Below are 72,089 nucleotides of genomic sequence, written 5' to 3'. Positions count from 1 at the left end.
TACTGATATCCTACGCAAAATAGGGCAAAAACCGTCAACAAAGCACTTGTGGATATAGTCCCATACATGCAACTAATCGGTGTGAAGAGAAAACAAGATATAAAATACGGTTTTGTGTTTGTATGTTAGGTGCTCTCGTATAAATCCAATCCATACAAATATTCTTCAAGTTCCGTCGATATTGCGTCCACTGTTGTGAAAATTGTAATAACTGACCAGCGAGGAAATGAGGTATCATTATACGATCAACAGGACCAACTCACGACAACTATGGACCTTAGTAAGGTATGTTTAATACATTTACAGTCTACATGTCTTACATGGGTTCGAGGGCGATACCGTAAATCTGGTTATTTTTGCTGTCGATTAATTTTAGCGTTTTTGCGAGTCAGTTGGATTCGCAAAAATATTTTTCTCAAAAATAACTCTACCGTAATTTTTTTTTTTAGAACCACCAATTCGATGGTCAGTTGTATTAACTCCTAGATGTATAAATAGTGATTAATACTGACGATTTATTTGATATCACTCGTGTGTAACTAATCTGGTGGGTTATAGGTAGTTTATCGATGGTCAGTTTTAACTCAGATTTTTAAGCCACAAGATGTCAATTCTTAAAACAAATCAATAGAAAGGAGCGTTCTGTGCCTTTAACTGAAAATGCAGCATAGTTCCACCATAAATTCGCTAAAATAAGAAACACTAAAATAAATATATATACTTTTTACTCAAATTCGCAAAAATAAATCGACGCAAAAATATCCAGATTTACGGTATACCAGAATATTTGGCCCGGGGTGATAGGTAAGCTCTGAGGTGTTATGTTGCCCAATTGTTGAAGGCAAAGGGGCAACATTAATATCCTAAAGCTTACCTGTCACCGAGGGTATTGTCGCAACTTTACAAAATGTATGTTATTTTATTGAAAGTAGATATTAACGGCAAACTGGCAACTCAACTTTATGACAACGGGATGATTTCCATTTTTCTATCATCAACTTCCCATATATATGTAACAATATTCTATTATCACCTGCATATGGTGTTTCTATCTCTCAACTGATTCGATACACAAGAGCTTGTTCTGCGTATGGTCAGTTTTTAAATCAAGGCAACCTACTGACAAACAAGTTGATGGTACATGGGTTTCAACAGTCCCGTTTAAGTCAGCATTTTGCAAATTCTATGGTCGTTATAACGATCTAGTTTGCCAACACAACCTATCATTGGGTCAAATGCTGTCTGACGTTTTTCATACATGTATGAAAGGTGAAGATAACGAACAGTGATCAATCTCATAACTCCTACAAGCAATACAAAATAGAGAGTTGGGCAAACACGGACCCCTGGACACACCAGAGTTGGGAAAAGGTGCCTAGTTATAATTAAGGGAAGCTGGTTAGGCATGTTATAGCAGTGAGTTATGCAATGAAGGGGACCAGTTAACGAAACAATTATGCTATTTTATAAAAACTGTACTATTACTTGTATGTATGGATTCCTCTATGAAAAGCCAAAGATTAATTCGAAAAGGTTCGTTTTAGTAAAGACAATCATAATTTTACATTTTACGGCTAGTACTTGACAGTTCTCTATAAGCAACAACGTCATGATGAAAGCACGTCTACCTGTAATAGAATATACTCCCAGCATGCAACTGTTTAATAGGTTTTATCAGCGAACTCTGATTGGTCCGACATGAAAAATAATGGAATGGAGTGGAAGTTTGTAGCGTATGCAAATTCATCAGTGGAAGCTATTGTTATTGACGTGAAGCTTAAGAGCAGGTATGATTGCACCATGTACGGACTGTTTGACACGAATGGGTATCCATCAGCGGTGAACTACGACGTGAAAGTAATCACTAGGGGTGGTAACAAAATTGTCTTCCAAAGTCCACGTACTTTGCCCCTGTACTACAAAGACAACGAGCTTCAATTCACCATCTACAACACAAAGTTTTACCTTGGAAATATATTGTTACCTCTGTTGATGACTGTCAGTTGTACAGGTAAGTCTGTACAGGTAAATACTGAAATTTGCTTACAGTGTAAAATAAAGAATCAAATTGTAAACACGGAAACTTACTTACAGTGTAAAATAAAGAATCAAATCGCAAAAACGGAAACTTACATACATTATAAAATAAAGAATCAAATCGCAAACACGGAAACTTACATACAGTGTAAAATAAAGAATCAAATCGCAAACACGGAAACTTACTTACAGTGTAAAATAAAGAATCAAATCGCAAACACGGAAACTTACATACAGTATAAAATAAAGAATCAGAAGTGAACACTGAAATATTTACCATCAATGTCAAAAAAAGCATTAATAAAAGCAAACATCGAAACTTAGATACAAACAGTGTAAAATAAAGCATCAAGTAGCAAACACAAAAACTTACTAACGGTGTAAGATACAATATGAAAACAAACAGCTGCAGAGGTGGATAAAGCGTGGACACCGTATAACATAGCTCACTCGATTTGAAATGTGAATAAGATAACATTTCAGTTTCGTAGGGAATGGGTATGGTCAGCCATCTGAGTCATGGAGGGGTTGTAAATTTGCTGGGTGGAGAAGTGGTTCGTCGTTTTTATTCTAAGTGACAAATGATGACGTAGTAACGGAAACTATACACTAATGTTTTGAACACCATGCTTTACTTTATGATTGATATAAACATAGTATGTAGTCATTAATCATATCTACCGTTTGTTTCCTTCAGATGATGACTTCTCACGAAGTTCACGTATGTATTTTCTGTTTCAAAACTCGATTGGGCTACTGGATAAATCAAACATAAGTTTATCTTCTTCTTTATTTCATTATGTTATTGGTCAACATATTTACAGAAATTCATCAATTTCGGGTTTTGGAACTTAAATCATACTATCGTCGGAATGATGACTGGAGTAACAGTAACACAGCAAAAGTAAGTTTAAGAGATCTGATTTGTTTGGACTGTCAACGACTGATTGAAAATGTATACAAGACATTTTCACTGTTGTTTTACTGCTCTCATCGTACTTGGATGAATTAAACACAACTTGCAGGTCAATTACAAACTCTTTACCCTAAATTATTCATACATGGGATTTGGTTTTCAACCATCACTTTATCGTTCTTCGTTGCATCTAGTTGAAAGTTCCCAGTATACAGCATCATTGATGCAACACATTTGGCGCTCTTGACATGTTCCTTTGGTGTGCTGCTATATGTATTCATTGTCAAGCAATCTTAGTCAACTTTTCGGAAGGTATGAAATCTTAATTATTAATCCGTTACAGTTTAAGTATCCAGTAGCACAGCTATTTTTCACTTGTACAGCCATCATCAAAACCTTTTGACTTAAGGTGGAATAACAAACTAGAGAAATCTGATTTGGAAAAAAAGTGGAGGATATATAACACTATTTTGAAATTGAAAAGTTTCAAAATCTTAGTTTAAAAATGAAGTAATCTGAAGAAAAACATTATCAAATCCCTTCGAGACTCGGACGAACTAAATAAAGATCAGCAGTCGACACGTAAATCTACTCAGCTAACCATCCAGGCAATTTAATTTCTAAGGAATATGCATGTACATATATTGCCGATATCTATATTTTTTTTTAAAGGAAGTAAGTCATGACGACGATGCATTATATCAAATGCAAAGTAGGCCCTAATGCATATCACAACAACTATAAATTGAGAACCAAGAAAAAACTTGATTGAACGGAAATAGGTACAAAGTAGCAAACAAAAGTGTTTTTTTTTAACATACTGTTGATTACTTTTATTTTGCAACATATTATTAGAATGATGTCTTTATTCAGGAGACAAAACTTTCATGAATCATTATCGATTGCTTAGTCTTCTATGTATAAGAGTTTCTTCACGAGAACTAAATTTTCGCTAATGACTCGTCTCACAAAATTACGCGTAAATGAGGTTCTCTCGAATACAATGAGATTTACGGAAGATTTACAGAGAAAGTTTACCCTATTCTGAAATATGTGTCATAATACCAATTGTCCTAGTAGCCAAACATTCTAACATTCCTGTATTTTATCACAGATCCACAGTGTCGAAGGAAAAAACGTAGTAATTAAGAGCTCCTTCTTTGGAACATTCGCCGCCAACTCGTTACTTCTACCCCCTAGTACGATCAATTTCGACAAAATCTTTGGAAACTTCCTGGAGAGATTGGTGGATACTCCGCATGTCTTAGTTGTAATTGTGGGCGTGTTTCTGATAACTGTTCCATTGACCGTTGTTCTTCGAAGAGCAGATAAAAAAGATCATCATCGGGTTAGTATACCGTTTTCAATCGTGGAATCAAAGTTAAAACCATGTAGTAATCATACTGTGAAATTCAACATTCTGTAGTTTCTCTTACAAATTTAGGTTGCGGTGTTCTTGTAAAGCTACGGCCGCACTATTTTGTCGGAAATTCATCAGAACTCCAGGTTTTGTCATTATTGATGTACTTCATTTGAGAATCTCAGGGAATTCATAGACATGAGACAATTTCTCTGAATATATTCCTTACATTTAACTTAATTAGAAGATGCTCTGTCAATATGAAATACTATGAATTTGTCCACCTTCCGCTGTCTTGAAGTCTTGGAACATTATCAAATTAATGCATATATCTTATTTCTCAAGTTTTAATTTGTGAGATTGTCAATTCGATATATTGCAAGTTTTGAGACGCATTAGCAAACCTCATTCATTATAAACCCCAGCTCTTCCCATGGAGACGAGATCACGTCAACTTGTCAGTGGTGAAGTTCACAGTATATCTCTGTGTGCATGCAGTAACATTTTCAAATCGCATTCATGTGCTGTCTAAGGAATACTTGAATAGTCAAAGTTTTCCAGGTGATTATAGCACAGGAACAATGATATGAGCATTGATTCATGTGAGCTTTTATATTTGTTCATATGTATAAACCGCTGTGGTGGTCTAGAGGTAGAGCCCTCGGTCCGCATGCGGAAGGTCGGGGTTCGAATCCTGGCCGCGACAGACCCAAGTCGTTAAAACGGGTAGTGACAGTTCCATCGCCAAACGCTCAGCATCCTGTGTGATTGTCACTGGTCCTCGGATATGACCTTAAAAATGGATGTCCGGTGTCACAGTAGATGTGGCAAGCTAAAGAACCCTCACTGCTCAATGACCGTAAGCGCCGAACAAAGACCTAAATTCTAAGTCCTTCACCGGTCTTGGCAACGCCTCTATATGAGCGTAAAATTCTCGAGAGGGACGCTAAACAAGATAAAATCAGTCAATCACCGTCATATGTATAACAGAGTATGTGTGGTTTAGTTGCAGGCATCGCTAGATGTTCTCTGCAAACTCCAAAGAACTCATACAGTTGTATGGGTAGTCTGTGGCAAGCTCAATTTCGATAGTAAAACTTCAACGTTAAATATCCTCTTGAAATCATAACCAGAGGATGACCACAAACTTGTTTGGTTATCAGTAGTTGTGGATGGTTTGCTTGTTTACATTATACATGTAATCCTCCCCCACAGTTTCTGGTATTGGGAATCTCCTGAAACCTGATGTCTTGGTTAGGGTTGATTGTGGAATTACTATTTCAAGAGTGGAACATGTCTTGATATTATCAAGAATGCTTAGCACGAGATAACAGGATCAGGTTCCAGACCCAATTACAGAATGGTGAAGTTTCATGACAGTAGATGTACTAGTGTTGAGCTCAGAATGGTGAAGTTTCATGACAGTAGATGTACTAGTGTTGAGCTCAGAATGATGAAGTTTCATGACAGTAGATGTACTAGTGTTGAGCACAGAATGACAACATACACGGCGATTGATTATACCTGATCTCTGATTTTTATTTCATTTTCGATATAACAAAAGTGGATCGCTAAACGTTCTGTAAAAGGAGACACAGTTCATTAAAGATGATATGCCTAAAAGTAGTTGTTATTTGAAAATAACATACTTGCTATTCAAAAACTAATTGGCACGCATTTCCTTTTCAAAGTCAGTGTATAATGATGTGTATTTTCTGAATCATTGACAGCATTGAGTTGCTACTAAAATTCGTTCGGATATGAAAAAGTCGGTTTCAAAAAAGAAACTGTATAATTATATCTTTCAGTGGCAATACCTACCGCTCGCTGATAACCATGATGGCGACGAGTTCGTGTATTTCCTGTCTGTCTACACAGCGGTACGATCATCTCAATCTGTGACGTCATGCTGTTATTTCAATCTTAAAGGGGAAAGGTCAGCAACCGGAGATAGAGTTTTAAGTAGTGAAGGTCGACAGGTGAGAAAGCATTTATGTATTCTTGGGGGTACACAGTCTATATTGGGTGAATAATTATACATGTTTACATATATTGTATATGTCTACGATATTGATATATAAAGCATTATAATTCATAAAATCAAATGCATACTATTTCTACCCTTTAAAACTTGAATAACCTTATCAATTGATGACGAAAACACAAGGTCATTAAATCTGTTTTATCTATTCTATTTGTGCAGAACTTTACACGTGGGTCATGTTGCAATTTTCTTTTGACAACAAGACAACAGTTGGGAAAACTACAGATGATAACAGTTTGGCACGACAACAAAGGACGACGTCCTCACTGGTTGTTGTCTAAACTTGTCGTAGAGGATGGACAAACAAAAGAAAAGTAAACATATCTATATTTTTATCAGCACTGATATGGAATAATTTAAATTCATGGGGCTCAATTTTCGTGGATTATTGAGATTCTACAGTTTCGTTGGGATGGAATCATGGTCATGGTTTCTGTAGATTGAACTTTATATAAATCGTGTATAGTGTTGTGATCTAAAGGTCGTGGGACACGGGTATCCAAGAAATAGGAAATTTGAACACAAAAAAATTCTATGATTCCACAGTATAGATTCGTCTATATTCCGCAACCAAATCAAATATATTTGGTTGGTTTTTAGATAAATGTCTTATTAAACATATTAAGTGCAATACGTAGTCTTGTATACATCGCGAGTAGCATATATCAGAATATTTCGCTACTCGGATAGAATTCTTCACAGCTGTCATAAACACAAATTACATGTGATTTTTATTTTAATGAAATTGATGCATTTTTCAATTTCTAACTCGACAGTATCAATTGATAGCGTGTCCTATGTATTTTATCTTCCGCAAACGATGTTGTCATTGCTTTTATTAGAAAACTATATCCCCGTGACATCGAAACTGACATAGATATACTAAATTTAAAAAAAAACAACCCAGAGGTTGTGGAGAATTACTCCGATGTGTGTCGCAATTCACCCTTGAATTGTATAAAATGTATCTTTGTTCGTATTTAGATACGGAACAGGAGAAATTTATTAATGTTAATTTTAAGATTCAAATAACGACTCTTAGATACCTATGATTTAAAAGATATCGCATTTAACTACGTGTAAAAGCTTTGTTTCAAAATAGCGGGGTATTTTACAGTGTACAAATGAGAAAAATTCATTTCATAAAATCAAATATAAGTCTGTTCATTAACTGATGTAAATTATTATTTACCAGCATTCTTTTGTATTGAATATCGACATTTTTTTCCATTACATAGGTACATTTTCCTTTGTGGAGAGTGGCTATCCTTTACTTCTGAAAACTGCAAAACCTGGGTAGAATTGTCTCCCTTGACACAAGATCACGTCAACGGAAGTTTAATGTTTAACGAGAGCAGTCGACGAGGCCTTTTTGATGATCATCTATGGTTTTCTCTAACAATGAGGCCAAATACGAGTAAATTTACCCGTGTTCAGAGGTTATGGTGTCTCGTTGCCTTGCTATACTTGTCTATGGTGACATCAGCCATGTGGTTTAGCAGTAACCCATCCTTGTCCGTCGACGAAGCCAATCAAACGAAAGCGGTGACTTTAGGGCCATTCATCTTCAGCTATCGAATGCTGTATGTTGGACTTTGCTCGTCTTTGATTACATTTGTACCAGCATTTGTGATTGTTTTTATTTTTAATAACAGAAACTGTCGTGTAAAAAATCAAACGGAGCTTTCATCGTATTCACAACCCAGTTCAGGCGATCGTAAATGGCAGTTGCCTTGGTGGACCATGGGTATTGCATACTGTTTAATTATATCGTCGATTTTGGCAGGCGGTGCCTTTACGTTTTTCTACTCTTTAGAATTTGGTTCTGGAACAACGAATGATTGGTTAATGTCGTTCGCATTTGGAACAATTCAAAGTATTTTCCTACTAGAGCCATGCAAGGTATGTTCAAAACACTATTTGGATGCGAGTGTAAAGTTTCATTATGCGAAGACAATGGTTTCAATTCAAATGTCCTTACATTTTTGCAATACATGTATCTCTCAAAAACAGTAATGTATTAAGAAACTAAACATTGCAAATCAGCTTTGCCCCATATAAATCATTCAGTAATATATCTGATCTATATACAATCCCTTTCATGTCAGGAAAGTATGGTACAAGAATAAAGCACGTTCTGCAAAAGAAAATATGTCAAGTTAAGCACTGTATTTCCAGGTATTCGTCTTATCATTGGGGCTAAGCATCTGTTGTTCAACGTCTATACATCGCCTAGGGTACACAGCAATCGTTTCGTATTACTCTGACGGTAGGAAGTCAACAGAACATTTTTACCCGGAAGACAAAGTTAAAAAGATATCAATATATTCACGATCAACATTTGTTTCAATATCAATATCAAAATAAACGTTTACGTGATTACTACTTTACATTTTAGATCTGCATCTGTAACCATGTTTTTCAGAGCTTTCAGAGAGGGAAAATACAAAGATTGTTCACGAAACGATACCTATATTTCCATGTCCAAAAAACAAAGAAACAAAGGAAATTAAGGAGCGAACACGTCGTCAAAAGTTGGACTTTCATCTAATGCAGTTTCTCCGAGCGTGGCTGTTAGTTGCTTGTCATGTGGCAATGATTGCAGTGATATGTAATCATAACAACATCACGGACGGATTCTGGCAAAACCAGCACCTCAAAACAGCATTAAACTCGTCCTTTAAAGTAAGTAAGAATTTATTAAACAATTTAATATCGAAAAAAACTTAATTACATCAATGAGAAATAAGGCACTGAAAAATGTGTCGATTAATAATTTATCGTAACACCATCCTCTGTACTTTCTTGTGCAATATATTTGTCAAAAAATAACGAATGTCACTCATTGACGTATCAAGAAACATCAAGTCCTTTGTCATAATCTCATTTTACAGAGAGAATTGCATACTTTAGGCATAGTAAAATTATAAAGAAATGATATCAAAATTTTACCGTTATTTTCATTTAAAAGAGTGTTTGATCTCAATTTTTTTTTATCTAAAATCAGAATTCAAGAGTCTTGTTATAGACACCGAGACACGTTTCTTTACTGTAGGCGTATACGACGAATGATATACATATCTGGTTAGAAACGTACTTTGTACCAGCAATGTGGCCCAAGTATACAGTAAATGGAAGTGCAAATACGGCTTATGATCAACGGTTTTTGATCGATGAATGTCACTACAGGGTGTCACTAACCCAGATCAGACAAGTCCGACGAATGGGTAAGTTAGTTTGATACAGTGAAATATAGGAATATATCTCGGGGACTTTCATAGGAAGAAATCCATTGGTGATAGAAAAAGTTGAACATAACGAACAGTGACCAGTATCACAAATCGTACAAACCCGTGCGAAGGGAAAACACGGATCAGTTAGAGGCATAAACACCATATGCAGTTAATATGGAATAATGCTACATAAATATAGAAAGTTGATGATAGAGAAACTGAAGTCATCCGCCGTTGTTTTGTAACGGAATGTTTACGAAATACACATATCAAAATATATTTTCACTAACTATGAGTTTACTATCTTTAATATCATACATATATTTCCGTTTTCCAGATAATTGTACCGAGTACATTCCAAGTTTTATGAACCCAATTGACACTTTATGCTCAACGGAATATTACTACTCTGACGAGACAACAGATAATTTTTGTAAAGGTTTGTTCAAACTTAGTATTTATTCGTTGGTCTTTATATGATTTGCTTCTGTAGACACAATTGAAGAATTGATATCTTTAGAACTGTTGCCAAGCGCCCGGCAAGTCTTTCGGATACGATCTTAAATACAGAGGTTCTTTGTCATGGTGGTTGTTGGCACAATAATGAATCCTCGCTGTTAAGGTCGTCAGTGCCATACATAGGTACAAACATTGCGGTACATCACCTACAACTGGTGACGTCTCTGCATGAATGAAAAAAATATTGATTCATCAATTGGACGTAATAAACTTACAAACACAATTATCAACTTTGGACTTTGACTTGCTATCTTCGTCTTGATACTGAAGAATTACATGTAATTACATACAATTCAGTTATGAATATTATTTACATTCATCTCAGTAAAGAATGTATACAGTCACAAGGTTTGCTGTTCAATGTCTATTCATTCTGAAGTAATTTTTATGGTAAATAAAGTATTTCTTGAGAGTAAAAATCATCAAAATTACAGCCTTTCTTATGATATGTTCAGAAATTTGGATAACCCTCATGCATAGCTCTTATCCTTGGACGAATTTGGCTCTACTTTTTTGGCACGCTGTCTTTGGCTATATTTAGCTCTAAAACTTCATAGTTATATCGGATTTCAAACATTTCGGTTGAGCATCACTGAAGAGACATTATTTGTCGAAATACGCATTTGGTGCATCAAAATTGGTACCGTATAAGTTTTACATTATGACCCCTGGGTCGAGGCCTCTGCTGGTGGACTGTTAGTCCCCGAGGGTCTCTGCAGCCCAGTAGCTAAGTACTTCGTTACTAGCTTGAAAATACGGATGTATATTTAATTGCTGTTATAAAATTTGGAAATTCATTTCAAAATTAAGGATTATCTCCCTCATGCATAGCTCTTATCCTTGGACGAATTTGGTTCCACTTTTTTGGCACGCTGTTTTTGGCTATATTTAGCTCTAAAACTTTATAGTTATTTCGGATTTCAAACATTTCGGTTGAGCATCACTGAAGAGACATTATTTGTCGAAATGCGCATCTGGTGCATCAAGATTGGTACCGTATAAGTTTTACATTAACAGTTGTTCTGTTCAGCATGAATGTTTCTTTTTCTTTTAGAGCTGTAAGGAATTTTACACTCACATCAAATTTGAGTTACAGAGAGAATTTATGTTTTATACAATTTTAGGTTGGAAAATTGACACTAACTCATGTTTTGACGAAAATGAGATTATAGATTCCAGTTACCGGTTCCAATCATCAGAACATCTGAAAACTTTGCCATATATGGGAGACTTTGCAGTTTACGGAGGAGGAGGTTACAAAATTGACATAGGCCCAAAGCAGTCCCTGGCTAGTGACTACCTTTCACAATTGAAGAGTCTAAATTGGATAGATGTTTATACAAGAGCTGTGTTCATTGACTCTTTTCTCTTTAACGCCAATACCAGACTATTCACCAATGTCAAGGTCGTGTTCGAAATATCAGAGTTTGGTTCCATAGTAATGAAGACAAATACATATTCCATCAACATGTTTCCATATCTTACACCTTGGGATTATTGCGTGTTAGCTTTTCAAGTAGTTTTCATTCTCATGTTGATTATAAGGTTGGTTTTCTTTGTGGTAAACATCGTGAAACTTCGCCAACAATCTTTCACATATTGTGCAACGTGGTTGAGATTGATGGAAATAGTTTTATCATTCTCCGCTGTAATATGCTATATACTCAGGATCGACCAGACACTGCAAGGCATTACAGAAGTATCCAATTATCTAGGTAACATTACAGAAGTATCCAATTATCTAGGTAACATTACAGAAGTATCCAATTCTCTAGGTAACATAGATAATAAAACATTATGGAATCATCAGTGATCTATTATATATTTATAGCAATTGATAGCGGGCATACATATTCAATAATCTTTTCAGCATATCCGCTTGTTTCTTAGATAGATGCAAATGAATTTAGAAATGTTTGCGTTGAGAAAAAAAAATGAAAGGCATCCATTACAGATATATTTGATCAATGTTCACGTAAACAGTATGTATGAATGTTTCTTTAATGAATGTATTTTGAATCCACTTTCAGAATCTCACGTCTCTTTTGAGTTTGCCATGTTGTATGATCAACTCTACCAATACACCATGGCTGGTGTCATGTTTATAGTGTCATTGGATCTATTGAAACCTCTCACCTTCAATTCCCACCTCCATATTCTCTACTTCTCACTCACAAATGGGAGGAAAGAAATTCTCTCTTTTGTATCACTTTTTATGATAGTGATCTCGGCCTTTGCCTCCTATATGCACATTACAACTGGTTATCTCGTGCATCAATTTCGTAATCCATTTTCAGCAATTCTAAGCATGATGCAGATTGTATTATCTATGATATCTCTCAGGAAGCATGCAGAAATATCCACTCTTCATGCTCAAATTTCAATATCTGTATTTGCTTTTATAATGATCTTTATTTTTGTAAATTTCTTCATCGCAATGCTCAGTTTTTACTTTTCGGATGGCAAGGAAAATTTCCTAACGTCCAGTAAATTTATGAAAGAATTAAACGACCATTTATGGTGCAGAATTCACCATTTGTGTAGTGAGGTTTGGAGAACAATGACATGTCTATCACCGCAATCATCAGGTAAGATGTTCTATACATTATAATACATTATATTTTATAGAATTGCTATTTCAAATATCCAGTGACATGTGATTGATATATATATATATATATATATATATATATATATATATATATATAAGCACTGAAAAGGCTACTAACCCTCAAATTTCGAATTTTTGTATTACAGATGGTAACTTTCAGGAGTTCTTCAGTCAAATAAAACACGTAAGATTGATGACGATTTTTTTCGTTTTGAAATAGCTTCATCTTACAATGCAGACGATCTGTGAGTTTGATCTGATTAAAATATCAAATAAACAGTTTCATGTATATTTTTTAAATAGTAAGCGATCATTTAGACATTCTTTGTACTTTCTTAGAAATCTAGTGAGGAGATATTGCAGGAAATCGTGAACGATATCAGTATATGTAAGAACAACATTGCAGAACTTCTAGGGGAGTTACAAAACCTTCATCTGAGAACACCGATGGATGGCCTAACCACACAGTGGGCTGACAGAACTGAATGCAGGTAAACGATTGCAGAAATATAAAATTATATTATATATAATTCATGAAAGAGTGAAGATAACGAACAGAAGTCAATATCATAAATCCTACATAGAATATAAGATTAAGAGTAGAGCAACATCGACCTCCTAACAATACTAAAGGCGGGATCGGGTTCCGAGAATGAAATAAGCATCCGTTCTTGATCTGTAACATCCATCATAAACCCTCGTGGGTAGGTTAAGGCTGATCATACTCCATTAATGATTGTAAAATGCAGTCTTTAAGATATGTTATTAATCTCACTGGACGTCGTTTCAGTACCAAAACCTGCAAATTTGACCTGTAAATGTTACGAAATTGAGTGTAATCTCTGTGGATTGATTTATATCGGAGAAACTAAGGGACACTAAATAAAAGAATACCGGAACACATAAAATAATATTTTAAATCAATACTGATGGTAATCAACTCCTTTATAAACATTTAAATTTCTCAGATTATTCCATATTGTCCATAAATGTCAGAACTCTGGAAAAAAAAAGTTACCCTCATACCATAAACCCAGGTTTGAGTACCCCTTTCCGTAGAAACTGAGAATATCACTGTATCAAGAATCTGAACACGCCAATGACAACGGATACAATGTAGATTGAAATCTAATTCATTAAGAAACAACGTGAATTTGATGGGACTTTTTCCAAATACACAAAGACGAATACGCGGTCATGGATATCGTTCATATAAAAGACCAAATATGCAATGCGTCACACTTTATTCACTTTCACCTTACATCAACAAACACTTAGGTCCACATCATATTCGCACGAAACTTTACTTTGTTTCACTGAGAGTTTTCAATACATTATTTGAAGAAGCGAAATCTAGTCCATATTTCAACACCAGAATACGGACATAATTCTATGATTATGGATGGTGCGCATCACAGACTTATTAAACCACCGTGGGTTATGGATGGTGCGCATCACAGACTTATTAAACCACCGTGGGTTATGAATGGTGCGCATCACAGACTTATTAAACCACCGTGGGTTATGGATGGTGTGCATCACAAGCTTATTAAACCACCGTGGGTTATGGATGATGTGCATCAGAGGCTTATTAAACCACCGCGGGTTGTGGATGGTGCGTATCACAGGCTTATTAAACCACCGCGGGTTATGGATGGTGCGCACCACAGACTTATTAAACCACCGCGGGTTATGAATGGTGAGCATCACAGGCTTATTAAACCACCGCAAGTTATGGATGGTGCGCACCACAGACTTATTAAACCACCGCGGGTTATGGATGGTGAGCATCACAGGCTTATTAAACCACCGCAGGTTATGGATGGTGCGCATCACAGACTTATTAAACCACCGCGGGTTATGGATGGTGCGCATCACAGGCTTATTAAACCACCGCGGGTTATGGATGGTGATTCTTCACAATCATGCCGTCAGATATTTACTAATAAGGGAATAGACGCCAACAACATAACGAACAATCATCGTCATAACAACGTTCAGCCTTGTATTCCAGCATATTTCAAGTTCCATTCTACTTCCTGTGTTGTATCCAAAGTCTTTAATTACAGACAAATCTTTACAATACCTAGATATATACCATATTACACACAATCCACTCACATGTTCTTGTGCTTTTTCTTTCCGCTATAGTTTAGCTAGATATGTCATTACCGATGATGTCGATATAATTGAAAATGAGGACTTGAAATCACTTTTTCTCAAAGGTCCTAAATTGAGAGAAGCCTGGTATGTCAATTGTCGACAAAACTTCATATATACTTCGAGGTCTGCAGACGATTGTGCCAGACCATAGGCTAAATATGGGGGGAAAAAACCTTGATACCTTGTCAGAATGGATAAGAAGTATAAGCGGAATATTAAAATCATGTATTGCATGCATCAAAACGTACCATCTATCCTTCTGTGTTTAGTAAAGCTGAAGTGATAAAAGAATCAGATATTGTACATGAGGATATTAAGTTTGTAAGGTTCAGTATTACAACTCTATTTTACACGAACTTGGCAATAATTCTACATTTGGTACTCATAAGTATACTTCAACTTCCTTTCTAAAAGATAAAATTCCTCAAAACCATGCTTCAGTTTTAAACACATTCAATACCCCACGCAATGGGACGAATAAATATGAGTTTCCGTACCTACCGGTATACTGGATTCCTAATCTTCACAAAACCCTTACAAAGAAAGATAGATGGCTAAATCCAGTAAATGGTTTACGAAACCCTTATCTTTGCTTCTCTTAAAAATATCAACTACGGCGATGAGAAATTTCAAATTAATTGTGCCAGAAGTGCTGTAAATCAGATATAGATTCTAAAAAATCTAAAGAACTTTAAGTATACCTAACAGGGGTTTTAAGAATCTCGTTTAAAATCAGTATTTTGCAAATAAGATAGCTGTTATAGCGATATAATTTAATTCTTACAGTATCCTTGTATCTGATTGGTCAAATTCCAATTGAGGAACGCATGTTATTTTTGTATAACCTGGTTTGGTATGGGGACACACCCCCTTGACAACCAGAAGCCGGAAATATTTATTCTCTCTTTCTAAATTTACATCGCAACACTGTTTTCAGCCTTCTATGGAATAGAAAATCAACGTGTACAATAAGATACTTCGGTATGATATACATATGTACATACTGTTTTCTCGTTGTCAATTAGCATCTACTTGTACGCTAATCACTGTTGTAAATCATCTTTCTCTGTATAATGATCGAATAATTTTGAAATAGATTAAAACAAATATATTATATTCAAATTAATGGTTTACCAAGTAAGGATTGCCCTGTTTATTTTCAAATACATTTCTCACAGGGGAAAGGGGGTGTTTCATTGCTGACCTGCCTTTCAACAAAGCAAACAAAAAATATACGTCACATTTTACCACATGACGTCAGTCACATTGACATTGTCACTTTTTAGCTCACCTGAGCTAGAAGCTCAAGTGAGCTTTTCTGATCGCTTTTTGTCCGTCGTCTGTCTGTCTGTCCGTCTGTCTGTCTGTCTGTCCGTCTGTCTGTTAAACATTTACATTTTCAACTTCTTCTCCAAAGCCACTGGGCCAATTTGAACCATGTTGGCACAAATCATCCTTGGGTGAAGGGGATTCAAAATTGTTCAAATGAGGGCCAACCCTCTTATCCAAGGGGAGATAATAGCAAATCAGTAAAAATACACTGAAATTTAAAAAAAATCTTCTTCTCCAGAACCAGTAAGCCAATTTCATTCAAACTTAATGCAAATCATTCTTAGTTGAAGGGAATTCAAAATTGTTCAAATTAAGGGCCAGGTTCTCTTCAAAGGGGAGATAATCACAAAAGTGTAAAAATAGGGTGGGGTCATTTAAAAATCTTCTTCTCATGAACCACTGTACCAGTATAGTTGAAATTTACGTGGAAGTTTGCTGACATAATGGAGATTCAAGTTTGTTCATATCATGGCCCCCAGGGGTCGGATAGCGCCACAATAGGGGAAACCATATTTTATATGTATTTATATAGGAAAAATCTTTTAAAATCTTCTTCTCAAGAACCATTGAGCCAGAAGAGTTCAAATTTACATGGAAGCTTTCTGATATAATGCAGATTCAAGTTTGTTCATATCATAGCCCCCAGGAGTTGGGCGGGGCCACAATAGGGGAAACCATATTTTATGTGTATTTATATAGGAAAAATCTTTAAATATTCTTCTTCTCAAGAACCATTGAGGCAGATGAGTTCAAATTTACGTGGAAGCTTCCTGACATAATGCAGATTCAAGTTGTTCATATCATGGCCCCCAGGGGTCGGGTGGGGCCACAATAGGGGAAACCATATTTTATATGTGTTTATATAGGAAAAATCTTTTAAAATCTTCTTCTCAAGAACCATTGAGCCAGAAGAGTTCAACTTTACATGGAAGTTTCCTGACATAATGCAGATTCAATAGGGGAAACGTTCATATCATGGCCCCTGGGGGTCGGGTGGGGCCACACTAGGGGAAACCACATTTTATATGTATTCATATAGGGAAAATCTTCTTCTCAAGAACCATTGAGCCAGAAGAGTTCAAATTTACATCGAAGTTTCCTGACATAGTTCAGATTCAAGTTTGAAGCTTTATGACATAGTTCAAATTCAAGTTTGTTGAAATCATGGCCTCCGGGGTGTCAGGTTTTGCCACAATAAGGGAAACCGTATTTCATATGTGTAAATATATGATAACTCAGGTGAGCGATGTGGCCCATGGGCCTCTTGTTCTTGTGTTGGATTTACTATTGGAGTTTTACGAAGAGGTTTACTTTTACAATCGACGGCTGACTTTTACAATTTAAAGGGATCAACTCCAACTTCAGAAATTGAACCTAAATGAATATACAGACTGCTTCAGTAAAAACACCAAAACCGACAATTATGTTTATTAGCTCTTCTGACCCAAAGGGTCAAAAAGCTAATCATATGGCCATATGTCTGGTGTGCGGTGTGCGTCAACTTTTGGAAAAATGTCTATATTTCAAGAACCTCTTGGCCAAGTTTTGTAAAATTTGTCACATGGTATTCCTGGCCCAAGGGCTTTCATTTGTATTAAAACTAGGGTTGTGACCCTTTAACAAGGGGAGATAATTAGGAAAATGCAAACAAAAGTAGTGGCTGCTAAACAATCTTCTCAAGAACCACTAGGCAAATTATCACCAAACTTATGCATAGGATGAAAATAGATTGTAGATAAAATATTGTTCAAGGCATTATCCTGGGGCAAAGGGTGTGGTCTCAAGATCACTTCAAAGTTGACCTTAAATTTTGTTATGTTAAAACTGATAGTTTGCTTAGTATAAGGACTAGGATCATCAAATTTTGTCAGTTGATGCATCTTAGGACCTAATATCATGTTTTCTCAAAAGAAAGTCATGGTGACCTACTTTTTGAATTTCACAGGTAATTATTATTAAATGGATTTTGATCCATATCTTGGACACTTTTGAGCCTATGATCAGCAAAAGTTGTCAGTTGATGGATCATGGGACCTTGAAGTGCGTCATGTGAAAAGTATATCACCATGACCTACTTTCTGAATTTGAAGGCTAATTATTTATGAATACATTTTAGGTTGTTATTTCAGATACCGAGAAGTTTAGAATCATCAAACCTTGTAAGTTGAGGCGTCTAGAGGCCTTGAAACATATCTATAAAAAAAATACGTCACAGTGACTTAGCTTTTGAATTTTGCAGACATTCAAATTTCACATTTTCAATTTTAGATGCATATTTTGGACACTATAAAAGCTAGGATCATCAAACTTTGTCAGTTGATGTATCTTGAGTCTTCAGAGTGTGTTGACTAAAAGTAGGTCACCGTGACCTATTTTAGATTTTGACGGCTATATTTGAATATTTCAGATACTATTTGATTTACAATCATCAAACTTTGTCAGTTGATGGGTCTTGAGTCTTCAGAGGGTGTCGACCAAAAAGTAGGTCACTGTCTTTAAATTTTGCAAATACCACTTCCAAATTTTTCAAAGTGTAAAAGTCAGCCGTCGATTGTAAAGTAAGCCTCTTCGTAAAACTCCACTAGGCCTAGTAACAACGTTGCATGCAAGGGTAAGTTATCATGTAGTAGAAATTTTCACAGAGTTAAAAGCCGCAAATCATTGCATTTTCTGATATTTGAAGACTTACTTTAGGTAGATCTAGCCTAATACAATGCAATTTCCCGTATTTTCTCAATCTGTTGGAGATGAGCGATTTCAAAGTCGATCTCTAAAGGGCGGCGAAATACGCATTGCATGTATAGTCTACACATATTTTCTGTCATGACAAACTTCACCTTCGATACAATAATTTAATAAATAGGCTAGGCTCTGTTGAACTAAGACAAATTGACAACGAGTAAAGATAGCGACCTTAACAGAGTCTGTACGCTTCGTGGTTGTTGCTAAGTGAATCATTTCGCGGCTCAGTTGACTTGTATTTTTCCGAGTTTATGTACATTTTGATAAACGAAGGTTAGTATCTTTGTCTCCTGCATTAAATTATAGGGAATGACTTTAATATGGGGCAAGTTATACGAGTATAACCTGGTTTGGGTCAGTTAACGCTTTATAATCCGCGAAGCGGAGCGGATTATAAAGCGTAAACTGACCCAAACCAGGTTATACTCGTATAACTTGCCCCAGAATTAAAGTAATTCCTTAATTAATTTACCAATGCAACCTGCCATGGGGTAAAATGCTGTTCAACATGTTTCATACCAATTGAGGCCTTTTTTACCTAATTATTTTGACTACGGGTTTACTCCGTATGACCGTGGACGACAGGGGATATTTACTCCTCTTAAGCCCCGGGGCCCGTTTTACAAAACAACTTATGACAAAGACGTGCTTCTTAAATTGTATCACACTGTTATCACTTTGGGTGAATGAAGGAAAACTTTTCTGAGGCTTAATTTTCAACATCTTGAAAAAATATTTTGCATTTGGAGGGAATGATTTTACAAATAGTTTGCATTTGGAGTGAATGATCTTACAATAAACTGGAAAATTCAAGTATGTGATGTTGGTACACTGTATTAAGTTCTTTTGTAAACCTCGCCCCTGGTTCCACTTCTGGTATGCCTAAGGGTCCGTATGTGCTCTAATCTTAATTTTCTATTCTTTATAGGAGTTATGAGATTGATCAACGTTCGTTTTCTTCACCTTTTCATCATAACAATTTGACAAATATTCGTTACGGTATGACATTATTACAGATCACAAATGTACCTGAATAAAAATATGAAAAGTATAGCACCACCCCAAGGTTTAGACATTAATCTAACTGGCCATGATAACGGTACAATACACAACGCTTATCAAATTTATTTATTTATTAATTTTTGTTGTTTTTTTTTTTTTTTTTTTTTATTGTTTGATTTTTTATTTGACTTTTACATTATATACATATATGTAATTTAACTACACAATAATACCATCAACATTCATATGCAAAAGACATTTTCATAAATATAAAGAAAGAGGAAGAAAGAAAATTTAGTGCTAGAATCTCACCGCTTGATTATTAATGCTTATTTAAAATCATCTAAAAACAGAGCTCGGTGTATTACAATTTATACTGATGTTTTAGAGTTTTCTTTGAAAGTACCGGTCGCGGTAGATCGGTGGAAGAGCGTTCGTTCGTAACAGGGAGGTCGTGAGATCGAATCCTGTTCGTGGCATGACCGCGTCAAACCTGAGACTTTAATTTTGGTAATGATTGCTCCCTCGCCAAACGCTTCGCATTTAGAAGTGAGAATTATGTGTCTTTCGTATATGACCTTAAAAACAGAGGTCCCGTGTCGCGGCACGTTAAAGAACCCTCATTGTGACGGCCCTGGGCGCTAAGCATAGGTCTACATTTCTAGTGCTTCACCTACAGCTTGTGATGTCTCAATATAAGAAAGCAATCTCCACGAAACGTAAAACAATCAATCTATCTCTGAAAGTTTCCTTATTAGACGATTCTAGCAGTAATATCTGTGTTGTAAGTTAATTAATTACCGTTCATCTGGTGTATGAAAAAGTTCTTAAAGTATGCGGCATACTATCAAAGTTTTGCAAATGTATATCGGTGACAGAAGAAAATCGGATCGACATGCTCAACAGAATTTTTTTATCGTTGAACAAAATGGTCATTGAATGAAATCGACATACCTTAATGATTTCGATATATTCTCAGTGATTTTCGTTGAACAAAATAATCAGTGAATAAAATTGACATGCCTTAAAGGGGAAGGCAAACAAAAAACAATTACATGATAAAGGATAGAATTAATAATATGATAAATATTTGCCATACTATTATGTTGATATACGACCTAGATAAGCTCCAGTACTAATTTGAAAACGTTAAAATTTGAAAGTCCCACTATCAATAGAAGCTGCCATAAATAGGTTGATGCCTTCCTGTCAAAGCAGTTTTTTTTCCAAATTCCTGACCCTACCAAGTCATCTGAAAAGAAAAGACTATGTAAATTGTGGATCCACCATTTGCGTAATGACAAGTTGAGGTTCGAGACATTTGTATGAAGAAACGTGTACCGTCTGCTTGTTCTGCGACTCGACTGAACGACTTCTTTTCTTCTTGCGAAAAAACGGGCTCAAATCTATACAGCTCAAAACTTAACTGTTCGTGACTTGTCATGTTTACAGTGCTTCTGATGAAATAAACCGGAACCGACGGTGTCACGTCAAAAATCAAACTTCATTGACCGCTCTCTTAGCGGCGGATAATTCAAAATATATGACAGATTAGTATTGATTTAATCGTTGAGCAAGGATCTTTGTTGTTAAAGACTGTTATTTACGAGTCTGCTGAAGACAGAGAGGAGTAGAAGAAACTAGTCCTTGCCCTATGTGCCCACGGGCGCAACAAGGACTAGGTAGGTAGGTAGGTAGGTAGTTATTTACGATATCAGTTAGTAACATTTTATTCATAAAAGCAACAATAGGGTTAGGGTGGCCTTTCCCTTTAATAACTTCGATATATCCTCAGTAATTCACATGCATATTCTATTTTTAGATACTCTGTCTTTTGTCGATGTTTGTATAACACAGTTAAGAAATTATTCTTTGTATCATCGTAACTCGGTGTATAGTTATGACGTCTTTACTTTATATTGATCAGACACAAATTACTTATAAGTGATTTACTTATTTCTATTATGAAGTCACACTGTTTCGCGGATTTTAAGCCTAATTACATGTACTGTTTGCGAATTATATTATCATAACGACCACCGATTGCGAAATTTCGACTTTAATCGACATCGTTGAAAATTCAGTAACATCAATTTATTTCTCAGTAGCCTGTCGGAGTGCCTCGATTTAGAAATTGATCATATCGAAACAGTTGAGAGACATAAACAACTTATACATACATCTGTATGATAATAAAATAATGCTACATAAATATGAGAATTTGACGATGGAGAAGCTGAAATCATCCTGTTTGTAACGAAGTTGAGTTGTTAGTTTGCTGTTAACGTCATCTTTCACTTTCATGAGAACACCTACGTCAAGCAATTACGATCACAAAAGAAAAGCCAATCACTTGAGTTGTCAGTTGCAAGAAGTTTTGTTGACTTAAAAGAAAATCGATCGAGGAGAACAAATATTTAAAATAATTATTTGTTTTTGCTTATGAAATTATTAGAAATACATGCACCATTCAATATAGAATGAAACAAGAAACCATTTATTCATTAAGACATTGATTTCCTTTGTCCGTGATTTTAATTGAGAAGTATTCTTAAATTACTAGCATTGATTTAAGATATTTAAGATTTCTGCGATTCAGCTTTCCCCAATTATACAACCACTGAATCTAACGAGTTCTTTATGTTTCTATTATCAATTTTAATGATTTAGCTGTAGTATTTAACCAGTTAGATATTGTATTAACTTTCCTTCCAAATTTTATGTGTACTTTGGACATCGATCGACTTTGTGCTTCAAGTTTTTTTTAAACATTCTCAACTGAGCTGGTAGACCATAAAATGTTTAAATATTATGAGAAATTTCTATCTGATTTTTGTTTTTATTTTGTCAAACACAACATTTATTTTCAAACAAAAATCGTTTCATCTAGCGTTATGATTAATGCATTTTCTTGCCCATTGGTGCATTTCGTCTGTGGCATTGTATAGTTGAAAATTGAAAAGGAATTGTTTTTGTAGTTCGTAAGAACGAAAATTAACCCCCTATGAAAATGTATAATGTAGAATCTTCCTTACAGTAAGTCAATGTTCGTGGGGTTTTTATTACCTCGAATTGAAAGTTTCAACCGTTTATTATCTAGCAATAGTTACAGCTTAAGGATGTATGTCGTATTTACTGGTTTTTGATTACCCTGGTTTGTTTTAAAGTCAGGATAACACTCGGGATATTTAACTAATGTCCTTTATATTGTGGTAATCTTCATTGCATCGATCGACTGGTTATTTGAGTTGCTCATCCTCTCGCAAAATCGTTAACTCTTATGGAGACGTCACCGGTAATGCATTCGAAACTACACATTTGAAAGGCAGTTTTTTCGGACTCATTCTGGCCATCTAGTGTCTGAAAGACTCTCTCATTTCATTTGAGATGCCCATTTTTTGGAAAAGAAATAAGCACTACCGCCGTACTTATTTTTATTACCCGGTCCTTCTGTACAGAAGCGAACGCTCATTCAACAAATACACAGCAAAACCCGTACATAATGGCACTTTCAGAAATAAACAACGACCTACATACACAATATTAACATACATATGCTTTATATGTGACCGGTCAACAGGGGATGCTTACTCCTCCTAGGCACCTGATCCCACCTCTGGTATATCCAGGGGTCCGTGTTTGCCCAACTATCTATTTTGTATTGCTAATAGGAGTTATGAGATTGATCACTGCTCGTTATTTCCACCTTTCATGTTACATATATAACTATGTCCTAATCATACCACATAAAGCATTGGATGAAAAGGTGAAGATAACAAACCCTGGATATAACGGAGGTGGGATCAGGTACATAGGAGGAGTAAGCATCCCCTGTAGACTGGTCATAACCGCCGTGAGCCCTATATCTCCAACGGGTAAATGGCGTAATCCGTAGTCAACACCTGTCTGTTAAACATGTTTGACAGCATTTTACAAAATGACAGGTTGTATAGGTAAATTAGATCGTTAGAACGACCACAACATTTGCGAAATGTAGGCTTTAAAAAGAGACTATTCAAACTCCAGTAATATCAACTTGTTTGTATGTAGCCTGCCTCGATTTAGACACTGATCACAGGCAGAGCAAGGTCTTGCATATCGGATCGGTTAAAAGACATAAACACCATATGCAGGTGACAATAGCAACTCCATGTATTGCTGTTTCAATATGAGAAGTTGACGATAGAGAAGCTGTAGTCAGCCCATTTGTCATACAGTTGAGTCGTCAGTTCGCACTTAACATTTATGATCAATAAATAGGATTTTTTGATTACGTTATGAAATGATCAAATATTGTAATAAATATTTATAAATTGACCCATTGTCGTAACTGTATATATACCGTATGAAAGATAGAAATAAGTTCCAATCAATATTTTGATCTACCCTTCCATTACTTCTACACATAATTTTTTTTTTTGATCTACCAAAATTATGGATTTCAGGTCTTATAGATTAAACCTTATCAATTTGTTTATCATGTTACAAGTAAACAATTACAGGTATGCTTATTTTACCTTCTGTTGTGCATCTGGTTTAAAACTTGCATTTGTTTAATGAAAAGTGAAAATAACGAAAAACAATTAATCTCATAATTCCTATAAATAATGCACAATTTTGAGTTGGGCAAAACCGGTTCCCTGAACATACCAGAGTTGGGATCAGGTGCCTAGGGGGAGTAAACATCCCCCACTGACCATCACAACAGCTGTTACCCCTATATCTTGATAAAGTAATGGGAGTATTCCACAGTAAAAACAATAGTTAAAACCGCCTAACTATTGGTATGAAACACGCCAGACAGGGGTCCGTGTTAAAACCGCCTAACTATTGGTATGAAACACGCCAGACAGGGGTCCGTGTTAAAACCGCCTAACTATTGGTATGAAACACGCCAGACAGGGGTCCGTGTTAAAACCGCCTAACTATTGGTATGAAACACGCCAGACAGGGGTCCGTGTTTGTCCAACTATCTATTGTGTATTGCTTATAGGAGTTATGAAATTGATCACTGTTCGTTATCTTCACCTTGCACAGCATTCGACTGAATGACATTAGAAATACATTATTCGTTGCTTACAATGATATCACCGCGATGGAATCACAGGACCCTATAACGGTAGACATATAAATAAACATCAAACCATTTCAAATCCACAGGAAAATATTAAATCCTCTTGTTTACAATAAATTACAGCAAGGGCAATTAATTCTAATCCTCTTTCTTGTAACGTTTTAAACTGGTCCTTTGTAGGAAAATATTAAGTTTTCCAGAAATTTTGGAGTTGAAATTACGTGTTGTATCACAACGGCCGAACATTGCTTTTTTATGAATGATCGCACGCTATAGCACATCAGAGATTGCGTTGCTACATGTTTTGGTAAAACTTGCTCGTGATCTAAACTACCAAGATGCTTTTTAATGACGTCATAATGATATTATATGTATATACAATCAAAAGCAGGGAAATCTTTTTATACAATGAGTGAAAGAATAGTTTTTTTTTCAGGTTCTATAGTTTTTGGGACGAGGAACTGAAGTTCACGTTGATAGTTCCGTCAATTGCGGGATACATCATGTCTGATCTCGTCTGCTGTGAATGCGACGTTAGATTGTATGCTGATTGTCTTCCATCAAACCATCTTCCATTGTTGTCAACGATTTATGAACTGCAACTGACAAAGCTGTTTTGTCTGCAGGTAGAAATCAAAACATTTTTCGATCATTTCCGTTTGATTACTGCTAATCTTCGACTAGCTATTTACACATTATACCAAAATCTCATAATACAAAAAAATGTTAAACGTTTTGTTGAAATCTCTTTATCTGCCGTAAGTGGATAATTTCGTTAATTGTTTTCACTGTTTTAACAAGTATCAAATTAGATGGTAAACAAAGGAGCAATGTTGGAAAACGTATTTTCAAATTTTTATTTTAATAGGGAATTTACGGTCTACAAATGCCAATCAATTTATGTAAAGAATATCGGTATGTTTTGTGTAGTTTCGACAACGGCAAACACTGGGAAATCTGTGTTCCTGAGGTACGTCATCACAAAAAGCCATTGTTTCTAGCCTATTAACTCAATCCTTAGACATTTATTTCATTCATATATATTATCATCGTATATCCAAATGCTATATCATCAATGGTGTTATTGATATCATTTCATTCATCTTTAGATATATTTTCTCATTCAAAACCTTAGATTTACATAAAGAGAATATTACAACCATCCTATTTATTTTCCAGATAGGGAATGCATTTCAATGGAAATTTGAAGCTCTTCCATCGCAATTTGCAGTGGTTGAATGATTTCAGCGGAACAAAGATCAATATTTTTACCAGCTTTATTTTCCATGATGACATATCTAAATATTTTTGTCATGATAAATAGAATAACATTGTTGAAGAATATGCCTCTCCTGAACATGTTTACTACCTCTCCTGAACTACCTTTGAAGGCATTTCAGAAACTGATATATCATTGGTAGAATTAAAATTGGTGCAAATTGTTTCAAACAGTGTCCAAAAAATGGTTGTATGAAATAAATCATGACTAAAAAAATATCCTTTATATCGTTAAAAAATACTGCAAGCAATTTGGAAATAATATGATAAAAGTGTTTCGAGGAGTCCGTGCAATACATTGCCTCTTAACAGTTACAGCCATTTGGACACATTTTCCATTTGGATTTCAGATATCACCAGATTTTCATGAATGTCATGATAGACCTAAGATGGACACATTTTCCATGTGAATTCAAAATATAACAATTTTTTCATGAATATCAAAGTAGACCTAAAATGAACACGTTTTTCATTTGAAATTCAAAATGTACTTAAACGTAAGGCATGTACATGTACATTGTTCATAACTGCAGCGAATTCATGAGGAAGTGACTATGATTGCATTTTGTAAAGATACCAAAGACAAAAGCATGCAAGTGAAAGGTGAAGATAACGAACAGTGATAATAACTCCTATAAGCAATACAAAATGGAGAGATGGGCAAACACGAACCCCCGGACACACCAGAGGTAGGACCAGGTGCCCAGGAGGAGCAAGTATCCCCGTCGACCGGTCTCATCCCGATCAGACAAATGGAGCCATCCGTAGTCAAAATCAGTGTACCAAGAATGGTCCAACAATCGGCATGAAACACACCAGGCAGCACTCGACCCAACGACAGGCCGCACTGGCAAACCAGACCCCCACAACGACCTCAGAACCCGCGGAATGTCGATCCCAAATGAGACTACCGTTAATATATGAATATATGAAAATCTTTCTTCCTAATTTACCTACACTTTTTCATTTAAATTACACATTTGTTTGTGTCAATTTTATACAAAAGTTGCAGCTGATACAGGTCTTCAAATATGTAAGTTTGATAGGTAGGTAATTGTGAGCTCTATATTTTGAAGCAATATATGAAAGGTGAAGATAACGAAGAGTGATCAATCTCATAACTCCTATAAGGAATACAAAATAAAGGGTTGGGCAAACATTAAACCCTAGACACATCAGAGTTGGGATCAAGTGCTTGGAAGGAGTGAGCATCCCCTGTTGACCAGTCACATCCACTGTGAGCCTAATGTCTTGATATGTAAACGGTATAATCCGTATTCAAAATCAATGTGCCATGAACGGCCTAACAATCAGTATGAAACAAATCCAACAGTATTTTATCCCATGATATGTTATAACGACCATAGAATTTGTGAAATGCTGACTGTAAACAAGACTGTTGAAACCCTTGTTATATGAACTTGTTTGTCAATAGCCTGTCTCGATTTGAAAACTGACCATGCGCAGAACAAGCTCTTAAGTATGGAATCAGTGGAAAGAGATAAACACCATATGCAGGTGATAATGGAATATTGCTACATAAATATGGGAAGTTGATGATGGAGAAGCTGAAAGCATCCTGTTTGTCATAACGTTGAGTTGTTAGTTTGCCATTGATATCTATTTTCAATGAAATATCTAAGTACAAAGCAGATAGATGTTAAGGACTATGTGGTGTCTTTTATCTCAAGTGCACAGAGATATATCGAGATGTCAATGAAAATGACTATAGTTAATAGATAGAACGTTGTCGATATCTCTAAGTGTCGAGTTGAAAACCATAGCAAGATATTTTTCTTCTCTTGTAGAAGCTTTTGAATAAACTGTTGGAAGACCTAATAACCGAATACAACGAAGATATTATCAATGACGAAATCTAGCAAATTTTGTTATTTCAACTTCAGAGTGCGTAAAATCAGATTGTTTTTAACAAAGCATCTTTGGATGACTGATCAATATATTTGAATATTTCCTTTTTCTAATTGTTGTTGAAGAAGCAACTATCTATGATGTCAAAAAGTCTAGTCTTTAATTTAGCGTGAGGAATGGTCGAGTAAAGTGTTCAAAAGTCATACGTTTTGCTGTTGTTTATTTGAGAAAAGTTTAGAGGTTTCAGGTTTGCTAAAAGTTCTTTAGAATTTTATAGAATCCACATTTGATTTACACCACTTTTGGCATATTTTGTGACACAGCACATGTGATGTTTCTCCTTCACATTTGTTAATATTGTCGTGAGGAGCAAAGATATGGGCTATTTAGAACATTTACTCGATCCAGCAATGAATCTTTCTTTGTAAGGGTTTTTGCGAAGTTTAGGAATTCAGTAAAGGTACGGTAACTTTATTGACTGGGATATTAAATGTGTCTAAAACTGAAGCATGATCTTGAAGAATTTTATCTTTTGAAAGGACAGCTGGAGTATAAGTACGATTACCAAATGTAGATTAAATGCCAAGTTCGTTAAAATAAAATTGTAATAATCAACCTTACTAACAAAGACAATGCGGTAACAAACTTTGTCAACTGGAGCCAAAACATATTCTTCAGGTAACTTATCTAATTATGTGATCACTTCTGATTTACTAAACTCAAAGAATAGATGGTACGTATGTTTGTTTTGATGTGTCTAATCCGGGATTGTAATAATCCTCGTATACTTTTTATCCATTCTGACAAGGCATCTATTTCATCTTTTTCATATCTATTCCATCGTCTGGTATAATTTTCGACAGAATTCGTAACAGAGATGAAGTTCTGTTGCCAACTGAAGGACCGAGGTTCTCTGAATTTAATACCTTTTAAAATCAGTAATTTCAGGCCCTCGTTTTCAACTATATCAACATCACCGGTAATGGCATGTCCAGTTCGACTATAGTTGGAAAAAGACGAAGAACAAGAACAATAAGGTCGATTAAATATAAAGTGGTCTATATCTAGGTACTACTGCAAATTTTGTAATTAAAAAGTTTGGTTGCCATAGTAGAAGGATATTTGTGGGAAACATAGGGTGTGAACTTAAACTTGAAACATGTTGAAATTCAAGACTGAACTTTTTATGACGAAGAACTTTGCTTATGTTGACGGCATCTATATTACTTTGTTAGTAAATTTAAGTTTAAGGAACTAGCGGCATGATTCAGAAGGAAGATCATCCATAACCCGTGGTGGTTTAAAGAGCCTGTGGACTATCCATAATCATTAAGTTCAGTTTATATTCTGGTGTTGAAATTCCAAGTATGAACTAGCTTTGCCTTCTTCACAAACGTACACGTATTGTATTATGCCTTTAGAATTCAAGAAAATGTTACTCTCAGTAGAAATTATCATTAACAATGTTATTTTTCTCCATTCTGAATATCAGTGTATCATTCTTGTTAAAAATGTAGATTATTGATATTTGCCTTTTTTCGTTGTGTGTGATGTTTGATTATGTAATATATGTCTCTTGATAAAGACGCGGGATGAGTCGAAAATTTGGGGTTTAAGAAAGTTAGCTCCTGAGCTTTTGAGCACAACTGCACAGGATGCTATAACTAAGTATTTACTGGTTCAATACAGATCTCATTTGTGCAAACATATTACACATCTATCACTGAACCCTATCCAGTTGAAAAAAATTCTGTCAATTCAAATTTTGAAAGGGTTTTGCAGGGACCATATTTTGTGGCGGGGGGATTGATTAATAAAAAAAAGTTCTAAATCTGCGTGATATTACAGTGTCTGGCTCATAAAATTTTTAATTTCAAGTTTTATAATTTATGATGCAAGTAGTTGAGATTTGGAACTAGATCAAATGTTGTAATTTATTAATTTGGTTTATATATTTTTCGAAATAGAACACCGATTCTTAAAAAAACGTTTGAATTAATTTACTCGAAATTTTGTATAAAAATAATTTTAAAGATTTGCTCTCCAATCCCCACTTTTTAAGTTCCATTTTAAAGTTTAAGATAAGACCTTGAAAATTGTGTGAAATTTTATAAAGTAACATTACTCCTAATGTAAAACTTATACGGTACCAATTTTGATGCACCAGATGCGCATTTCGACAAATTATGTCTCTTCAGTGATGCTCAACCGAAATGTTTGAAATCCGAAATAACAATGACGTTTTAGAGCTATTATAGGCAAAACCAGTGTGCCAAAAAAGTGGAGTCAAATTCGTTCAAGGATAAGAGCTATGCATGAGGGAGATAATCCTTAATTTTGAAATGAATTTCTAAATGTTATAACAGCAATTTAATATACATCCGTATTTTCAAGCTAGTAACGAATTACTTAGCTACTGGGCTGTAGAGACCCTCGGGGACTAACAGTCCACTAGCAGAGGCCTCGACCCAGGGGTCATAATGTAAAACTTATACGGTACCAATTTTGATGCAATATGTCTTTTTAAACTATCAAATTTGGTATCATGATTTTTTTTCGAATATCAAGTGCAAAAAGGTCATTATTTATTTCCATTACTTGTATTAAACTTTTTTTAATCTGTACCGTTTGAAGTCATGATTATGTATCTATTTCATGTAATGATTGATTTCCGTTGCTTATATTGTGCTGACATCAACAGACAAATCAAGTTTAATTGAATAAATTGTAAGTGGAAAAAGGTCATGTTTAGAACACTGTAGCTCAATAGCAAGCATTGCGACCTCAGTTTTGCTTTTCAGTTTCCTAATTCTCCTCCAACGTAAAAGTTGAAAATGCACTTCCCAAAAAATTTGCATTACTCCAAATTAATCAACAAACAAATAAATAAATAAATAAATAAATAAATAAATATATATATATATATATATATATATATATATATATATATATATATATATATATAAATCGAAATTTATTAATATGTTACAGAACTCTTGTCAATAAACTGATCTCATAATTACGGCTTCAGTTTCACATAAATGGGCTTTTCGTGATTTTGATACTTATTTACTATAAATCTCGCTTTTGTGTTTTCGTCTAAATCGGATGTATTCACTGACAAAAGACTAATTAATATTTGACAACCAATTAAACGTTGAAACCCAGCAATAATTATTACTGTCACCATAATCATATCTTACAACTTATAAACCATGTTCGGAATCACCAATAGTGCAGCCATGTATACCGTTACCCGCTAAATAAAGAAATACAAATCGATGATATGAAAGTTTGTAAATACCATTCATTCTTCATTATTCATGACAAACGCACTTAAAAATCGAAAAGAAAGTATTTTTGTTGAATGATTAACAATAGAATTTAAGCATTTAGACGAACAGTCCATTAAGTAAACAAAACAATTGTTAATTGTTTGTTAAACTAATTGCTGATTGAGTACTCGTGCACTCAACTCTTCACAGTGCAACATTATCTTTTGAGAGTGCCTTTAATATAATTAGACACAATTGTGTTTGAGAACAAATGCGTGTGTTAGCTACATTGTATGTCTCCAGCCAGTTTATTTTGTTTCCTTAATCAATATCGCAAACAACTTTCTTAAAGATTCTGTTCAACGTTTACATACAACAATAGAATTGCTTTCTGGAAGTTTCGACCGAATGTGACCTTTCCTTCCCACACAGTTCGGAGAGGGTTGTACAACTACCTTGATTTGTATCATAATTCATTGACATGATCATTTAAGAGTTTAAAATTATTAGTTCAAGATTAGCTTTCTTTTTTCCGTTTTGTCTTTCCGCCTTTCAATTCTTTGAGAAAATTGAAGTACAGGTACTTTATTACATAGGAAAACTGGACGTCGGGAGTTTTGTTTCGCGATATTTTCTGAGAAAATAAGTTTTATTTGTTACATCGCTAATAAAAATCCATGGTATAGGTGTCCGCACCAATAATTCATGAAAACCGTTTCACTGTATAGAAACAGTTTGAGTTCAAACCGTCTGTTTTAAATCACATTAACTTATACTGATATCATTACAAGTCCAATAGATCTGTTCACGTAAAAATGTGTTACTATTTTGTGTTGTAGAAGACATCCCATCATCACATCGTAAATTTGAATTGAACGGACGTGTGTTCAATGAGATGAGATGAGATCTCTATTGCCTTATGTTAGGAATAGGCAAGACAATGACATGGGAACTTTTTTTTTGTGAAAGGATTATTTTCATATTGTGCGACATATTGTACAGAGGACCCTCAATACAAATATATCCAAATCATGTGAAGGTTCTAGTGATTGTAAGAAGTTATAGGCATGAAAGAGTGACATCATACATGCCATTTCAATTAATTTACAGACATTTTTGGTTTAGAAAAACTATAGTACATAATACACAACATACATAACTGTATAAAACTCTGTTTACAGTGTTTATCATGGGAATCAGAAAACTCTGTTTACAGTGTATATCATGGGAATCAGAAAACTCTGTTTACAGTGTATAACATGGGAATCAGAAAACTCTGTTTACAGTGTATATAGTGGGAATGTGATGTTTACAGTGTATAGCATGGGAATCAGAAAACTCTGTTTACAGTGTATATAGTGGGAATGTGAAGTTTACAGTGTATAGCATGGGAATCAGAAAACTCTGTTTACAGTGTACATCATGGGAATCAGAAAACTCTGTTTACAGTGTATAGCACGGGAATCAGAAAACTCTGTTTACAGTGTATAGCATGGGAGTCAGAAAACTCTGTTTACAGTGTACAGCATGGGAATCAGAAAACTCTGTTTACAGTGTAAATCATGGGAATGTGAAGTTTACAGTGTATAGCATGGGAATCAGAAAACTCTGTTTACAGTGTATAGCATGGACATCAGAAAACTCTGTTTACAGTGTATATCATGGGAATCAGAAAACTCTGTTTACAGTGTAAATCATGGGAATCAGAAAACTCTGTTTACAGAGTATATCATGGGAATCAGAAAACTCTGTTTACAGTGTATATCATGGGAATCAGAAAACTCTGTTTACAGTGTACATCACGGGAATCAGAAAACTCTGTTTACAGTGTATAGCATGGGAATCAGAAAACTCTGTTTACAGTGTAAATCATTGGAATCAGAAAACTCTGTTTACAGTGTATAGCATGGGAATGCGAAGTTTACAGTATATAGCATGGGAATCAGAAAACTCTGTTTACAGTGTATAGCATGGGAATGTGAAGTTTACAGTGTATAGCATGGGAATCAGAAAACTCTGTTTACAGTGTATATCATGGAAGTCAGAAAACTCTGTTTACAGTGTATAGCATGGGAGTTAGAAAAATCTGTTTACAGTGTACATCATGGGAATGTGAAGTTTCCAAGTTGACGTGATTGTTAGCTCGGGCGTCATTGAACTTTGTCCAACTTTACGACCATAACTGCCTTTTATCATCATAATATCCACTTCTACTATACATTCAATCCATATCAATAATTAAGCATTTCGCGAAACTATACAAATGACGATTATTCTGGATATTCCATCAAACTTGAGGGAGAATGAGAGGAGAAAATCAGAGAAATATCACCAAAATCACGTTCCAGTGATTTCTTTTAATTCGCTCTGGTTCGACATTCTCGTCACTGTGATAGAGCAATATACCCAACACACGTATTCATTACTCTCTACTACGAGATGAGGCGTAATTTATTAAGCTGTGACGTCATAAGTAGTAAAGAGAAGACAACCACTAGTATGGTGTGAAGTTTCTGACATAAATTATTCCAATCACGTGATCACCGTCCTGTCTATTCTTAAATCAATGTAACAAAATTAAATGTTTTGTTTTTCGCAAATTCTATGGTCGTTATAGCGATCTAGTTTGACACTACAACCTATCATTGGGTCAAATCCGTCTGACGTGTTTTATACCGATTGTTAAGCCGTTCTTGGCACACTGATTTTGACTTCGGATAACTCCGTTTACCTGATCGAGATATAGGGCTCATGGCAGATGTAAACGGTCGACAGGGAATGCTTCCTCCTCCTACGCACCTGCTCCCACCTCTGGTATATCCAGGGGTCCGTGTTTGCCTAATTTTCTGTTTTGTATTGCTTATAGGAGTTGTGAGATTGATCACTGTTCGTTATCTTCACCTTTCATAGACATCATTGTCATAACACCCCGTTTTGGTTAATTCCAACCACGTGATCGCGTCCTGCCTATTCTTAAATTAATGCAATGAAACTAAATATATAGAAACCAATGTCATAACACCCCGTTTTTGGTTAATTCTTAATGTCTGTCAAATTTATTTGGTATATATTCTCACAGATATTCAGTACGTTTGATTACTTTCACAACATCACTACTTTCTCTGTTCGACATACACGTACATTGTAACTACCATATAACGGGTTTTTAACGATCATCTAATTTTGGTATTATTGGCGTTGGTTATAACGACGCTAAAACTAATTCACGCTGATAAATGGCATACTAAAAAAATCTGGCATTGCCCCATTGGCCAGGCCTGGCCTCAACATTGGCCTCTAATTTGGCTCCAAGCCATATTTTGACCTGACCTCAAAAGTTGGCCTGGCTTCAAATTTTGCCTCTAAACATTTTTGGCCTCAACCAAAACTAATTTTCTAATTCAAAACTATAATGGATATTATTGATTAAGTATTGGTTTTAGTTTTTCAAAGTCATATCAGATAAATGATATGTTTCTGTTGTTTTATAAGTGTGCACATTAAAATAATCATGAACTACCACCAATCTGATTTTATTGAATTTCTATTGATCAGTTTATTGATGAGATCATTTTCTTCCTAACGTATGTATTAGTACACACCAATATGTATCCACCACTAATGAAATGATTGGTGCATCGATTCTTTCTGAATAATGATTGATTTCATTGATTTATTATTGGTTGTGATTTTTCAAAATTGTTGAACATAAATGATATTTTTCGGTTGTTTTTGTAAATGTGTGAAAAAAAAAAACCCAAAAAAACCCCTCATTTTACTAATGATTCACTTCACTTATCAATAAGGAATTAAAACAAATGTCTTCACTAGCATTAAAAAAAACCCAGTGATTTTGATATCTAAATATTAAATACTGCAATAAATCATACGGATTGAAACTACAACTTTAATGAATTAAGGATGTTCATATCTGTCATTATCCAATCTATACTTATAAGTTAAAAAACTTTGCCAATAAACTAAAAAAAGTTTGGTCCATAGTTACTGCTTGCACCTTTAATATTGTTTCATATGTGAGGTGAAGTCGTAAGCTATAATAGAATCTTACTTGATTAGTAAATATTGTAAAATTAATTAAAAACTTACTTTCGTTTTCGATAAACTACCCCGAAATAGCATAAATGAGCGTAGAGTGGCGTTAATGGATCTAAGCCAGTTTTCTTTCTTTTTTAATGACATCTTACGATAATTCAATTTGAAGTTTATCCAACAGCATTTGGCCCAATGACAGGTTGTATTCTACGAACGACACCCCCCCCCCCCTCCCGAGACCAACGATTTGACACATCAACAAATTGTCTTAAATACGATATTTATCTGATATTTTCGATGTTCCTTTTGTTTTCCGTGATTATAGAAGTCACTGTTACAACTTTTTTGCAATAATTTATGATTATGTTTTCGATTATTACGTTTGACGAGAAGAAACCAAGTGTGTTCATGATTGTGCCCTTAAATTGTCGTACAGGACCAAAAAAACCCATTATAAACACATTTGCATTACCGAGTTTCAAATTTTGAAATTATGAACGATCGCTCGTCTTTGGTCAACTATTCGGCATGACGGATTACGATTGCATATTTTGTAAAATCATTCTCTAATTTTCAACACAGAGATGATTTATGTTACATAAGGAACATTTAACTTGGAACTCCTAATAATCAAGTTTTATTTACAGTATATGATATTACTAAATATAACATAACTAATTCACGCAATTATTCTGAAATTGTTCTTAAATTCGTTTGAATTAAAGGTATCGTTCATTCAATTCATGTGCGCAACAATTCGGACATGCATTTAAAAGTCCTTATTTAATTGTGATTTCCCGCGCGGGGTTTCATGTAGTTATTGATAACTCTTCTGTTCAGAACATTTACATGTAACACTGTAATGGGATATGAGATTATTTGCAGCATAATTGAACACATTTAACACAACAGGAGATGTTTGCTCCTCCTAGGCACCTGATCCCACCTCTGGTGTGTCCAGGGGTCCGTGATTGCCCAACTATCTATTTTGTATTGCTTATAGGAATTATGAGATTGATCACTGTTCGTTATCTTCACCTTGCATGTAGTTCTACAGCGCAGTTCTTGACAGGAAGTCAAGGTTGAGGTTAATCTATGATACATGAGTTTTAAATGTCATACAGGCTTTGTACACAACCTTATTTTCAATAATTATCAGAATGAATTTGATAACAGTCTAAAAACGTTAAGAAGTAAAGCACTGATCTGAGGAATAATTATTAATTGTTTAATTATCAATTGTTTACTATGCAGTTTTGGTATGAAAAAAGAAGAGAGTGGACAGATTCCATGTAGTAATTGTAATTAAAGTTGTTTTACTGTTGCTTTATCACAAAACCAGAAAAAATAACAAGTTTTGAAATTCAGGCAAATAGTTTTGTATACCTTTTTAAGTTTAGGCACAATCACAAAACGAGTCAATAATTAAACTTTTCCATTTGATCAAACACACCCTATTTGCAAAAAATAAAATAAAAAATGGACTGCTCCAATGTTTCTGTATAACGGAATTTCCAACTTCCGCAAATGTTTTCACCACCATCTTTTAATCTGGTGATGGATATTTTGTTTTTCCTGATAGGACACGTTTTCTATGAGGACTGAAAAAGGAAAAGTATTCTGTGCATCCTATCTGTTTTAATCTACAGTGTGTATTTATATAAAGTACAATACAATGAACAAAATTAAAATACAAAGTTAGCATCCTATTAAGTACTCTTCCCTGTGCTTAATTTGATTTTAATTTTTTTTTAAAATGTCATCTATCATGCCTTGGAATTGAAACAAGTAAATACGAGGTATTTTCACATTCAAAGCAAGGTGCATGCTTTGTTTTGTTCTCGATGTGATAATGATAATGACATATTTATTTCAAAGTGTAACACTTCGATGATATGTGGATTAATATATCTGTCCGAAAACAGAAATAAATGAATAAAGCAATCATTTCAACAGTAGCGTATACATTTTGGTATGTAATGATACATACAATGTAAGTCAGGAAGGGAAAAGAAAATGATTTTATCAATAAACTAATCAATAGATATTAAATAAAACCAATCAGATTGTTCGTAGCTCCTGCTTATTTCAATGTGTACATTTACAAAACAACAGAAACATATCAATAATGTTCAACATTTTTTTTGAAAAATCAAAACCATTAGTAAGTCAATGAAATCAATCATAATTCAAATAAAATCAATACGCCAATAATTTCATTTGTGGTGTATAGTTTTTGATGTGTACTAGTGCATATGTTAGGAAGGGAAAAGAAAATGATTTTTATCAATAATCTAATCAATAGATTATCAATCAGATTTGTGGTAGTTCATGATTATTTTAATGTGCACATTTACAAAACAACAGAAACATATCATTCACATTCAACAATTTTGAAAAATTCAACACCAATAATAAATCAATGAAATCAAGCATAATTCAGATAAGATCAAAACACTTATCATTTAATTAGTAGTGTATATATATATATATATATAATTTTGTTTTTGGTGTGTACTAGTGCATAAGCTAGGAAAGGAAAAGAAAATGATTTTATCAATAATCTTATCAATAGATATTCAATAAAATCAATCAGATTTGTGGTAGTACATAAATTAGAAAATAACAGAAACATATCATTTATCTGCAATGACTTTGAAAAAGTAAAAGCAATAATGAATCAATTAAATCAATCCAAATTTTGAATAAAAAAATAGTTTTGGTTGAGTTCAAAAAAAGTGTTTAGAGGCCAAACTTTAGGCCAGGCCAACTTATGAGACCAGGCCAAAATTTGGTTTGGAGTCAAATTATAGGCCATTTTTGGGGCCATGTCAATTTGAGGCCAGAGCAATGGTGCCAGGACAGGTTTTATAGTATACCCTAATGAATTAATTACAATGACGATCACCAAAACTCTGTTGTTCGTAAAAGTAATTAGAGTTACCCTCATGACACATTAGCATTAACTTGACAAGAATCGTCGTCGATGTTCGTTCTGTTCATTTGATTGATTGATTGATTGATTGATACTACGGGTCAGACGACAAACGCGTCAAGTACCAATTGGTTATTATCTAATAAACAAACATGTCAATAATCTATCAAAATAACTTGCTGTATCATATGGATAATTACAGACACTATATAATGTTTATCTTTATACAATCTAAAATCAATTACACATAATAAGTTAATCTGAATTTCATTACCATTTTAGTCACCTTTGTGGGGTCGCTCTACGTTGATTTTCGTTAGTTCATCTGATACCGATGCACGGCGTAAAAAAAACTTTACACCAACACTAAATTCTTATCGGCTTAATTTCGTAAAATAACTTCAGACAGCGGATCTTGGTGTTAAATAATGCACAAAGGATTTCCTGAAACGCGACGTGCCGGAGTGGTATGCTCCCCAGGTATAGGTGACGGGGTTCGTGAAGAAGACGGAGTCCACCGCGTGCGTAAACATCGACCGTGTAGGGCCACTAGGGGCGAAATGGCCGGTGAAAATATGTGACTACATGTATTCAAGAACCTAATTGAAATTATTATTTGGATTAAAGAAAGTTTTATTTTTATGTATTAATAGATAACTGAGAGACAGTGAGATGATGACGCTGTAATCTGAGAATCAGGTAACTGACGTACTGTACTCTACGTCTGTCTTATTTCTGACGTCACATTTCATCAGCAGACGAAATCGCTAAAATTGTATTACGCTAATAATAAACAAATTTAAAAGAAAACCATTAAATTTGCCGAATGTTATAAGACCCGTTTCACTGTATCACAGAGAGATTGTGGAATACTGTTAGCGTGTGTTCCTCGAACTGATACTTAAAAAAAAAAACATTTAAAAAGTGAAGATAACGAACATTGACCAATCTCATAGATCCCACAAAGAACAAAACATTTACGGTAGGGCAAGCACGGATCTCTGGACACACCAGACATGGGATCAAGTGTTTAGGAGGAGCAGTAAGCATCTCCTGTTGACCGGTTACGCCTGCCTTCATCATCTTCAGGTAAACGGAGTTATCAATAGTCAAAAGCAGTATGAAAAGAGTGGTCTATCATTTGGTATGAAACACTTCAGACAGCATTCGGCCCAATGACAGGTTGTATTTGCATTATAATGACCATGGAATTTGCGAAATCCTGACTTTTACCTGAGGAAGATAGAGTGTTCACGGCCAGTTTGACCCGTCAGCAGAGGATGCTTACTCCTCTTAAGTACCTGATCCCATGTATGATGTGTACAGGGGGTTCATGCTTGCCCAACTATTACTAAATAATTCAGTATTGTTTGTTGGACCTACAAGATAGATCACTGCTCATGATCTTCACTTTTTCATTTAACCATCGAACATGCATCTCTGTTTGTGAATTCTCCAAGAGGATATATGTTCTACCATAAATATAAACAATAACGATGTAATTTCGGCCAAATTTCAAATTCTGAAAGGTCCAATATGAAAAGATGTCACTTTGGAGTATCGTAAGGAGCACGGTCTCTACAAAAACGGTTGGTACCCTCGGGTTACCTTTTTTTTTTTTTTTAAAGTATCCTTCGAGATATCAAAGATTCTTGCTATGTACGGTCGTTAGTTAAATAACCAGTTTGGGTATATAAGGATGCAAAGTTTCAATGTTAAACATTTTTATGATTCTCTTTCGGGAAAAATGTGTTTCATCTTTATATGTCTTGGAAAAAACCCTGTGAAACGATATGATATTTTGGTAATAGGAATTCATCTATTAGTAAATTTGATGTAATTTTTACTTCTAACACTCGTCAGTCTGATTAAAACCACCTCACCACATTCATCAGAGCCAGACCCTGTGTATGGAGAAGGGATGGTTTTAATCAGACAGTTAGTAATCTTACTGGACGAAGTTTCAATACCAAAACTTGGAGAAATTTCATCTGTAAATCTTCCTATATCCTCTTCGCAATTGAGTATAACCTTTATGGACTTCGAGAAGATTAACTGGTCACTGCATAAACGATTATCGGGACATAGCTTTGAAATTGATAATGGAAGTAATCGACTTCTAAATAAATATTTCAATTTCCCGGATGATTTCATTATGTCCAGGAAGGTCATAATTCTATTGAGAAAAAACTCGCTATCATATTTACAGCCTCTTTCGTAGACAACGAGAAGATCACTTGGTATTGCTTTTACATAACGGTGCAGTGACAATGTAAAAAAAAAATGTGGGAAATATTATAAGTCCACATGAGATTAATGTGAATCTGACGGCCTTTTAACACAATACGCAGAGACGTAAGCATATTTTAAAATGAGCATCGTTCATACAAAATACCAAACGTGCACAATGCCTCATTTGATTCATTTTACCATACGTCAACAGACAATAAGGTCCACATATTCGCACAAAACTTTACTCAGTCTGTTTCTTTCAAAGTTATGAATGGGTTGTTAGAAGAAACCACTTTGTTTCTTTCAAAGTTATGAATGGGTTGTTAGAAGAAACCAAAACAAGTCCCTGATTGGATTTTTCAAAACCCAAATGTAGACTGAATGTTGTGATAAGGAATGTTGCTCACCACAAGCTCCCTAAACCTTCATCACAAGCTCCCTAAACCTCCACCACAAGCTCCCTAAACCTTCACCACAAGCTCCCTAAACCTTCACCACACGCTCCCTAAACCTCCACCACAAGCTCCCTAAACCTCCACCACAAGCTTCTTAAACCTTCACCACAAGCTCCCTAAACCTTCACCACAAGCTCCCTAAACCTCCACCACAAAGTCCCTAAACCTTCACCATAAGCTCCCTAAACCTCCACCACAAGCTCCCTAAACCTTTACCACAAGCTCCCTAAACCTTTACCACAAGCTCCTTAAACCTTCTGAATCGCGTCTTAATCTTATATTGAGGAATAGGTACCGTCAACAGAAGCAACATTTTCGTCATAAAAGAGTCCAGTCTTGTATCCACTGAATTTCAAGTTCAAGTCTACACTCAAATTTACTAATATTTACTAATATTTTTACAATACAAAATAAACCAACCAGTCGATTCAAAATATTCAGCGTATGATATACATATATACCTTAAATCTTTGTTGTTCAACTTGATAAAAATGGGGTTTGTTCAGAGATTTTTTTGTTCGTGAAATTTTGATAACTTGTAAGTGGCTGAACCATATACCAGTATCTAAATACAAGTCAATTTCTGCAACTCTCTAACACAGAAAATTCCGATACTTAAGATCATAATGTAACGAAATTAAGGACACAACATGGAGGTATTTGGCATTCAGTCATATTCCGTTTAAAATCGATCCTTCCTATATCTACTGCCCGCTGATTTATTGCATTTAAATTAAAGGTTCGGTTGTTAATTGGACGGACGCGTTGCTTATCACTCAGTGATGGGAATTGTTTAGTTGAATTCAATGTGCCCTCAGTGATTTTTCTTTCGCACACAGTGCATTTTGACTTCATGGTATGTAAACTTTTTAATATATTTTTGCTTATTTTTCTAATGAACCAACTTAACAAGGATATTTACACCTTAATAAAGAAGTACAATAGCATAAATTATGTTAGGTAAAAATATCGGATGGGGTTTGGGTTTTTTTCATTACACACTTTAGATTGAAACGCATTTAATTTCGTTTTGTACATCCTTCTTTGTTTTCCTTAAATCGACTTCCTTATCCAGCAAGAAATGAAAGAAATCGACCTCATCATTCATATTCAATTAGTCATCATAGTCTGCTATTATCAAGGCAGATACATATATTTCAACGGTGTGAAATAAGTCAGACTTTGTGTCAGTTCAAACATGCAGACAACTGATTCGATCCTCGTGTCAATGATGAATATATAAATCAAAGAACAGAATGTCAAATCAAAGAAATATAAATAATTACAGCCTTACTGGGACCCCCTTAAATCTGAAAATTCTAAAGCTTCAAAAGAAGAAACGTTCTTCCTTTACTTCGTAAAATATTATACTTTTAATACAAAGCATCAAATGGGACAATTATTATTTAATTTCAAACTTTCCCTTCATCAATCACAGGCTACACAAATTGTTATCACATGTGTACTGGAAAGATGAATATGTGGTATAAATGAAAAAAAAAAAGTTTGTCGAAGCTTCTTTTTTTTTTTTTAAATACGCAAATCTACGTGAAAATGGCAGTTTTATATCCAGATACCGAAAATTGTAGTTAAACGTCACATTTATAATGTCATAATTCCGTTTCTCCGTCATTTTGTTGAAATGGGGGAATAAATAAAAAAGTTGCATTAAGATTCTTACAAAAAATGCATCATTCTAATTTCGAAATAAAATTAAAATGTCGAGTTCGATCGTAAAATAAAACCTTTATCATATACCCTGGTACGTGTACACCTTCCTTGCTATTGTTTTCAAAAGAAATGAAAATTATTTCTAAAAATACAAGCAGTCTTGAAATCCATAATGTTAAATTCTCTCAGACGTAATAGTGTTCTAACAGTTTTCCTAAATTTTCTTTATTACAGATGAGGATTGGATGGTCTCTAGTATTCCTGGTTGTACACCTTTGTATGTATTCTTAATTTCGGTTTAAAATCTCTGTATTCTATCCTGTACTTATTTTAACTTCAGTGAAAATAGATAACCGAACAGTCACTCATCTTTCCTGTAGAACAACCCGTTATTTGATAATTCTTAAGATTAAATTACTGGTTGCTCGATCTCAGCAGAGAAGCGCTTTGGTAAGTTCGTATTTGACGTTTTTATGGTTTTCTTAGTCCTGTTTGGGTATAATTGATTTCAGTAATAGTAATGAGCTGTAATGAATAACCTTCTATAAGTAATTGAATGTAAACGTAAATGAGAATATCTTCAAATGCAGGTACATATAATGTATTTTTATACTTTAAAATGTCTGTAATTGTAATTATTTAAAATCAGATTTCGGGTATCTTTTTGTATGTAACTGAAAATGGAGGATAAAAGACTGAAATACTTTTGTACATTAGTAATATATGTTTCACCTTTTCTTGTTGTGTCTGGTTACTTATTTAACCCCCGTAATACCGTATATCAGGGGGTTTTCGCGTCATGTTATTTTCGTGGAACCTAAAACAGTATATTAAATTTACGCGAATCAAATTTTTCACTATTTCAAAGTCATAGCGAAAATATAATTCACGATTATTTAAACTTATGAAGGAGTTGAGGGGAAAACAGCATTTGTACCTATAACTCTTAATTTTTAATGCAAAAATTCTGTCAATGAATATCGCTGATATCCCTTTTTCTTACACTCAAATGATTTAATTCTTATTGTATTCTGGTCTCTGATTGGTCAAATTCCAATGGAGGAACGCAGGTTTTTTTGTATAACCTGGTTTGGTATGGGGACATACCCCCTTGACAACCAGCGCCGGAACTATTTTCTCTCTCTCTAAATTTACATCACAGCGCTGTTTTGAGCCTTCTATAGAATAGAAAGTCAACGTGTGCAATAAGATAGTTTGGTTTAATACACATATTACATGTATTTTCTCATTGTCAATTAGCATTTATTTGTACGCAAATCACTGTTGTAAAGCATCTTTCTCTGTATGATGGTCGAATAATAGATTAAAACAAAGATATTATATTCGAATTCATGATTTACCAAATAAGCATTGCCCTGTTTATTTTGAAATACATTTCTCACAGGGGAAAGGTGTGCGTGTGTGTGTGTGTGTGTGGGGGGGGGGTTGTTTCATTCCTTGATCCGCCTTTCAACAAAACAAACCAAAAAATCATACGTCACATTTTTTCACATGACGTTAACACGTTATTCACATTGACATGTAGATCGCGATTTGTCACTTGCTTATAATACATATTAGTCTCGTAACGTCTCGAGAGCGAGAGTCTGGGGAAAGCTAGACTAAATACATATTTTCTTGTGTCGGATTTACTTTTAGCGACAACGTTGCATGCAAGGGTAAGTTTTCATATAGTAGGGCCTAGAAATTTTTACAGAGTTAAAAATCGCAAATTATTGCATTTTCTGATATTTGAAGTTACATTGGGGAGGCCTAAACAATGCAATTTCCCGTATTTTCTCAATCCATTGGAGATGAACGGCTTCAAAATGGATCTCTAAAGGACAGCGAAATACGCATTGCATGCATAATCTACACATATTTTCTGTCATGACAAACTTCACCTTCGATACAATATTTTGATAAATAGTCTCCGTAGAACTAAGATTAAGATGGCTGCCTTCAAAGATAGACATGGAGTAATGTCAATTTTTTGGGAAGTGTATTTTTGATTTCTACATTGAAGGGGAATTAGGAAATTAAAAAGAAAAACTAGGCTTGTTATTGAGCTATTGTGTTCTAAATATGACCTTTTTGCACTTAAAATTTATTTAATTAAACTTGATTTTTCTGTTAGTGTCAACACAACATAAGCAACACAAATCAATCATTACATAAAATAGATACATAATCATGTCCTCTAACACTACAGATGAAAAAAGAAATTAATACAAGTAAAGAAAAATAAATAATGACCTTTTTGCACTTGATATACGAAAAACTTCATGATATCAAAATTGAGAGTTTAAAAGGACATATTAGGAGTAAATGTCAATTTCTAAAATTTTACATAATTTTAAGGTCTGGTCTTCCAATTTAAAATGCAACTAAAACAAAATGGGAGTTGGAGATCAAATTTTTTAATTATTGGCGAAAATACTGAGTTTTTATACAAAATTTCGAGATTTTTAAGAATCGGTGTTCTCTTTGGAAAAATATATCAACGAAGTTAATGAATTACAACATTTGAACTAGTTCCAAGTCTTTGAACTAGTTCCAAGTCTCAACTACCTGTATTATGAATTTTAAAACTGAAATACACGTATAGGGGTATAAAAATAGACGATACATTGGATGAAACAGAAACTGTAATATCATGCAGAATTAGAACTTTTTGATTAGTGAATCCTTCCGCCACAAAATATAGTCCCCGTCAAACACTTTCAAAATTTGAATTGACACAAAAAAAATTCAACTGGATAGGGTTCAGCAATAGATGTAATATATTTGCACCAATGGTATCAGTACTGAACCTTAAGTGAATCATTACTCGGCTCAATTGACTTTATTTTTTCGAGTTTATGACTTGTACATTTTGATAAACGAAGATTAGTACCTTGTCTCTTGCATTAAATCATAAGGAATGACTTTAATTCTGGGGCACGAGTATAACCTGGATTGGGTCAGTTTACACTTTTTTACAATCCGCTTCGCTGGTAATAAAACGTAAACTGACCCAAACCAGGTTATACTCGCATAATATGCCCCGGAATTAAAGTCATTGTTGGATTTTATTTCTTTGAATAATGTGGTGTTTATAATTGTTACACTTGATCCGGTATCTACCAGTATTGTTGTTTTGAATTTGGTGGTATAGTAACGTAAATCACTGTTGGTTATCTTCATCTTTTATAGTAACGTAAATAAGTCGATTTGCATACAATTTTGCAGTGAACTTCTCCGATATATCAGCTGGACAGAGCTCCAGCGAATATAGCTGTAATGCAAACTATTTATCGATAAATTTTTTTCAGAAATTAAAACAGACATAAACCATGTACCGTTACATGTAAGAGTAGCTCAGGTATAATTATACATTGATTGAAGCAAGGAACGTGGCCCATTTAATTAGCTTGTCATTTATTAAATAAACAATAAGGCCCACTTTCCCGTTATCTGGCTCTTATCGGATATAGCGGAAAACTAAACACACTGAGCACAGAACTTTCACCGTTATTACCTGTGTTGTATAAATCTATTACAAAAACAAAACTTTGTATCAAATTTACGCGGATTTATTTTCCGCGATTCCGAAATCATCGCGAACAAAGCGGAAATTGGATACACGCGGAAATAACCTGATGTACAGTATTCTCAATGCAGCACGATCATCATAGAAGTTAACAGCAAACTTATGACAATTGGAATGAATTCAGCTTTTCCATTGTCAACTTCCCATATCTATGTAGCAATATTCGAATATAACCTGCATATGGTGTCTATGTCTTTCATCAACTGAGCATATTCTGCGTATTATCAATTTTAAAACCGAAACAGGCTATGGTAAAATAAGTCGATGTTACAGGTGTTTTCAACAGCCTCCTTTAAAATTAAGATTTTGCAATTTCTATGATAGTCATAATGATCTAATTTTCCTATACAACCCTCACCAGGTCAAGTGCTGCCTTACGTGATTAATATCAATTGTTACATGTATTAAAGGGTCGCTTTTCATTGGTTTAATTGTGCCACGTGACTGCCGCCTATATCACTATGTCCAATCGGTAGTGATAGGCAATATGGTGAAACCTTGACTGAATCAACTGTGTTTCTATTGTTTATATAATTTATTTTTTAAATCATACTGATCACTGTCGAAGTCTCGTCAACTATATTGTTTAAAGTTTTAAATTGGAGTAGCGGCCCTTTGTATGATTTAGGTGAGAGTGCTTTGAGGAAATATTGACAGTGTGAAATTGAACAAACTATTTCCAAGGACACTTTGAATTTTACGAACATGGATTTATGTTACGTATAGACGATGGAATGCATTCCATATGAAGTGAAAGACTATCCGTGTACTGGCAGTAACATATAATCACAAGTTTCAAGGCTGTTTTCATCTGAATATGGAAGTGGGCCGGTCACTACATTTATATCGGACTTGTAATTTATCATTGTTACGACTGAAATATCGAAAATTCAGTTTTTTGTTTGTAGATACAAACACCGGGCTGGGGTGGGGGATAACAGAACTAAACACATGTACTGTTGATTTCAGTACTGTTGATCTATCATTTCTTGTTAACAATGAAATATATCTCATTACATTCATTATCGTGATTATCAGTTCTTCTGCATATGTTGTTACCACACAATGATCCTTGAGAAAATAAATCACTTACAAGGTTTGTAACTGATACTCCTCGCCGTCTACGAGATTGATCAACTCAATATATATCCGTAGACGGTCAGTTACAAACCTAATAAGTAATATTAGATCGTCCTTTGCATTCTTTGCATACAGTTTGTGACTACGAATTACTCCCTTTACCCAATGAAAATATCCAACTCATATAAAGCAGGCGTGACAAGTCAAGAGGGTATGCCCCTAGCACCTGATCCTAAGTCTGGTATTTCCTAGCACCTGATCCTAAGTCTGGTATTTCCTAGCACCTGATCTTAAGTCTGGTATTGCCTAGCACCTGATCCTAAGTCTGGTATTTCCTAGCACCTGATCCTAAGTCTGGTATTGCCTAGCACCTGATCCTAAGTCTGGTATTTCCTAGCACCTGGTCCTAAGTCTGGTATTTCCAAGGATCTGTGTTTCCCTTGTTTTCGATTTTGTATAATTTATAGATCTATGAGATTAATCACTGTTATCTTCGCCTCTTTTTTTCATTCCTTAAATATTTGTCAAGACGCGAATATCTACTGATTGTGGGGTGATATATATATTTAATTACCAATTAAAAGCATGGTATTTTAATTTCGGATGTCAAATCGGTCAATACTTACTACTCGATCGAGACTCGGTAAGTATATGTGTACAGTATGTACGTTTGTGTGAATTGATTTGATACCTGTTAAAACCTGCTTTTCTTGAAGCTTATTTATCTTTTCCCCCTCATCCTTATTCTTTATAAAAAAAATTTATCACGCAATTAAGACTATGAAAAGTAAAACCAAACAGATACATCAAAGTTTTCCTCAAGTTCAATTTAATTTAATATTTTGTTCTACGAAATAAAACCTCTTAATGTGCATGGTATAAAAGAAATCTAACCTATCAATATTTCTCTCTCCACATAGTTTCAAACATAGGGTATCAGACCCCAGTTAGAAGAATATGAAATTAAACTTTCATGATAAGAATGCACCCTATGTAACAATTATCTATAGATATTTTACAAAAATTAATGATACTTTTTATAAAGCTGACGCATTTGTACTAAATCTCAAACAAAATTCATTGTAATTTATGTATGTCTGTACATCGCGATGTACAGTATAACACGCACGGCTCGTCAATAGCGAATATTAAACATACAACTGCTATATTAATTAAGATAATTAAGGAAATGTATTGTTCAAATTTTAAAACAAATTAGCACAATGAACACAATGACACAGAAATTGATATATTTTGAAATGAAGAAATTCAACCTATAGGATTTCGGACATTTTTGGACTTTTGTGCAAATTCGATTAAGGAAAAAATTGACACATTCGGCAAATGACGTCCTCGTATTTGACCTTTAACCTTAATATATGACCTTAACCTTCATTATATGTTAAGACAAAAGACTGCTTAAACATGTGTCCATATATCTGGCCTCTATTAGCTACAGAACAAAAGTTACCAGTTACGTTATTAGAGACAATTGTATATCATAAAGATGAAATAAATGCATTTAAGGAAGTTAGCTCCAGAGCTTTTGAGTAAAACTGCACAGGATGCTACAACTAAGTATCCACTGGTTAAATACAGATCCAATTGGTGCAGATATATTACACCTCTATTGCTGAACCCTATCCAGTTGGAAAATTTTGTGTCAATTCAAATTTTAAAAGCGTTTGACAGGGACTATATTTTGTGGCGGAAGGATTCACTAATCAAAAAGTTCTAATTCTGCATGATATTACAGTTTCTGTTTCATCCAATGTATCGTCTATTTTTATACCTCTATACGTGTATTTCAGTTTTATAATTTATGATACAGGTAGTTAATACTTGGAACTAGTTCAAATGTTGTAATATATTAACTTGGTTGATATATTTTTCCAAACAGAATACCGATTCTTAAAAAAAGTTTAATTAATTTACTCGAAATTTTGTATAAAAATTCAGTATTTTCGCCAATAATTAAAAAATTTGATCTCCAACTCCCACTTTTTAAAGTTGCATTTTAAAATGAAAGACCAGACCTTGAAAATTATGTAAAATTTTAGAAACTGACATTACTCCTAATATGCCCTTTAAAACTCTCAATTTTGATATCATGAAGTTTTTCGTATATTAGATACAAAAAGGGCATTATTTATTTCCTTTACTAATATTAATTTCTTTTTTCATCTGTAGTGTTAGAGGACATGATTATGTATCTATTTTATGTAATGATTGATTTGTATTGCTTATGTTGTGTTGACACTAACAGAAAAATCAAGTTTAACTGAATAAATTTTAAGTGCAAAAGGGTCATATTTAGAACACTATAGCTCAATAACAAGCATTGTGACCCAGTTTTTCTTTTTAATTTCCTAAGTTTCCTTCAATGCAGAAATCAAAAATACACTTTCCAAAAAAATTGACATTACTCCAAATGTCAGGTGCGAACCTCTTGAAGACTGAAACTCCCAGACCTCCAATACCGTATGTCTCTCATAGTTTTCAGAATATGCTAAATACTTTATGAAATGTTTCATACCGATTGTCAGGCCGTTCTTGGCACACTGATTGTGACTACGGATATCTCCGTCCGTTTACCTGATCAGGATATTGGGCTCATGGTTGGTGTGACTGGTCGACAGGGGAAGCTTACGCCTCCTAGGCACCTGATCCCACCTCTGATGTGTCCAGGGGTCCGTGTTTGCCCAACTCTCTATTTTGTATTGCATATAGGAGTTATGCGATTGATCCTTGATCGTTATCTTTGCCTCTCATTCACTGCCGACTTTCCAATTTCTCTGGTTGTACGAGGTCCACATGCTCCTTCTGTCCATCAGCTGAATGTGCTTGCTGCTTGAGAACTTAATCACAGAATATGTACAAATGTATTTAAAAACCTTGAAATTTTTTAGTGTGTTGTTTGACTTTTTTATTTTTTTTTTTTCGGAAACACATAGAAATATTGCTTATTATGATAATTATTTTAATTTATTTTAATTTATTATGAAACTTTGATGTAATTTACAACTGAAAGCTTGGTAAAATTTTGAAATGATTGTCTTCGAATGTTATTTCCACACTAAAATGAAATAAATACTGTTGAGTTCAGAAAAAAAATTCTTGGTTTTGCCAATAAAATGGACAATAAATACAAAGCCACTCTAATTTCATTGAATGGCTATGCACGATATTTTTGGTTCACATTTCAATTTTTCGCTAACACAAATCAATCGACGCTTATTTGAAATATCGCTTTTTCTGAAGTAAAACTAGCTTTCGAGTCTCAGTATCTTATTTTCTTTGCATTGGAGTGTCGATAAAATTGAAATCGCTTATATTGAAATATCGCCTATTTTGAAATCAATGATCAGTTTGCTAAGTTGGTAATGCATTGTTTTTATAACGGTCATATTGAAGTCATCGTTGATGTTGGTGGCCTCATAATTACACAGTTATATATTAAGGGGTCGGTTGATTAGTTTCCCTTGAATTTGTTTTCATTGCGTGTTTGTATAGAAATAAAATAACAGATGTTAATTAGTGAACTTTATAAAAAAATATATGGTTCTGAAATTCTAAGACTATACAAATATTTACACAGCCATCGTCTCTAGGTAAAAACTTACTACCGATATTATAGTAGAAACATACTGCAAGAGAAATATTGGGGACGAGAGGGAGAAAAAAATTGGACATTCCATGTAGAAATGTGATCTATCAACCTCGAAATTGTATTTTGACTTGAAAAAAAACCCCACATGTACAGACGATACCTAAAGTCGGTGACGAAATTTTTGTAGACACAGGAAATTGAAATTATATTCATTTCGTATGTGACCGGTCAACATGGGATGCTTACTCCTCCTAGGAACCTGCTCCCACCTCTGGTATTTTCAGGAGTCTGTGTTTTATTTTGTATTCCTTATAAGAGTTGTGAGATTGATCACCGTTCGTTATCTCCACCTTTCATTGTTGATTGGCTAATATGAAACAAAAGTTAACAAAACTTATTTTTCAAATAAAAAGTTTACATTGACTAATGAATCAATCTATTGTTTAAATGTTGTAAATTGTGTAATGCAATAAATTCATATTTCTGCTTTCGCAATCGGGATCGAGATGCAAAAATGAAGTTAAATTCTGATACTGTCGACATTTCTGGAATCACGAAATCACTTCATTCAAAACTTTTGTAATTGCTCATGGGATATAAATCTTTATACAATGTAGTTTAGATACTCAATATCTTAAAGGTATATTGCTAAAACAAAAATGTACTACATACATCATGTCCACATGATAACGGTACTCCGTGTGACTTTGACACTTTGTGAATAATCGTGCCACGGAGGGTTTTTTGGTTGGAGGTTTGCACAGAAACTGCCTCTTCAAAGGCACACACCTTTTTTTTTTTAGGCCCACTAAAACATGGACGTTGGGTCCGCGGGGCCCAGTGTTTTTAACCTGCACTGTAATGTGATCGGTATAAACGGTTTTTATGAGCGATTTGTGTATTACACCCAGAGAGTACTTATTTCATCCAAAATGCACCTGAAATACCAAAGGAATTTAACATTCATGAATTCAAGGAGGACCTGTATAAAAAAAAAACGACCTAACTATTGGTTTGAAACACGTCAGACATTTTGTATTGGTTAGAAATTATTAGGACGTTGTATTCCTTCTACAGGTAGGAGTTATGAGATTGATCACTGTTTGTAATCTTCGCCGTTTTCATTGTTATATAGCGACCATTGATAGAATTTGCAAAATGCTGACTTTAAACGAGAAAAATGAGAGAACGATTGAAAATGTTTCATGGTTTGAGATTCTGAAATTCTAAAATGATTTCGAGTGCACTATATGTTTGGTATCAAGGAGAAGATTACTAATCCTGTTTGTGTGTAGAAGTTTTTTAGATTAATATCAAGACATTATTTACAAGTAGCTTTATTTATATGAACCAGATTCAGTGGTGTACTCTCTGCAATGCTCGCCTGGGTACTGTCATCACAGCGGAACGTGCTCGAATACTCCGAACGCCACCTGTGCATGTACAGTTGGATTTGTAGGGAAAAGGTGTAACTCAAGTGAGTATTGTTTCAGAATTACGTAAGATTATCTTATCCATTCCACCAAGAACTTATCTTATCCACCCCACCAAGAAATTATCTTATCCACTCCACCAAAAAATATCTTATTCATTCCACCAGAAAATTATCTTATCCACTCTACCAAGGATATTGACTCCACCAAAAATTATCTTATTTACCCCACCATGAAATTATGTTATATTTTCCACTCCATTAAGAAATTATCTTTTCCACTATGGCAGGAAATTATCTTTTCCACTCTAGCGAGAAATTACCTTATCCACTTCACCAAAAAATTATCTTATTCACTTCACCGTGGTACACTGATGTGCGTTTGCTCGTCCGCCTTTTCCTGTGCAAAATGTGGCCGAGTGGTTAGAGCATCGCGGTCAAAATCACACGGCATCTCACCTCTGGTCGGCGCGGGTTCGAATCCCGGTCGTGCCGGTAAGTGAGAAAGTTTCCCAGTTTACTTTCGGAAGGTCGGTGATCTCTTCCCAGGTACATTGTATCTGGGTTCTCTCTTCCACCAATAAAAACTGGGCGCCACCAGATAACTGAAAAATTGTTGAATGTGGCGGCAAACATCAACATAATGTACATATGATAACTTTATAAACTTTCTGTTTATTGATCTTTTTGAAGATGGCATGAAGGCTTTTAGGAATGAAATCTACGACAGGGATATGTTTAACAACACCAAGGCTAAGCAGGATACGGAGAAGGTCATGCTTATATTACAAGAACACATTTCATACACCTACCAATTACCGAAAACAGTGGTAAGCAGATATAAAGCTTTAGATATTAGTTTTTTATTTGCTTTCTATGATAAACAGAAACACGATAGAAAAGTCATATATTCCATTCAAACAATCACATGCACCATGTTTCTTTCATTCTATGACAGGAATATATGAATGAGATCTTAGAAGAAATTGCAGTCGTAATGCGAAATCAGACAATTGAGAACAGAGCAATGGAAAATGCCGACTTTCTGCCGTTAACACAGGGTATGTTTAAATTTTCTACATGAACTACTTACTTCCCCTACCTCAGCCTACGTCATCACGTAATACATATCAGGCGAGAAGTGGGGTTTTTATTTCGTCATTGAATCTTCTACAAAAAGTTCTATTTTTAGATTACGTTGATATTCTTACGTACATTGTGACGATACTAAACGACGAAGGTTGTTCTGTCGGACAAACGATAAACTGCACGCTAAACGAGACAGAGGTAATGACAGTAATCTACATGCAATTCCACACAAAGCAGGAAGACCGTCGATACAAATCATGTGTAATATTTATGGTGCATTGTTTAGTACTCTAACTTGCTGAGCAAAGCGGAGGACAACTTAGTGCAAATAACCAGCGTTATGGTGATGACGTCTGTGGAGGAAGGACAGATGAGGACAATAGATGTCAGGGATATCATCTCCTTTACGGTCCTCAAGTCCAAAGGCAAAGACCTACCCTTCAATTTCCATGCAAAATACGGATCTATCACGCTACCTTACTATGAGACCTTTCAGGACACAATAGGAAGAGAGACAGTCGCACTAAACGTATGTATTGATTTGTAAATATTTCTTTTCCTTGAGCACGATTTAATGGCATAGACGTTTATAATTGCCCTTGAATATTTAACAACGTCAATTATAATTGTCCAGTTTATAATTATCGATCTCTTGTTCGAACGATCTCAAACACTGTAACACAGAAATATGGTACATTGTAAGTACGACGTCAATAGCATTAGTTGTATTTCTACATTTGCTGACAGAGAAAGTTATTTTTTCTCAACTCTTATGCATTTTTGTGCTTAGTCGCATCTGATGTAGCACTGGTTTCGAATTTCATTGATTTCATCATTTTTGTTGTTGTTGATATTATTAATATGTCGAAATCCATACTTCCGAAATGCTATATTGATATTGAAGATTTCAAAAAACAACGTTAACATATTAGCTGAACATCGGTATGAAATGCCTCTCATATAGGTGCTGACATACAACAAGAGCCCGTATGGTTTCGTAAACAACACGGACGCTGTTTCTTCAGGGATTATAAAGGTCATAGTTACGGACACCAATGGACGACAGATCGAACTTGACGATTCAGATGACCCTGTCGATATGACTGTAGATATGACACAGGTATACATATATTTACAGACCATTATATCTACTTATTCATATTTAGTCATTCATTAATACACAAACGCATGCTATATATGGACAATTATTAATTATGATATATTGCCTATGTTGGAAACCGGTCGGGGGCAATAGCCCAGTGATAGAACTTTCGTATTGTAATCGGGAGGCATGAGGTCAAACCCCGCTCGTCCATGGCCTCGTCAATCCTAAATAGTAAAAAGATAACGAACAGGGATCAATCTCATAACTCCTATAAGTAATACAAAATAGATAGTTGGACAAACATGGACCCCTGGACACTCCAGAGATGGGATCAGGTGCCTAGGAGGAGTAAGCATTCCCTGTCGACCGGTCACGCCCGCTGTGAGTGATAATCACGGGTCATTCGCATATGACCTTAAAACCAGAGGTCCCGTTTCGCAGCAGGCGTAGGCGTGTTATAAAACTTACTGTTGCAGCCTTGAGCGCTAAGCATGGCTTTAAATTTGTGGCACTTCATCTATAGCTGGTGACGTCTGAATATGAGTGAAAAATTCGCGACTGGATGCAAAACAAACAACTACCAAATCAATGTTGGAATCCTAATGTATAATAGCCTGTCAATTTACGCAATTGCAGTATCCTAAGAAAACGTTTTTATATTTCTACTTTATACTGCCTGTTTATTTATCTGTTATGAAATTGAAACATCATTACTTATACTAGATGTTTTTATGTGCGGTACATTGCTTTGCTCATCCTTAGATTTTCTCCGCCACACACACCTGGCAGGATATGGAGAAGCTGTCCGATGGACGGTCCATGTGTGTCGCTTTCAGTAATTCAACATACAGTGCTTTTGTTTTGGAGCTGCATTTGCAGTCTCAGACAACATGTGATATGTATGGTATCTATGGAAACACAGGATATCCAACCAGATCTCGATATGATTTGGCGGTAAAAACGAAAGGAATTAATAAGATTCTTAAATCGAGACCTTATGGACTTGCCGTTAACTTTACGAACCAGGTGCTTCAGATAACCATACATAATACGAACTATGCCAGTGGGGGATATATGGATCCTCTTGTTATTACACTGAAATGTGCAGGTAAGAAAATGGTATCCTCGTGTTATAAATCAAACGACTACTACCCGGTATATCTACTCTGATAAAAGGTAAACTTGCGTTAACAATTGTACAATTTTAGATATTATACTTAGCTTAATATATTAATATCAAGAGTATAGTTTAACTTTGTGTAATTCATACAGATGACGTAGCTAAACGGAAGAAAAGACAAGGTATGTTAAATTTTCCTAGCATGTTTAGCAAATGACTGTAAATATGCTTCACCGAACGTGTATAGTATTCATTATAGAACACCATATTTAAAAGTCATTTACCGCAAGTGAAAATTATTCAAGGTTTTCTAAAAAAAAAAAAAAATCAAAAAAAAAAACCATTTGCTTAAAGTGCGTTACATTCTTTGGAGGGAAAAGCCATTCGCCAAATCAAGTGAAAATGATAAGCGACAACATGAAATATGTCTAAGATAATTTACTTGACCGTGATAGCTCATTGGATAGTACCTGCTCCTTAGCCAAACGCTTGAGATTTTAAGTTGAGAGTCAAGTGCCTTCTGGATGAAACCTTAAGCAAGATCACGTGACATGACAGACCTTGACATGATAATTAACCTTCACTGTTATGACTCTGTACGTTATGTCTGGGTCAAATATTGTGGCACTTTCCCTATGTAAATTCTCATTGAACGTAAAACAAACAAACCTATGTTATCTAAAATGCATTGTCTTCTTTTAAAAGTTTCCTCAACTGTGCATCGCTTTCGGACACAGGAAATATCTCTGTCACAGTTTGTTAGTACATCATGGGAGGATACTAACAATGCCAAGGTTTGCAAACTGCAAAATTATTCTTTTATTTTTCATATTTACATTCTACTTTCATTCCTGTCGGAATTCCCAATCGTTAAAAATACCTACATTTTACTATGTTTACCAAGATTCACACACGCATTGTTCAAAACTACAGCGCATACATGAATAAATGGCTATCATTGCAATTTGTAAAAAACATCAAATGCAAAAATTTTGCAAATTTAAATGTTTATAGAACATTAAACCACAAACAAAATAAATGTCAAGTGTTTATTTCTAAGTCTCAAACATTTCACTGATTTTCTATCAAAGGATAATATGTAATTATCATATTTTTCTAATTGTTAGATCGACAAGGCAGAAGGCAATCATATCAAATTCAAAAGCACTTTTTTCGGAACTTTTGCGACCAACACATTGTTCATTCCTCCCACCATGATTGATTTCGATGCAATCTTTTTGAACTTCTTCGAGCGCCTCAGAAACACACCTCATGTACTCGTGACGTATGTGATCTTATTTGTGCTGGTCGTTATTCTGACATTATATCTCAGAAGAGTGGACAAACACGATCATCTAATCGTGAGTACAAAATCTCTTTGTGGACTGTATATGTTCTCAATTAACATTTGATTTTAATCAATTTTTTTTAATATTTCATTGTTGCATTGCTGTTGACATAATATTTAAGATATCGTATCTTTCATATGAATATAAAATTTTGAACACAAAATATAATTTGTATACGAGAAATTGCCTTGATATGCAATGCATTTTTGAATATACCAAAACAAAATGTCATGTTCGAAATCGTCTCTGCAACCTGACAATAAGTAAACATGCACAAATGATGACTAAACTATTACCAAAACTATTTCACAGTGGAATTACCTGCCCTTGGCTGATAATAAGAAAAGCAACACGTATAGATACGCCATCTCCGTTTTCACCGCCGTCAGATCATCTCGCACCTTAACATCCATGCCGTACTTTGTTCTAGAGGGATCTTTGGGATCCACAGGCAATCGTATCCTATTTGACGGACAACGCCAGGTTCTATTGAAAAATAATTTTTAAAAGCTTGATTTAGCAGTAAACGTTGATATCCATTTTTTCTTAACCTTATCATCTAATATATACATGTGTCTAATGATACAGTGAAAATCCAAATAGTTTTCAGTGTGTAAATATCATACTTTAGTAATCATAGACTAAATAACAATCTCATAAATTGTGTCATGATACTACAGTTTGTATATATAATTTTGGACACATTTTATAGAATTTCCAAAATGGGACCTGCAGTAACTTTATTATGACAACAGAAAACGATTTGGGAAAACTTGATAGATTGACAATATGGACTGACAACAAAGGAAAGTCTCCAGACTGGATGTTATCAAAAGTTATTGTTGTAGATATCTCTACGAATGAGAGGTACAAATTATTCATACGAACATTCAAATATTTGATAAACCGGGGAAACCATTTGATGAGATATGAACTCAAAAATAATAAAATTATGCATTACGCATGTAAGTTATGGTCAGTTAATCTTTTCTATGCAAATGAGAATCTAAGAAATACTGAATCAATAGATAAAATGTTAATTTCAACTCTTATGACGCGAAACAGACTTAACACAGATGTTGAATGACTTGAGTGTTCTACATCACGTCATACAATGACGTCACACGGAATACGGTATCGTATTCACACTAAAATGATTTATCGGAAGGTCATGCCCTCGCAATGGTTTCTCCAATAGTGAGGTTGAATTGAATATAGATTGATGTATTTGCTGAAGAAATCCTGCTCATGATATCGGTCTGTGCACTTGGTGCATTATCAACTTTGATTTATTTACATCATTATAACTAATGATATTTACGAAGCAATAGCTGTATTGTTTAGATAATTCTGTTTATTTTTATACTATTGCCTCAATTTATTTAGTGCATGTCCTTGCACCAAGGCCGTTTCGTTGATACTGGATTTTTTCCCCCGTACTAAACAGCACATGTGCCATCATAGTCTAACCTATTTAGTGCATTTCACACACAACAAATATTTGCATAAACAGGTTAAACAATATATAATATATGTATTGGATTTATGAGATTGATCACTGTTCGTTATCTTCACCTTTCACACGGGTATTTTCCATGGAGAGTGTGGATTTCAAGCATCTTATTTCCATAGAATCGCTTATATTTAGCCTTCCTCAAAAACACTTCAGAGGATAAAATGACTGATGAAAGGTGAAGATAGTGATATATAATAGACATGTTTGTTTGCGAAGGTTTACAAAAAATATGATGATTGCTATATAATGAATAAATGTATTTACTGACATAGAACTAAAATGTAAACATTTTGAGAGGAGGTTGGTTTTTGAATTTGTGATTGTAAGAAGCTGCTGTTGTTTTCTTTACAGCTATGTATTTCTTTGTGGAGAATGGGTTTCGCAGAGGTATGGCAAATGTGATGCATGGGCTGTTCTCGAACCGCTTTCAAAGGACATTCTAGTACGTGAGACTATCTTCACGGAGACAACTAGAAAGGGATTCTTTGACGATCATCTCTGGTTCTCCATTTCTAAGCGTCCAAATTATAGTCAGTTTACAAGGGTTCAGAGACTGTGGACATTGGTTGCGTTGTTGTTCCTCTCCATGGTAACCTCTGCTATGTGGTTTAATCAAGAGCCCTCGGATGATGAACAAGACCAGGAGACTGCCAGTACTATAAGAACTGTTGAATTGGGGCCATTTAAACTAAGTTACAAGCAACTGTATGTAGGACTGATGTCTTCTGTTATTACTTTTTTGCCTTCCATTCTTATGGTTGCAATCTTCAAAAACAGAAAACTTAAACAAGAACACACCACCTCTTCAGATATTGAAAGCGATACAAAAAATGTTCCCAAGAAGAATAAAAAGCGGAGACAACTGCCTTGGTGGACTATATATTTTGCGTATGCTTTAGTTATCGTATGCATATCGTGTGGAGGGACATTTACATTTCTTTATTCGTTGGAATTCGGAGCGGAGAAAACAAATGATTGGCTCCTTTCCTTTGTAATTGGAACAGTTATGGGTGCTCTTCTGTTGGAACCCGTAAAGGTGGAAGTCAATCCATTTTGTTTATATTCTACGTTTTAAAAATACATGTATACTGTGTTCTTTTGATGATCATTAAATCCATCTTGTTATAGGTTCTTCTGATCGCCATCTTGATTGCGTGTTGCCTGCAAAGATCGATAGATGCCATGTCAGATATTAGGAATCCTTATAAGAGCACGAAAGGTTTATATATATAATAATTTATATATGCGTTACATTGTTACCAATATTCCCCATTTGTACGTTGCTACATTTTACCATATGAACGACTGAAGCAATGTTATAATGCATTTGATACGTATGAATCTTATTTTAACGTAACTGAAAAATTCACAAATATGTTTTCTTCTGTCTATCAGAAGACGACGTAGAGGAGACAGACGATGTAGGAGACACTAAGATTTTCTACTATCCTTGTCCGAGTACGACAGCAAATTCTAACAGAAACCAACTGAGAAAGAAACGTTTTAAGCTAGACAATGAACTAGCAGTGTATTTGAAGTCTGTCCTCCTTTGCATCTTGTACATATTACTCTTAGCCATGATCTGTTCACACAACATCACAACGGAAGCTTATCATCAGAACGAGGCTATGAGTATTTCCATTAACAACAGTTTCCAGGTAAACTTGAAAATTATTACATTACAAAATACAGATTAATATTTAGCAACTCTTCGATCATTTAATAATTTTGAAATTTATCGAGTTTTTTTAAGTTTAGGTGATTAATGAAACATAACATAATTTCTTTCTATCTAAATTAACGTTCTAGAGTTTTTCTTCATTGTTAATGGTATTGCATGCGTGTTGTGAAATCAATTTAGTATATTTGTCTGGTAGTGCAGGAACAAACGTCTTACAAGTTTATATTGCATTACATCATAACTCTGTCTACAAAGATATCAATATGCTATTTATTGGATCATGTGTTTTAAGATATATCCGTTAACTATTTCTTAAAGGTCAACACAACAGATGATATTTGGACCTGGCTGAGTAACTACTATATTCCCAATGTTTGGGCAAAGTATTTTGGTAATGGTAATTTGAGGACGGCGTATGAACAGAGATTTACGTATGATGGATATAACTACAGAATGTCGCTTATCCAACTTCGACAAGTTCGTTCCTATGGTAGGTCTATATCATTTGTATTTTCTAAGTATGTTGGTATATGTCGTACACGAGTAAATTTACATTATATATGTAACGCCTATTGCAAGATTATGCCACGTGAAAATGCCTTTCATTGAGAAATAGCTTGATAGCCCACATAAGTTTGGTCTTATCCTATGTCATAATGGATATATTAATTCTCTGTTTCCTATATATATCAGGCAATTGTAGTGGACCTGAGGTTGTACAAAATGTGGTTACGAGGTGCACGAATAACTATGATATCGAAACAGAATCCATGGAACATTTTTGTCCTGGTGAGTAATATGTGTGTTCATTGAGTAAAAGAAATGTTTCTTTTTATAATTTTATTTCAGTAGAAGAAAAGTAGCATACCTATTGTTCAAATCTAAAACTGATGTCATTTCTGTAGGTTGGGCGACATTTAACTCTTCCTGTTTCGATGAAAACGAGTTGACAGACTACAGTTTCCAGTATAAATCTTCCACAGAAGTGAAGGCGTTGCCTTATTTCGGGGAATATGCTTATTATAATGGCGGGGGATATCAGATGCAGTTAGGTCCGAAGCAATCCCTGGTCATCGAACACATTAATGAGCTTAAATCGAACACCTGGATAGATGGAAATACTCGTGCAATATTCATCGATTCGAACACGTTCAATGCCAACAGCAAGTTGTTTACACATTTGAAAGTTGTATTTGAAATTTCTGAATACGGAGACATTACAATGACAACAGTTTCTAAATCCTCCAACTTGTATCCGTACGTGTATGCATTGGATTACTTAATTCTGTGTCTGCAGATAGTATTTATAATCATTATTGTGGCCAAAATTGTTATATTTGGAATTGATATCTTCAAAATGAAGCGGAAGTGTATTGTTTCTATCGGTATGTGGGTTACATTAGCGGAAATAGTGTTGGCAATACTGGCCATTGTATTCTTCATAATTCGAATCGACAAAACTATCAAAGCAGTGGATGAAATCAACAACAGTAACGGTTAGTCTCCTTCTGAAAATATTATATAATTTTATGTTCCTCGTAATAAACAAGATTTCTGTATAATTATACATTTAATACTGTTCATGTTTAAGTAAATTAAAAACAAATAGATAACTGATTCGTATTTTTAAAAAGGTTGCATATAACTACTTGAAATGTTCGGGTATTGGATATAACGGGGATTTGTGTTCTTTACAGGTGCTTTTGTATCATTTGAAGAAGTCGAGATATACGATGAAATTTACCGTGGCTGTATAGCTGGGGTATTCTTTATTGTGATTCTTCGACTCTTAGAACCTCTAGCCTTCAACTATCACCTGTTTGTTCTGAAGAAATCCCTGCTGAAAGCCAAGGCAGATATATTGTCTTACATCGTATTGATTTCGTTTTGCTTGGTGGCCTTTGCCTCGTATCTCTATGTGACTGTAGGAAGACATGTTTCCGAATTCAAGAACATGCCGACGGCGTTAACAACTTTGTTGCAGATGTTGCTATCAATGATATCTTTCCGTGTCAACGTTGAAATGTCTTCTACACAAGCGCAGATTTTTGTTAGTTTCTTTGCTTTCTTTGTGTCCATAATAGGCATCAATGTATTTATTGGAATACTTACTTGGAATTTCTACTACATCAAAATCATGCAAAGTGACTCGGAGGCGGCACAGAAATTAATTTTTAACCAGGAACTCAACGATCACTTCTGGTGGAGAATTGATCAACTATTGAGTAGAATTATTCTACCTAGATTTCGTACGTGGTTAAATCATTTCATCTGTCAATTTTAGTTACAGTTGTGCTTGGTTTTATCATTTTAATTATTTAACAAATTGCAGATTCAATTTAACAAGTCTTTTTTCATATATTACAGGAATGGGTGGTACCGATAATAGTATCTATAAGGTTTGTATCCATGTAATGCATAACAAGCAGGATAAACAGCATTATTAGGATACTATGGTACACATAGCGTATGCCTTTAGTCAGGCCACCATGGAAGATAATATCGAACACAAACTGTAGCTTTCCAATCAAAGTCCGAATTTGAACTGAATACTGTATTAAAGTAATGTCTTAAGTGTTTTATTCATAAATGAACGATTTTCAATTAATGTATATATCAGTCATTTACTTTCAGAAAGTGGAACAAAAGATTGATTGTATACGACAAAAGTTTAATGATATTGCAAAGGAGGAGATCGAGTGGACGTATTCTACAACCGCAATCATGTTCATGTGCAAGAAGCAGAGGAAGACCAATCTTCTTGCATGTTGTGTAACCGCGCAAAACACAGATATCAAGTACAGGTACATGCACAGATACGTAAATTAAACACAAAAATTATCTGTGACCACATTATGCCTATCTTTAATAGAAACACATTTTCTCATTCACTTCTAATGCTACTTCACTTTTTCAGATTCTTTGATCAGATGACAAAGTCAACAAGACTAGTTCTTTTCCTGCCTTATGTTAGACCTGGCGATGCTCCAGACCTAGCGTGTCGCGAAGTTCCCATATCTCATTTCTTACTCAGCGGCATTTCTATCCCCTTCAGCATACTAGCGAAGTCTGACGTGTTTGAATTCGATGCACGAGGAGATTTACACGTTATTAAGGTTATATTATGTAATAATTTTTCAGATAACCATAATTTTATCCTTCTTCAGAAACACGAAACTGGTAAAGACCAATGCATACATTTCAGAGTGGATCCAGAATAACCTTTAAAGGTGGTACCTTCAGAGCTGAAGATGTTGTACAGTTTAGTTATGATAACATGAAAACATGGCAGAGGAAGTTCTTACGTGAGGTAAATTATCTCAAAAGGGTGCCGTTGTAATGGCGATAACCTAAAATTTTCAGCAGGGAAAATATTCGCTAGATGCATTACCGCACATATACTGGATTCCAAACCTACACATAAACCGATACATTGCACGATCTAGTAAATGATCAACATGCAAGCCCTTATTCTTACTAAAGAGAAACGCCAGACATATTAAGCCGCAATACGTGCAAGAATTGGTGTAGATCAAATGTCGATTCTCAAAACTCCAAAAGAAATTAGTAAATTTGAAATCACAATTTTTCCCAAATTAACAGCATTAATGCGTATGACTTTTCAACACATCACATGATCATTCCTCCCTATAATTTAAATACCAAGGTTTTTCCCCACCATATATGTTTCTTCAATTAAAATGGAACGGGTAATTTTTTTTATCTTGTGTTTAATCATCCAAAACCATTACTTAGTATAACATCACTCCGATTCTACTTCGAAGATGATATTATAAAGATGCTGGATTTCCTCATTCACAATATTTATGTCTTTGATGATGTCTTTTGGAATCCCCTGGGCACACATTGAGTTACATTATTAACTGACCTGTTTTTTTGTATTATTATTACGTAGAATTTACTCAAAACTCTCTACATCAGGAAAAATATTGCCGTGACTTCAACTCGAGAAATATCGACGACGTTATCTATCAGCAATACTAATTTCCATTCATGAAAGGTGAAGATAACAAACAGTGATCAATCTCATAAACCTCATAAGCAATACAAAATAGAGAGTTGTGCAAACACGGATCCTTGGACACAGCAGAGGTGGAATTAGGTTCCTAAGAGGAGTAACCATCACCTGTCGACCGGTCACACCCGCCGTGAGCCCTATATTTTGATCAGGTAAACTGAGTTATCCGTAGTCAAAATCAGTGTGCCACGAACTGTCTAACAATCGGTATGAAACACGTCAGACAGCATTTGACCCAATGATAGGTTGTATTGGCAAACTAGATCGTGATAACCACCATAGCATTTGCAAAATGCTGACTTTAAACGAGACTGTTGAAACCCCTGTATCATTAACTTGTTTATCAGTAGCTTGCCTCGATTCAAAAACTGACCATTCGCGGAACAAGCTCCTGCGTATCGAATCAGTTGAGAGAGATAAACACCATATGCAGGTGATAATGGAATATTGCTACATAAATATGGAAAGTTGATGATGGAGAAGCTGCAATCATCCCGTTTGTCATAAAGTTGAGTTGTCAGTTTGCCGTTAATATCTACTTTCAATAAAATATCTAAGTATGGAGCAGAAGTGGACGACTCTGTGGTGTCTTTTATTTCGAGCTCGAGGGGATATATCGAATCGACATATGAATGAAATTATTATTCATATGTCATTTCCACATAGCCCAGTAAACTCGAAATAAAAGACACCAACAAGTCTTCCATATCTGCTGCATTGTAGTTATGAGATTTACCACTATTCGTTATCTTCGCCTTTCATTTGTAAGTTTCGTTGAACATTTTCAGATAAATAATATCGTGTGTTCTTTTCCTTCGTCTGTGTAAGGTAAAGATAACGAACAGTGATCAATCTCATAACTCCTATAAGCAATACAAAATAGATAGTTGGGCAAACACGGACCCCTGGACACACCAGAGGTGGGATCAGGTGCCGAGGAGGAGTAAGCATCCCCTCTTGACCGGTCACACCCGCTGTGAGCCCCATATCCTGATCAGGTAAACGGAGTTAGCCGCAGTCAAAATCAGTGTGCCAAGAACGGCTTAACAATCGGTATGAAACACGTCAGACAGCATTTGACCCAATGCGAGCTCGTATTGACGAACTAGATCGTTATAACGACCATAGAATTTGCGAAATGCTGACTTCAATCGAGACTGTTGAAATCCCTGAACCATCAACTTGTTTGTCAGTAACTTACCTCGATTTAAAAACTGACTATACCCAGAACAAGCTCTTGCATATCGAATTAGTTGAGATATATAAACACCATATGCAGGTGACAATGGAATATTGCTACATAAATGTGGGAAATTGACGATGGGGAAGCTGAAATCATCCCGTTTGTCATACAGTTGAGTTGTCAGTTTGCCGTTAATATCTACTTTCAATAAAATATCTAAGTATGAAGCAGAAGTGGACGACTCTGTGGTGTCCTTTATTTCGAGCTCACAGGGATATATCAAATCGACATATGAATGAAAGCTATCATTGTTAATAGACAAAACGTCATCGATATATCTATAAGTCGAATTGAAGGTCACAGCGAGAGATTTTTTCTTCTCACGTAGAAGTTTTTGAATAAATTCTGCTTCATATGAATATAAAAACAGGTCAGCTAACAAAGGAGCACAATTCGTGCCCATGGGAATTCCAACAGACTGTTAGAAGACCTGATCACCAAAGACCACGAAGATATTGTCAATGAGGAACTCTAGCATATTTTTTATTTCAACTTCAGAGTACTTGTGCGTGGAATCAGAGTGGTGTTTAACAAAGTAAGTTTTTGAATGACTGATCACTAGATATGAGTATTTCCGTTTTCCGTTTTTGTTGAAGAAGCAACTGTCTATGATGTCAAAAAGTCTAGTCTTTAATTTATCGTGAGGAATGGTCGTGTATAGTGTTGAAAAGTCATAGGTTTTAATGCTATTGATTTGGGGAAAATTCTGTGATTTCAAGTTTACTAAAAGTTCTCTAGAATTTTTTAGAATCCACATTTGATTAACACCACTTCTGGCATATGTAGTCGCGCAGTAAGTTTGAAGTTTCTCCTTCACAGCTGTTAACATTTTCGTGAGGAGCAAAGATAGGGGCTTGGTAGAGCACTTACTGGATCCAGCAATGTATCTTTGTTTGTAAGGGTTTTTATGTATTTTAGGAATCTGTGTCTATGATGATGTCAAGTAACTTTTGCGTAAATGAATTACAAAATTTGTTCACAGTGCAGGTAGAGATTTTGATGCCAATTTGAAATTCGTGATTTTTTCAAAATTACTATTTATGACCCAGTATATATATATTTTTTTTGATTAGGTTTGTAAAGTATCCAATCACAAAGTCTTTAAATAATATTCAACTTTAAGTTTCATAACGTATATTATTTATCACAGTCTCTAGTCGTTTCTGATACAGCCTTCGTTTTAACGCTGCCACGGCATGAGCAGGACTCAAACTCATGACCTCCCAGTCGCGAATCGAACACTCTAACTACTGAAGGTACCCGTCGTGAACTCGTCATTTAATGTCTCGCAGATTTATTTAAGATTAACCCTGTCACGAAACTTGGTCATCGTGAACCAGTTACTGGTAAATCGTTAAATGAATTTGTCGCAAAAAACGTTTACAGTAAGATGATAGAATTCACTGTGATTGGCCAATCGTCTAAATAAGCTACATGTTGTATTTTTCTTTTCAATGGACAAAATATCTTAAATTACGCTGCGGATTTGTTGTAACGACGGGCTTGAAATTGTTCCACGCGGATAACCTAAGTTTTTAGTATGTAAACGTCCAGGTCATGGCCGATTGAATGTTCCCCAATGTCCATACAGAGACTGAAAAACTTCAAGTAATAGTACATGTAAAACTTATACGGTACCACTTTTGATGCACCAGATGCGCATTTCGACAAATTATATCTCTTCAGTGATGCTCAACCGAAATGTTTGAAATCCGAAATAACAATAAACTTTAAGAGCTATTTTAGGGGAAAACAGAGTGTCAAAAACTGGAGTCAAATTCGTCTAAGGATAAAAGCTATTCATGAGGGAGATAATTCTTAATTTTGAAATTATATGGGTAACTTACATGTGTAAGTGTAGGTCTGGAAACTCAATCATGGGGTTGTTTTCTTCCAGGTCGAATCCTTGGGTGTATTTTGCTGCAGTTTCCGCACTGTTCCCACGCATTGTCTCGTGTTGCATCGACAGGAATACATCAAACTGGACCTTGGGGAACTCCACAAATTTCCAGATCTGGAACGACATCGACTTGTAAAATCTGAACAGTGTATTCGACTTCGTTCAGATAACCGAATAAGCATCTCAATACAGCCAAATTCTATAAAGGAAATAGGAGATGCTATTGTTATGGTACAAACTCAATATTTTTTCTTCTAGTAGTACTGTGTAAATGTTTTTCACTATTCTTATTAACTTACTTTGCTTTCTGCAGGTGGAAAAACCTTTTGCCACATTATGTCCGATATTACAGATATATTCTACAAGAAAAATTACTGGCGGTATCAATATATCTTTGCCATTGAATCGTCTACCAACTACAAACATATCTAAAGGTCTGTATATGTACTTTGTGAGTTCACGACATGGGAATTTGGTGAGAAACAGCTATGTGTCAAGGAATCTGTCTTCAGTAAAGATATGATCCATTGCATATTATAGATACATGTATTTAATTGACAATATCGGTCAATAAAATTAGATTGATAGATGCAAAGAAATTTTTACTCCATGTGATATTTTTCTCTTCAATTTTGTTTTATTTTGGCTTACATACATTGGATAGTTTTGCTCGCATTCTAATCTCCCAAAGTTAGTACATGTCTTTGTTATATCATGATAGTGATTTTTTTCTATTTTGGATGTAGGTGAAAATGGGAGAAAATAAGACGTATGTGATATAACATTTAAAATTCCCTTCAATCGAAGATCGATGAAACATTATATTACCCTCTTTAACCGCCTGTTTACAACTAGAAAGTGTCACTAACATTTTGACATGAACAGTTATAAATTCAATATTTGTGAAAAGAAATGCCACAGCCAGTATCAACATCATATGGAATTCAAGATTTTTACAGTGAAGTCTTGTTTCAACCATAACAGGTTGCAGTATTTTATCTTTTAAGGTGTCAGTACTGAATTTTGGGTGTTGATACGAGAGAAGAACACAGTTTGGAAAAAGGTTCATTGTCACGTGGACGTACAGTTAGACTCTATATCACTGTGTCTCGGTTGCATTAACATGAAGTAAGAATATATTATGTATATTTTTCTGAGTTTTGTATGTTGTTCGTGCCCGCCGTTATCAATGGCGAAAACTGGTGGATTTATGTTTTGGTTGGTTTTTTTCCTTCAGAACACCTACCTCCATATGTGTCAAAGAAGTGGTACTACCTCGGGTATGTTTTATTTATCACTCTGGATCTCTGTCATTCCTATCAATGAATTTATATAAGCAATATGCATTACATACTTTCCTTTTGCAGGGGGAAATTCAAAACACAACACAAGGTAAATACTACAATGCTGACTGGTATTGCAAATATTTTTTTTTAAAATTAATGTTTGTCAAATTTACATACCTGTATATCAAGTAACTTTTTGATAGCAAAACTAGTAAATTTATCACAAATGCAGTTTTGTATAACATACAAGTGCTCTTGGTTTTTATTTTCAAAATAAATTCAACGTGCAATGTACATAGATTGGAAATTTGTCCAAGAAATAAACCAGCTGAGTCGAAATGTGGTTTTCCGAAGACAGTGGCGGGACCTAGCTGAGAAGTGTTCGGTCACTTTGACATCAAGGTTTGAGGAACATCAGAACCCCCACTTTATTTCCGTTGAGAACCATAAATACGTATTTAACATGGACAGATGCTTGTTCAGGCGAGTGACTAAAGTGCCATTTCCTGATCAGGAAAAGTGTTTAGTGATCTTGTCAACTTGGGTGAAAGGACTGAAATCAACAACAGGGGTAGCATCATTGATACCGTTGCTCAGAGAATTCAAACTACCTTATTTACCAGGTATACTCAATTAACATATAATTTCATAGAATATAAAGGAAAAAGTAGCATTTCACATTGCAAACTTTGATATTTGAATACAGTACTTCATTTGAAGTGAGATTCTGAGTGAAAACTAGTCAATCTCGATGATGATTAAGAATCTAAAAATTTACATTCATGTACAATTCAGCTTAAAAGAAATGCCACGATATGGTTTCTTTTTGTTTCAGAAAAATAATGCACTAAGAATTTGGGAGAATGCGGACGAAGAACGAAGGGTTCTGACTGAAATGTAGACTAACACAGCTCGGCTGTTAATCATATATGTAGAAGACGGTCGGGAAAAAACTTTTGCACTGATGTAATAAAAAGATGGATTTTAAACAATTTCAGTTGATTAAAAAAAGTTATTGATTAGTAAAGTTGTTAATAGGAAAGCATTTTATGTTTACAAGCTATGTGTAGATATTTTGGAGGTTTTAGCTCGCCTGAGCCGGATATAGTGTTCTGACCACTTGCTCTTCCTTTGCGATTAGGGCGACGATGCAAAGTAGAAAAACTGGGAGAGAGAAAGGGGATACAGAGGTTTTGTTAAAATATACGTTCATAACATCAGATCAAACTATCCCTTCTGACTGCCCGCAGTCTCTGCATCAGCAAAATGCGTATGGGCGTGGTTAAAATTGTTGATTAGCTATCGAAGAAAAGTGGAGTTTTCGTCAGGAAAAACATCTTCAACTACAACTCCATATGTCTCCAGTAGAGTGATTGCCACAATTTTCTTGATACAAACTCTTTCATTTCGTCAATTGAGCCTTTAATTAGCCTGGTAATGTTTGTTCCTTTGTTGTTTTACGTTCCTTTTAGAATTCTTCACTCACTTGAGACGTCATCTGTACGTGAAGTACCACAATTTATTATCTACCCTTGCTGCTCAGTGTTGTAACAGTTAGGGATCTTTATTGAACCAACGCCTACCGCTAGACGGTACCTCGGTGTTTAAGATCTCATCCGAGAGACCCACGATTCTCACATCTAAATGCAGAACGTATGGCGAAGGAGCACTCACCACCTATACGTCAGTCATTGGGTAGATGCGACCATTTTACGAAAAGAGCTCGAACGCACGAACCCATGGCCACGAAGCAAACGCTGTGAACGATCTTGACCGGTCATTCAGCAATATGTTTCGAATATCTGTACTTCAGTTCATTCGCCAGATGAATAACCTGTGAATCATTAAGACCTACCACCTATGAAGGTATTAGTGAACAAACTGAATATCCAGGCTGATACTTTTTTGAAATCCTGTTGTTCATTCATGCTGCAAATAATCAAGAAAGAGTATTGCAATGTTGGTTTTTCAAATTGCAAGTACTGGAAGATTTTTAGTGTTGGATTTTTATGTTTACCTCTCGCAAGTTCATGGAGTCATGTCAAAATCTTATTCTTTGACAAACTTCTTGCATATCATGAAGCAAACCTCGAAATATGTTTCTATTTCAATGAAAACTTAAAAACTCTTTTGATATGTTTTCCACAAGTGTACAAACTTTGTATCCCGTCAGCCCGAATGCACATTTGATATTGATTTGACATATTTTATATCTATTGTATCTACCGGCCGCGGTAGCTCATTGGAAGAGTGTTCGCATCGTAACCGGGAGGTAATGCGTTCGAGCCCCTCTCGTGCCATGGCCGCGTCAAACCTAAGACGTAAACATAGGTAGTGATTGTTCCTTTGCCAAACGCTCGGCATTTGGAAGTGAGAACCACGGGTCTTTTAGATACGACCTTAAAAATGGAAGTCGCAGTAGGTTTGGTACTTTAACCCTTTAACGCCCAGTGACGCCTCTCACTGCTGCGGTCCTTAGCACTAAGCATAGGTCTAAGTTGCGGTACTTCAACTAAAACTGTTGGTGTCTCCATATGAGTGAAATATTTTGACGAGACGTCAAAACAAACAATCAATTCAGGCAGGGGTAGGTCGGAGATGTAGACTGATTAATTGCTTTATAAGTGATCTCGACAAAATATTACCTCCGAACACACAGCTGGGTTTTTTTCTCTACTCACAAACATGAGCAGGATGCCACATACTCGCATGTATCTGTGGCGAGAAAGTGTGTATTTAAACCTTGTTATTACTATAGTAATCCATTATGTTTATATTTTGTATAATAACCTGACAGAAAAGGTGTTCATCTTATTACTGTGTCAATCTACATATCAAATGCCTAAATTCTTATTCCATTACAAATTTGAAGCACCTACATCTTATAAACAATAGTTACTATGCCAAAGCATAGCATGAGTTCTACAACTAAATAATGAGTCAAATGGGTTTAACTGGCGCAATAATGTTTGACTTAACTACTTGGTGTCTTAATGAATACCACGTTGGAATTCCAATGGGCATGAACTGTGCACCTTTATTAACCGATCCGTCTTTATATTCTTGTAAGATAGAATTGATACAAAAGCTTCTAAATTCGGGAAGAAAAATTCATCTGCTATGGTCTTCAACTTAACATTTAGATGCACTGGGAACTGACAGGAAATCAGGGGGAAATTGGACATGCATGTAATCATGCTATATCAATCACTTTCCATCAAAATGTGTTAAATATTGAAAACATCG

The 72,089-nt window shown here is 34.9% G+C and overlaps 2 protein-coding genes across 2 annotated transcripts; both read left to right on the top strand.

Moving 5' to 3' along the window:
• Positions 1 to 12,093: 12,093 nt before the first annotated feature.
• On the top strand, positions 12,094 to 26,557 carry LOC125664332 (uncharacterized). Its single transcript, XM_048897060.2, has 6 exons — positions 12,094 to 12,697; positions 12,867 to 12,904; positions 13,060 to 13,211; positions 25,470 to 25,659; positions 25,902 to 26,003; positions 26,213 to 26,557. Exons 1-6 carry the CDS (start codon positions 12,094 to 12,096, stop codon positions 26,273 to 26,275), a joined length of 1,149 nt encoding a protein of 382 aa, XP_048753017.2. The 3' UTR covers positions 26,276 to 26,557.
• Positions 26,558 to 41,867: 15,310 nt separating this feature from the next.
• Positions 41,868 to 69,860, top strand: LOC125664062 (polycystic kidney disease protein 1-like 2). The gene is made up of 32 exons (XM_048896572.2): positions 41,868 to 41,986; positions 43,036 to 43,078; positions 52,438 to 52,560; positions 53,209 to 53,345; positions 53,474 to 53,576; positions 53,708 to 53,802; positions 53,891 to 54,133; positions 54,569 to 54,724; positions 55,472 to 55,817; positions 55,982 to 56,011; positions 56,535 to 56,623; positions 56,957 to 57,190; positions 57,491 to 57,661; positions 57,891 to 58,045; positions 59,046 to 59,730; positions 59,823 to 59,913; positions 60,090 to 60,352; positions 60,694 to 60,865; positions 61,069 to 61,164; positions 61,281 to 61,871; positions 62,073 to 62,624; positions 62,743 to 62,774; positions 63,010 to 63,179; positions 63,293 to 63,491; positions 63,581 to 63,685; positions 67,555 to 67,788; positions 67,871 to 67,991; positions 68,565 to 68,685; positions 68,795 to 68,837; positions 68,925 to 68,949; positions 69,143 to 69,466; positions 69,679 to 69,860. Exons 1-32 carry the CDS (start codon positions 41,984 to 41,986, stop codon positions 69,684 to 69,686), a joined length of 5,760 nt encoding a protein of 1,919 aa, XP_048752529.2. The 5' UTR covers positions 41,868 to 41,983; the 3' UTR covers positions 69,687 to 69,860.
• The last annotated feature ends 2,229 nt before the right edge of the window (positions 69,861 to 72,089 follow it).

Source organism: Ostrea edulis, chromosome 1 (genome assembly GCF_947568905.1).
Source record: "Ostrea edulis chromosome 1, xbOstEdul1.1, whole genome shotgun sequence".
Classification (NCBI taxonomy): domain Eukaryota; kingdom Metazoa; phylum Mollusca; class Bivalvia; order Ostreida; family Ostreidae; genus Ostrea; species Ostrea edulis.
This window is presented reverse-complemented; position numbering and strand designations above follow the sequence as displayed.

Coding starts and splice junctions, on each gene's coding strand:
- LOC125664332 (XM_048897060.2), top strand. CDS start 12,094: ATGTATGAATGTTTCTTTAATGAATGTATTTTGAATCCACTTTCAGAA. Junction 12,698..12,866: donor TCTATCACCGCAATCATCAG/GTAAGATGTTCT, acceptor TTTGTATTACAG/ATGGTAACTTTCAGGAGTTC. Junction 25,660..25,901: donor CAAAGCTGTTTTGTCTGCAG/GTAGAAATCAAA, acceptor TTATTTTAATAG/GGAATTTACGGTCTACAAAT.
- LOC125664062 (XM_048896572.2), top strand. Junction 53,803..53,890: donor GCACGCTAAACGAGACAGAG/GTAATGACAGTA, acceptor TGCATTGTTTAG/TACTCTAACTTGCTGAGCAA. Junction 54,134..54,568: donor GAGAGACAGTCGCACTAAAC/GTATGTATTGAT, acceptor CCTCTCATATAG/GTGCTGACATACAACAAGAG.